Source organism: Coenobita brevimanus, chromosome 73 (genome assembly GCF_032717465.1).
Source record: "Coenobita brevimanus isolate Jiangsu-jjx chromosome 73, ASM3271746v2, whole genome shotgun sequence".
NCBI classification, from domain to species: Eukaryota; Metazoa; Arthropoda; class Malacostraca; order Decapoda; family Coenobitidae; genus Coenobita; species Coenobita brevimanus.
In genome coordinates this window covers 7,950,952-8,023,040 of record NC_137026.1, presented here as the reverse complement: position 1 = coordinate 8,023,040, position 72,089 = coordinate 7,950,952, and positions in this window count along the sequence as shown.

The following is a 72,089-nucleotide window of genomic DNA, read 5'->3' as shown; positions in this document are numbered from 1 at the left end:
TACAAGGTAGGGCAGTGGATGTTGAAAGGGCCCTAGTGAGAGAAGGCAGTGTTTGGAAACTCCCTGTACTGTTGTTTGCAGATGATACTGTGTTACTGAGTGAAAACGAAGGGGAGCTTCAAGGCTTGGTGGATGAGTTTGGGAGAGTGTGTAAGAAATGGAATCCAAAGGTGAATGTAGGGAAGAGTAAAGTGATGGTTTTTGAGAGAGGTGAAGTCATTGAATGTACAGTGAGGTTGGATGAGGAGGAAATGGAAAATGTGAGTACGTTTAAGTACTTGGGTAGTGTGATGAGTAAGGATGGAAGTTTGGAGGGTGAAGTGCTTGAAAGGGCACAACAAGGAAGAAAGGTTACTGGTTCCTTGAAAGCAGTGATAAGAAACAGGGAAGTGACCATGGAAGTGAAAAAGTTACTACATAACAGTATTGTGATACCAACTCTAACGTATGAAAGTGAAGCTTGGACCTTGTTGGAGGGACAGAAGTCAAGAGTGAGAGCAGTGGAAATGAGTTATTGGAGAGGAGCCTGTGGAGTCACATGGAGAGACTGACAAACGAGGAAGTGAAGGAGCGTTGTAGTGTGGATGTGCTAAGAAGCGTTAGGAGAAACACATTGAGGTGGTTTGGCCATGTGGAGAGGTTGAAGAGTGAGAGACTGACGAGGAGAGTGTATGTAAGTGAGGTGGAGGGGGGGAGAGGGAGGGGAAGGCCAAGGATGAGATGGAGGGATGGAGTGGAGAGGTATATGAGAGAGGGGGTTGTGAGCTGGGAGCAGGGCGGCGAAATGGCGGGGAACAGGGCTACATGGAGGCGATTTGTTTGTGGCCACCCCTTACGGGATTAAGGCTTTTGGCAATAGATAGACAGATAGATTATTATTATTATTATTATTATTATTATTATTATTATTATTGTTGTTGTTGTTGTTGTTGTTTTGTTATTATCTCTGGATTGTTTTATTCAGCCTCAGATACGTTTTGAACTGGTGTGTTACAAATAGTCGTCATTAACCCCTGTATTTCCAAGTTGCCCCCCCCGCCCCCCCAAAAAAAAGAAAAAAATGTATATTGCCTGCTGATAGCACTACTAAATGATGTTAAAAGTGTTCGCACAGAAGGGGTTAATCACCATTTCATGAAAAGGCAGTGTATTCCAACGTTGTCCAATTATAATACATTATGTTAATAGATATCTGTGTATATGTATACCTATAGGTATATGTAAGTTTATGTATATGTGTATGGTATAGGTATGTGTATATGCAGATATTGATGTAGTACCTGTATACACAAACACCACTGAACACATCTACAGTATGTTAACATGTGTATATGCGTAAATTAACATCAGTGTGTATTTTATGTGTAAGCATCGATGTAGACATAAATACCGATTTGCATAGGAATGGCACTATAACCGTGAAATTCTTCCTGAGGGAATTTTACTCAGACCAACAGGGCGTGAATATAGCTGTGTGCAGGTGGGGGGAGGGAAGGCAGATGAGAGGACGAAGAAGAGAGGAAGGACAGACGGGGAGAAGGAAGACAGAAGTTCTGAGGAAGGGAGAGGAAGAGGAGGTCCGCGAGTAGGCAGAAGGGGAGGAGGGAGAGGAGAGTAAAGGAGGGGAATGAGGGAGAAGATGGGAGAGGGGGATACAGTAGGAGAGGAGGGGAAAGGGAGGGCAGAGGGCACCAGTGAGGGATACAGGGAGTGAATGAGGTTTGTTCTGGTGGAGGTTTGGTAGCAGGGATGTAAAGCAGGGGGAAGAAGAGGTGGCAGGAAGGGGGGAAGTAAAAAAGAAGGAATGGAGGGGCGACCTACCAAGGAAGGGTCACTCATGCAAAAGATGGGTAAGGGGATAAGAAGGGAGGAGTGAGAGAAGGGGAGGACACGCATGGGGAGTGGCATATGTGGGAGAGAGGAGGGATGCATCAGGGAGAGATTATGTGGGAGTAAGAGAGGGAGGTGAGTATTTTACTGTTGTTGAAATCCTTCTTATGTGGTGGGGATGGTGGTGATGGAACTTACTCTTCACTATCTCCACCTATATCACTCACGCACTCAGTTCTCCGCTTGCCTCATTTTCTTCCACATACGCCTTCTCCATATTCTACACATTCAGTCCACTTATTCTGGTGCTTCTTTCACACTGTATTTCGTCCTTAGCATTTTACGACCTTCACCCTTTTTCTTACATATTTATTGCATGAACACCTTGCAGATGTTGTACTTCCATCACTTTTTTAAAACATAATCTGGGGCTAACATAAACACACGCGCTAGAATGGACATAAACAGATACATAGCGTCAAGAAATGGGTCGTATCCCGTCGGCTAAGGAGGTTTACTAAGGGACTGTGATCCATCTTAACCGATTTTATCCACTGACGTATTAATGCCCGTCCACACGATCGTTGGGCATCTGTGTTGTTGTAATATGGTATTGGAGAATCCGTGTAAAATTATGATATAGATAAGATGAACGTAATCACCATCCTTGCTTCTGGTCCAGTGTTTATATTCTCTCGTTATCACGCTTCGAAGCTGATGAGCAACGTTGTCGATTAAGTGGTGACGGGTTCTTGCGGTTGTGTGCTGGATGTGCAAAGATATAAGTTAGAGTGCTGGGATGTGATAGAATACCGCTAAGGAACATTTAAAGCATCTTAAATTCACATGTTCACAAGATTACAGGGACTTATAGTAGTCACACTTGGGTAATACAGCAAAGAGCGAGTGTCTGGTCATCTCCATGGTACAGGTTTCCCAGACAGCTGTTCAGATCACCCAAGAGTGCTGGGTGTTTCTCTCATGAATGCAGCTTTTATCTCCATAACTCGGCTCCCCCTAACATCTGGTGTCCCTTCGAAATATTTACCCGTGAAATCGATTTGACTTTGGCGGCCTTTGCATATTTATTCACTAATTCATTGCGACTTCGACGGACCTACGAAATATTTATTCACGAATCTGCTACGACTGTGACAGCCTACGAAATATTTATTCACGAATCTGGTACGACTGTGACGGACCTACGAAATATTTATTCACGAATCTGATACGACTATGACGGACCTACGAAAAATTTATTCGCTAATCTGGTATGACTGTGACGGACCTACGAAATGTTTATTCACGAGTCTGGTACAACTTTGGCGGCCCTACGAAATATTTACTCATGAGTCTGATATTTATTCATGAATATGCTGTGACTTTGGCTGCCCTACGAAATATTAATTTATGAATTTGAGAGACAACTCCAGTATATCATATCTACGGTTCAGTGATTTCTCCTTTATGTTAAATTTACAGATTAATGTTGAAGGAATATAATTATATTGTGTATATTTTTATTATCTTATGGGATCTTACCAGAGGAGGATTTAACTAGAGAACGTTGATTCAACAACGTTTTCACAAGGGGACGTTTTGACCAGGGGACGTTTTGACCAGGGCACTTTTGGCCAGGCATTTTGACCAGGAGACATTTCGACCAGGGAACTTTCTGACCAGGGGACGTTTTGACCAGGGGACGATTTGACCAAGGGACATTTTGATAAGGGGACGTTTTGACCAGGGGACATTTTGATAAAGGGACCTTCTGACCAGGGGACCTTCTGACCAGGGAACATTTAGACCAGGAAACATTATGACCAGGGAACATTTAGACAAGGGAACATTTTGACCAGGGGACATTTTGACCAGGGGACATTTTGACCAGGGGACATTTTAACCAGGGGACATTTTAACCAGGGGACATTTTGACCAGGGGACATTTTGACCAGGGAACATTTTGACCAGGGAACATTTTGACCAGGGGACATTTTGACCAGGGGACATTTTGACCAGGGGACATTTTGACCAATGGACATTTTAAACAGGGGACATTTTAAACAGGGGACATTTTGACCAGGGGACATTTTGACTAGGGGTCATTTTAAACAGGGGATATTTTGACCCAGGGACATATTGACAAAGGGACTTTCTGACAAGGAAAAAAATATCATCCCTTCATTACACATGATATCACTGGTAATGCTGTCTAATGGTCGATATCCTTTCTATCCCTTCCATCACACCAAACTATCCTGGCATCATCCCACGTATTTGGGTTAGGCTAGGTTAGTTTAGGTTATGCTAGGTTAGACTAGACTAGACTAAGCAAGGTCAGGCGAGATCAGGGTAAGTTATGTAGGTTAGATTAGATCAGGTCACAGTTCCATCCTTTATCATTCCTTCTCCCTCCTTAAATTGTCCTGACTCCATCCCACACATATTTAGGTAAAAATTCTATCGTACCCTGTTCCCCTTACATCCTATTCCAATTTGCTTACTTCCCAATAATGTAACCCACGAGGACTGTCACTGGATCTGCCACCTATACAGTTGCCTGGGTCACATTTTCAGCGTAGAAATCAATCTATTAGTTCCTCCTTCTCTTATCTCAGACTACATTTTGGTCACTGTCTATTTATATGTCTTTAAAAAAACAACAACGTCGTCTGTGTTTATTTCGTCTGTTTATTTTTTGGGCACAGCTTCATCCCTCTCTATTTCACCCATGTTTGTCCCTTCCTTCATATTATCCAGCCTCTGGTCTGCATATTTAGAGTGAAATTCAATCGTATCCTCCCCGTTGCCTCTTCCGTTCCTTTGGTGCCTCCCTCCCACCATTCCGTCGCCGGCCTTGCCCCCTAACCAGTCGCCTGAGCCACGTAATGGAGCCTGACCCAAGTCCCCACTTACGCCGCTGATCCCCAAATAATCTAATTATTTCACCCCGACTGGCACCGACCCGCCCTGCACCCTCAGATTACCGCACTGCACACCCAAAAAAGGCACAGCCGCCAATACTACCTTTATAGTTTCTCGCCGTGACCTTAAATATAAAAGGAAACACCTGCTGCACATTACACCGATGTACTTGTTAACCTGGACATATCGGAGGGATGAACAATTTACCGCATACACCGACAGGGCATCTCCACCGATTCTTAATTTTCGTGCTATCCTCCAGCGTGACGGCCAGGTATAGACACATAAGACACGTGAAGTTGCGTAAGAAAGTTGATCAATCCTAACTTTACGTAACAAAACCAGACAACGAAACCTAACTTATCAAAACCTAACGGAACGTAACAGCTGAACCTAACTTACCCTAACCTAACTTACCCTGACATAATAAACCACCAAAAGGCACTTAACAAAAAAAAAAAAAAGAAGAAGAAGAAGAAGAAAGAAAACAATCGGCTGGCCTGAAACATGAAGGCAAACGAAACGCCTGAAATGTATAAAAAGTGTTATACAGTCATAAGAAAAAGTATCGTTACCTCCAGGACTGCTCGATGCTAAACACACCTTAGCTGGGCTATGTGGGTGGATCCTTGCTGTTCGCCCCTCTCCTATCTAGTGTTGCCATATCACAATCCCATTACAAGAGTTGGAATAAACAGTATGAATGAACCACCTGGCGGGGAAATATATAAGACGTGTTTGCGTCACCCAGAGCACCCCGCCGGGGATTAATAATGAAACATGGCAGGATTATTATTTTCCTACTGATCAACACTTATTATCTATAGAATACAACAAATAAATTATTTTGAATGGTATTAAATCTATAGGTATCGACTGTGTGTGTGTGTGTGTGTGTGTGTGTGTGTGTGTGTGTGTGTTTAATGATAGTCTAGCAGGGGTGCACGAGTTCATTTGTTTGACTTAGATGAGTGATTAAATACTTCAGATGGATGCTTCAGACGTCTAGAGGATGTTTTCGAAGCAGGGGGTGGGTATACAAAATATTAAAGCAATGAGACTGAACATGTATTATTATTTTCCTTCTACTCAACATTTATTCTATGTAGAAAGCAATGCACATAATTATTATACTGAAATTTACTAAGTTGGCTTGTATCGGCTGAAATACTATCATACGTCTGGCATGGGTGCACAAACTCATTGCCTCTCTGCATGTGTGTTGCCGACTTCAGACCATTCAGTTATATTTTTATTTAATGACTTCGGTGCCGGATAATGAAACGTATTGTCTCTATGCACAGAGGCCAATCGATCTAATTAGCTTTTATTACCTCTAGCACAAATTCTAATATCTGTGTCTTACATAACCGATATGGACGGGTTTGAGGTACAAACTTCCCTGTCCCGTCATTCCACACTTCGTCGTTGTGTCATAGTGCATAGCTATGAAGGGTAACGATAATTTTTCTTATGACTACAGTGTGGTGCTTAAAATGATACAAGACAACCAACTCATTACTCATACATTACTAAATATATTCCACATATATACTTACTAGTGCTGGCCAGAAGTCTTATGGTAAACGAAACTCTTACAAAATATACGATAATCGAAAAAAAAAAAAAAAAGTATTAGAACTGCTGATAAAACGTATCTTGGACGATAAGTCAAAAGTGACACCAACTGGGACAAATACTGATTCACTCCACAAGTTGAATACTAAGTCGTGGTTACCTTAAATACTTTGCTCTTTAGTTATGGTATGGGATGGGAATGATTGTCCTTTGCTTCTTGTCAAATAGACCCTCCAGTCTGACAACACTTAGCCTCCAGCTGAACTTGAAAGGAGATATTGATCATCCTCAGGTTAACCCGTCACATCCCGAGCACTTTTGCACCTCCAACACCCCCCAGTCCCGAGCATTTTTGGAATTTTTTTTTTCTTTTTTGCTAAAACCTCTGCTTTTGGTGAGAAACATCGAAAATTCATAGAGAAATCACTCACCTGAGGTTTAAAATACTCGATACAGGTAGGAGTACCTCCTTACCTTACAGGGTTTTCTATCAGGCTGGCTGCAAAGAAAACGAGTTCTATGGGAGGATAACTATTCCACACCACTCATAAACGGTATTTATTTATATATTTGGTATGAATTTATATGTAGTATGAGAGTATATTGGTTTCCAAACAGTAATATAGGCATTATAAGCATTGTTTCACTCACTAACTCATCATCATTCTTGACCTTCTTTCACCACATTACCTGATCATCATTTCTGACTGTTTCTTCCTCTAATGCTATGTAAACTTTGTCCTTCACATTGTCTTCGATTGGGGAATCACTCTGGCCCTGAATGTCTTTATTGGCCAGATCACTGGTAACAGGTGAATTGCCGAGACAATGGGGGGGGGAGGTTATGCAGTGTAAGGCATTGTACCTACTTGGCATCTTTTAGAGGAATAGAGGAAGGTGTCCCGTGTATACATACGAAAAATCACGCGCAAAAATTGAAAATTGTGCAAATTAGGGACCTTGCAATTGCACGACGTACTAATACATCATTGGGATTGGCAAATGCAAAATGTTGCAACGTACCCATACGTCGACGGGACGGGGCGGGTTAAGGTAAAAATAGCGCCCTGTTGTTTTCTCCCTAACTTGTCCAGTTAAAGTAATTGCCTAGGGCGGGTTTCGCAAAGCTCTGATTCGTTTCCTGTCGATAATATAACTTGTTTTTGCAGGAGAGACAAGGAAACAACAGTATACAATCATAACAAAAGCAACACAAGGAATATCACAAGTTATATTGCAGAAATCAAACCTGAACTTTGACCCTTCCAATGCCTTTATGTTGCAATAGGAAAATTATTTGAACATATTTTACTGATCTTAGCTACAAAAGGAAAAACGGTGTTATTTATCACATCTGTAGTCCTGTATTTCAGTGCCTACAAATCTTGTATGTTGCTGCAAGAAAACTGTCGTAATGTATGTGCGATTCTTAGGTATGAGAGGAAAATCGTCGTGAGTTGTTACCCTATCTTAACTTAGGATGAAACCCCTCCAAACTCCACTGTGGTGCCCAGTCTCATAAACATTAAAAAAAAAAAGAAAACTACCCTTGAAGCTTCTTTGGCAAACAGCGATTACAAGAAAAAATGATGGGGAATAATTTTGCCCTGGATTCGACCCCTCTAAAGTCGATACCACCCCACCACCAGCAGCAGCAGCTCCACGACCGCAAATAGACACCACTTTCTTGTAACTTTGCTTGCCCTCCCTCCCCTCACCCACCACAGTCATCTCAACTTCCCTGGAGTGGTAAGTATCCTACAGAAATATATACTTGAGGCTCCATATAAAAATAGTTAAAAATGGGGATTTCTCTCGCGTGTGTGATGGAGATTTTGGAGTTACAGAGTTCATTTGTCGTGGTAAGGGTTGTAGCTGGTGAAGGCGGTGGCTCAGTCGGTAGAGAGGTGGCCTGCAGTCCTTCCGGATCCAGGTTGAAATCCCCGCTGGGGCAGGGAACAATTTAAGGATTTGAATTTAATAAAAGCAGACTTTACTGATCTACCAGAAGATCCGCCGACATGTCGTAAAAATACCCTCGCTAATACCAATACACCACTCCTGTATGAGACAGTGTTGTATCGTTCAGTATTGTCGGGGTTAATGAGGTTGTCAGCATCACATTGTGTATTCTTATCACGGGACTCACAAATCCATTCCTCCTCATTTTTTCGCTGCCCGACCCTCAATCATACACAGCCACACGCCTAGACACCTACTGCCTCCAACACTTAAAAGACTTTGCAGCATCTCCTTTTCACCACTTTATTTCTGCTTGTAACTCGTTAATAATGACTTAAATTAAATTTGCAATATTGATGCTGGTATTGATGACATGACAGACATACAAGAGGGCAGTATGATGTACTAAATAGCTCGGTAAGGTCGAGGTGGCATTCTCTCTAGACGATGAGAGACTCCCACCTTGCTTCCAAGACGTGCTCCTCGTCACAGAGTTTCTTGGCCCCCTGGCTGCTGCCTGTGTCCATGGCTACATCAGTGTTAATACACCTCATGTACACTACACACACACACACACACACACACACACACACACACACACACATTTTTCTGAACTGTACCTTTACCTGGTTCCATAAAAGGCTTCATTAACGCAATTATGGGTTACCTTCCCCGGCTGTTTCCGCCATATGCGTGACATCACTCTTCACGACACCATCACCACTGCACCATCATTATCTCTCACCACCACCCTTTTTTTTCATCATCATCCACCCTACAACACCCTCCACACACAGGGCTGGATGCATTTTGCTACCTTTCACGTAGACTCTCAACAGGTTTTACAGCTCCACATTTGTAAATTTTCTTTCCTTGTTTGTGGATCCTGTCTCACGTAATAAATACAAAAGGTTACGAGAAAGATGATCAGGAAGATGCTTTCCCTTCTCAGGACCACTTACATTATTCTAGTACACCTTTATTATTATTATTTCAACAGTCTCATTGTCATGTATTTATTGATAATACAGTTACTGAAACATTGTATTATTTATGTTCAAATGTCCCAACTTCAATGTTCACATCAAGATAATCTCGGTGGTGGTCGACCTTGTTGGTATACAGTTCAAAGAAAAGGACAGCTACCCAGACCCAGATCTTTATACATAACTTGGTAACTCAATCAGTAGAGAGGTGACCTGCGGTCCTACCGGTCCCAGGTTCAAATCTCCGCTGGGGCAGGGAAGAATTAAAGGATTTGAATTTATGAAAACCAGACTTTACTGATCTACCAGAAGACCCGCCGACATGTCGTAAAAATACCCCCGCTAATACCAATACACCAGTACTGTATGGGACAGCCCTAGCATGTATTCAATATGGAAGGTGGGTGTTAGTGCCGAAGTGGTGACATGTGGAGAGATGTATTGTATGCAGGAGGGCTACTGGGCCTTGGGAGCAGGCTGTGAAGCCTATGCCCAGAGTCGGACACATAAAAAAAAAAAAAAAACATCAAATCCCAGTATGTCCAGCACTCCAGATCTCATCCCACTAACCCCGCCTCTTTGGAATAACGCCATGAAGGTCTCTATGTATTATTAGGCACGTTTGTCCCTCTCAGCACCAACCCCATCTAACCCTTCCCCACCACCGTCCCTCATACGCGCCCCATCTCTCACCTCACTATCCCTCAAACTAAGCCAAACACTGCCACAAAAAAGTTCCCGAATGTTAGTAGGTATATATGTCCCTACTCAGCAACAACCCAACCCAACTAACGAAAATCAGTAACTCGCCTCTGCTGAGTTGACGGATAATTGCAGTGAAACTGAAGTATAGTAGACAAATTTGACTAGTAACCAAGAAGACCCATTGCTTCATCATAAGTAGGGACTGTAGTTATTTCATGCAGCTGCGGCGTACTTCTCGAGGTGTGGGAGTGGTCCAGTTCCATCAGGTGAAAACAAACTGACTAAAACCCCCACACCACTACCACCCTACCATAGTATCACCGAACAGTGTTGCCCACGTATCCACGTATTGTGCCCCCGCCTTGTGTTTTATCCCTACTCATCAACGACCCCTTCCCCACAACACCCCTCACTAACCTCTCCCCACACCCCATGGCCACAGCAGCCCGGTAATAGTGATGGGAGCGTCCATTGTGAGTTAATGTGCCACTGTTGGTCATTACATTCTTACTGACCCCTGCTAAAAGGTCATCACCAGGGAAGGTAAGCACTGCCGATCAAGGACTTGTTTCCAGCAGACCGTTTAGCCTTTTGCCCTCACCTTTAGTCCTTACCTTACCTAGCCCAGTCATTCCCAGCCTTACCTTACCTAGCCTTACCTTACCTAGCCCTACATTGCCTAGCCTTACCTTGCCTAGCCTTACTTGCCAAGCCTTACCTTGCATAGCCTAACATTGCCTAGCTTTACCTTGCCTAGCCTTACCTCGCCTAACCTTACCTTACCTAGCCTAGCCTTACCATACCTTTTTTTTTTAAACGAGGAAGAAAGAACCAAAGGCTACAAGCCTGCAAAACAGTTGTTTCTAAGAGAGAGAGAGAGAGAGAGAGAGAGAAAACAATGCAAAAGACAACCAAGTTCAAGATCTGTTCATTCGAGATGCCTGGACACACTGCGTTTGAAAGACTGGAGATCACAGGAAGTAGAAAATACAGACAGAGGGAGACAGTTCCAGAGTTGACCTGTTGCATAAACGAAGGATTGGGAGTAGTGGTTAATTCTTGCATTAGCGAGTTGGACAGAAAAAGGATGAGAGATTGTTGCTAGACGGGTGCTACGCAACCGTCACAGAGGTGGAGCGATGCATGCAGACAGTTCAGAGGAGCAGTGACCATGGAAGTAGCGACAGAAAAGAAATAAAGAGGCAACACTGCGGCGAAGAGACAGAGGTTGAAGGGAGCCAGTAAGAGGAGGAGAGTTAATGAGACGAAATGCCTTTGACTCGACCCTATTAAGAAGAGCTGCATGTGGGGAGCCTCCCCACACATGAGAGTTGTACTCTAAACAGGGGCGAATAAATCCCGTGTATAAAGTCAACAACTGTGCAGGGGTAAAGAAGGTACAGAGTCGGCGTAGCACATTTAATCTCTTGGAAACAGATTTTACCAGAGATGTAATATGATCTTTCCAAGATAAATCCCGAGTGAATGAAACCTCAAGCATGTTCAAGGATGATGCAGGATTAAGCTGGATATTATTAAATTTTAGTGGATGCTCCAGTGGAAAATTCTGTTGGGTTGATAGGTGTAAAAACTGAGTCTTAGATGCATTAAAAACAACAAGATTATTTTTACCCCAGTCAGAGATACGAGCCAAGTCAGACATTAGGTGTGCCATAGCCTCACCCTTTGTTTGTTGAAGTAACTGCTGGATGGACGTTGAGGGAATCGAATGGAAAAGTGAAAGGTGGAATCATCAGCATACGAGTGGATAGGGTTAGATGTACAGCTTAGAAGATCACTGATGAATAAAAGGAAGAAGAGCTGGTGATAGGACAGACCCCTGAGGAACACCACTGTTGATAGATCTAGGAGAAAAACGATGGCCGTCTACAACAGTGGCTATAGAACGACCAGAAAGGAAGCTGTAGATGAGGGCACATATAGAAGGATAGAAACCGTAAGAGGGCAGTTTGGAAATTAAAGATTTGTGCCAGACTCGATCGAAAGCCTTTGAGATGTCAAGTGCAATGGCAAAGCTTTCGCCGAAGTCCCGAAAGGAGGATGACCAGGAGTCTGAAAGGTAGGTGAGAAGATCGCCAGTGGAGCGTCCCTGATGGAACCCATACTGACAATCAGAAAGAAGGTTGTTTTTTTTTTTTTTTTTTTTTTTTTATATGTCCGACTCTGGGCATAGGCTTCACAGCCTGCACTCAAGGCCCAGCAGTCCTCCTACATACCATACACCTCTACATGTCACCACTTCGGCGCTAACACCCACCGTCCATATTGAATACATGCTAGGGCTGTCCCATACAGGACTGGTGTATTGGTATTAGCAGGGGTATTTTTACGACATGTCGGCGGGTCTTCTGGTAGATCAGTAAAGCCTGATTTTATGAAATTCAAATCCTTAAACTGTTCCCTGCCCCAGCCGGGATTTGAACCTGGGTCCGGTAGCACTGCAGGCCAACTCTCTACCGATTGAAGCTTTAAAAATTTTCTGTTAAGGATAGACTCAAAACCTTTTGAGACAGGATGTTAAAGCAATTGGACGATAGTTAGAAGGTTGGGAATGGTCACCCTTCTTTGGGACTGGCTGAATGAGAGCAAACTTCCAGCAAGAAGGAGAGGTACAAGTTGAAAGACAAAGGCGAAAGAGTTTACCTAGGCAGGGTGTAAGCACAGAAGCACAGTTCTTGAGGACAACAGGAGGGACTCCATCAGGCCCATATGCCTTGTTAGTACTGAGGCCACTGATAGCAGAAAATACTTCAGCTGAAGAAATTTTAATGTCAGCCATGAGGAAGTCAGAGGGGGGAAGTGATGGAGGAACAGCACCGGAATCATCTAAGGTGGAATCGGAGGAGAAAGTCTGAGTGAAGAGATCTGTTTTATCAGTAGAAGAAATAGCTACAGAGCCATCAGAGTAGAAAAGAGGAGGAAAGGATGATGAGGTAAAGTTGTTAGAAAGGTTTTTGGCAAGGTGCCAGAAGGAGCGGAAAGAATTCGAGTTGGAGAGTTGAGAGCATTTAGTGCAGATGAAATTATTTTTAGAAGAGCGAAGAACAGACTTAGCACGATTCCGGGCAGAAACATAAAAAAGATATGATTTAGAGGTGGGTTGGCGCTGGTACCTTTTATAGGCCCGCTCCTTGTTGTGGACAGCATTAGAACAAGCGTTATTAAACCAAGGCTTTCATGCATTAGTCAGAGGATATGAGAAAGGCATGTATGCTTCCATGCCCGAGAGAATAACCTCCGTAATGTGCAAGGCACACTCAGATGGCTCCCGGCCATGGAAGCAATAATCACTCCAGGGAAAATCAAAGAAGTACTGCCTAAGGGCCTCCCAATCTGCTGCTCCAAAGTGCCACAGTCGCCGTTTCTTTGGAGGGTTCACAGGCTGTGCCGAAGCGATAGGAGAGGTTAGGGAATATGGTTGTGACTGTAGGAGCCCAATGGCGAGAAAAGATTAACAGTGTAAGCAGAAGGATTAGTTGTAAGGAAGATGTCAAGTATGTTGGAGCTCTCTCCAAGGCAGTCAGGGATACGGGTAGGGTGCTGTACAAGCTGCTCTAGGTCATTAAGGATAGAAAAGATGTAGGCTTGTTCACCAGGTGGATCAGTGAAAGTTGAGAAGAGCCAAAGATGGTGATGAACATTGAAATCTCCTAGAATGGAGATTTCAAAGAAAGGAGAAATGGATAGAATGTGTTCCATTGTAGATGTAAGATAGTTGAAGAATTTTTGATAGTCAGCAGAATTTGGGGAGAAGCAAACAGTGGAGATATATTTAGTTAGAGAATGACAGGGAAGCCAAAGCCAGAGAGTAGAGAATTCAGAGGAATCAAGTTCATGAACACGAGAACAAGATAGGTCGTTGCGTCCTATACACAACAGCCACCTTTGGCTTTGAAATGAGTATAGAGAAAATAGGAGGATACAGAAAAGGGTTTGCTGTCAGTTGCCTCAGACAGCTGAGTCTCAGTAAGGAAGAGAAGGTGAGGTTTAGAGGGGGAGAGGTGGTGTCCGACAAAGAGAAAGTTAGCGGAAAGGCCGCGAATTTTGCAGAAATGAAGAAAAAGTGAGTCAGACAGTGCAACGTTGCCTAACCTTACCTTACCTTACCTAGCCCAACCTTGCCTATCCTTACCTTACCTTACCAAGCCCAGCCTTGCCTAGCCTTACTTTACCTACCCCTACCTTACCTACCCCAACCTTGCCTACCCCAACCTTGCCTACTCTTACCTTACCTAGCCCAGCCTTGCTTAGCCTTACCTTTCCTAGCCCAACCTTGCCTACCCTTACCTTACCTTACCAAGCCCAGCCTTGCCTAGCCTTACCTTACCTAGCCCAACCTTGCCTAGCTTTGCCTTACCTTATCTAGCCCAGCCTTGCTTAGCCTTACCTTACCTAGCCCAACCTTGCCTAGCCTTGCCTTACCTTATCTAGCCCAGCCTTGCTTAGCCTTACCTTACCTAGCCCAACCTTGCCTAGCCTCACCTTACCTTACCTAACCCAATTTCACCTAGCCTTACCTTACCTACCCAACCTTGCCTAGCCTTACCTTACCTTACCTAATCCAACTTTGCCTAGCCTTACCTTACCTAGCCCAACCTAACGTAGCCTTATCTTACCTAGCCCAGCCTTGCTTAGCCTTATCTTACCTAACCCAGCCTTGCTTAGCCTTACCTTACATAATTTCAACTAACCTTGCAATAATCTGGTCTCGCCACATCAATGTTTTACCGTCCTCTGCCAGCCCCAAATCACGCATCCTACCCTATCCTAACCTGACATAACTAACCTTATCCTAGTTTGTCCAGCCCTAACCTGCCCTAAATTAAGGCATCGTAACAAAATAAACTAATGTAACCTAATTTAACCCAACCTGACCCGACCTAACCTAAACTAACGTAACCACCAATACCTTGATTCTCACCAGCGATTGATGCTTATAGTAGCTCCCATAGTACTCATAAAGACTTTAAACCGGATTTACTTAGTTGCATAAATGTAAGTTTATATTTCTTACCGTTCATAGCCCAGTTTAGCTTTTTCTCCTTGTTTCGGTCCACAGGAACACCAACCATCGGACTTAAACATGTCCCTCACGCTGGGAATGTTCTTAGCTTTAAATCATCACTATTGTATCCCTAGTAATATCGCATACTAAGCAGAGGCAGGTAAAGTGTTGAAACCCTTCCTCTGTTTCTCACTGTCTGACCTCACCAACTATGTTTGTCTTTATTCTTTCATCTGTCTCATTTTGTCACTTTCGCCTACCCAATTCTTACGCACACCGTCAACTGTTTTTATCTCCCCTTGTCTTTCGCTAGTTTTTAATAACTTTTTGACAAACTGGGAAGATAATTAATTTTTGGTGTGTACCTGTGTCTTGATACCAACCAGATGTGTCTCATTTTTTCACATTCACCAGCAGTTTTTGTATAACCTCACCTTCAGCCAGTCATATCTTTCCTTGGTTCATGCATCTGTCTCACTTTCTTATTGTCACCTACCGTTCTCTCACATTCAACCACCACTCCCTCACTTCCCCCTCCCTCATCCTGCCTTTAGTCCTCTCCACTTTTGGTCTCCCACCCTCGTCTTCTCTTTCCTCACTCTTTCAACTTCGTCATTCCTCTTCTGTCTCCATATCCTAGTTTTCCATCACATTTGTTTACACCTTGTCTGTCTCATTCTCGTAATTCTCTAATTTCCTTCCTCCCGATTTCCTTTCTCTTTCCAACTCCCTCCTTCCCATGTCCCTTCTCTCTTCATTCCTCTTTCCTCCCCGTTTTACTTCCTCTCCACCCATTTTCCATCTCCATATCCCCTACCTCACCATCTCCTCCCTCCCATTTCTTATATCGTCACCATCTCTCCCCTTTCCCTCTCCCTCCCCAGAACTTGTCTTCCTTCTCCTTCCCTTCGTATCCTTCTCCATGCCTTTTCTCCACAGCTCTCCTCGATCCCTCCCCCTTCCCCAGTCCCCTGTTACTCCCAACCCATCCCAACCCACCTCACCCTTACCTTTCGTGTCTCATTTCCCTCAAATCCTCCTACCTTCCTACTCCCATGTACCATCCCTCTTGTTTTCACTCCCTTACACATACCTCGTCTCTTCCTTACCAGTCCCTTTTTTAAGCAGTAATATTCCCTGTCGTCCCCTTGTCTCCGATATTTTCGTCCTCCCCATCCTTCTGTTTCTTTCCTTCCATCTCCTCCCCATCCACAGTCTCTCCCTATTCACCCTATCCCCACAAGTCTCTCCTCACCCACCCCATCCCCACCACCTCACCTCACCCTCTGTGCCTTGACTCCCCAAATCCTGACATAAACTGAACTCTCACATCTGCAGCATCGTCCCCCTTCCGTCCTCACACAATTTTAGTCACTCTTACTCCCAAATCCCCACAACAAATGCAGGCTGTCCCAGACTCCACCAACACAAACACTATGCTTTTATCTCTCGTGGTGTTGTCTTGTTTTAGTTTATTCTTGGTACCTTCTAACGATTATATTTCCCTTAGACCATTGTATTTCATATCTGATCACAACGATTCAAGAAATTTATCCTGGAGTGTGTAAATCCAATACCTGACTGACGCAAACGTTGACCCCTTACCTTTCGTGTTGTCTTTTAATAATTTATTCTTGTTATCATCAAACTCCCTTGTTATGGAGATACTTCGAATAAAAAAATAATAATACACCTTAACGAGAGAATTGACATAAATTGTTGATGACCCCTCCACCACTAGAACTCTTAATAATTCAATAAAATCTGGCAACAAAAAATAACAAGCCATTCACATACTAAGGTGATGAGATGTCGACAAAGCTCTTCTTAACTAAATAAAATCGTCTCGTAGCAGAGGGAAAAATTAGCAGAAGACGCCATTTTAGTGAAGCGGTGGTGTTTAAAGTCTCCTAAATAGTCTGGTAGCAAAGGAAAAACAGTAAAAATATGTCATGATGGTGAAGTACCAGCGGAACTATACAACCCTGGACGTGATACCCCCGTCCCGAGACAAACTTTAGCTGTTGGTGGAAATACTCGGCGTGGAAATTTAATCCCACAAACGGCGGTCTCCTCCATCCCTCCTTCCCGTCTCCAACTTTCGCTCGGACTGCTCCTCTTAATTGCTGGCCGAGGTTCCAAGTCTCCGGCCCCCAAACTCCGGTGCCACATTCCCCACTCTCGCCCTCCCCTCCCCATGTCCTCATCGCCACATTCCCTCCCCATGTTCCCCTTCCGTCCGTCTGTTTCCTCCTGTTCCCTCGTAGTATAAGTTTCCTTCCTCATATTTTCTTCCAGTGTTCCTTTCTCCCTTCATGTCTCCCGCTTTTCCTCACACACCTTCCAGTTAACCCATAGTCTTTCTCCACATCATCTCCACATATTCCCTTCATATACTGTAAATCACATTTTTTCCTTCTTTATCGTCATTTTCCTCACCTCTTTCCATATTTCCCTCCACTCTTCATATTCCCCAAGTAACTGTCTCCCTACTCTTCTTATAACCCCATCCCTTCACTTCCTGTGCCTTCTTATCTCTCTGTCTATTGCCAGACGCCTTAATCCTGTAAGGGGTGGCCACAAAACAAATCGCCTTCATGTTGCCCTGTCCCTTGCCATTTCACTGTCCTTCTTCCAGCTCACAGCCCCTCTCTCATATACCTCTCCACTCCGTCCCTCCATCTCATCCTTGGCCTCCCCCTCCCTCTCTCCCCCTCCACCTCACTCACACTCTCCTCGTTAATCTCTCGCTCTCCATCGTCTCCAGATGGCCAAACCACCTCACTGTGTTTCTCCTAACGCTTCCTATCACATCCACATCCACACCACAACGCTCCTTCATTTCCTCATTTGTCTGTCTCTCCAAGTAGCTCCACATGTTCTTCTCAAATAAATCATTTCCATTGCTATCACTCTTGACTTCTGTCCCGTCAACAAGGTCCAAGCTTCACTTCCATACGTTAGAGTTGGTATCACAATACTGTCATGTAGTAACTTTTTCATTTCCATGCTCACTTCCCTGTTTCTTATCACTGCTTACAAGGAAACAGCAACCTTTCTTCCTTGTTGCACCCTTTCAAGCACTTCACCCTCTAAACTTCCATCCATACTCATTACACTACCCAGGTATTTAAACGTCACATTTTCCATTTCCTCCTCATCCAGCCTCACTGTACATTCACTGAATTCACCTTTCGCGAAGACCGTAACTTTACTCTTCCTCACATTCATCTTTAGATTCCGTTTCTTACATACTCTCCCAGACTCATGCACCAAGCCTTGCAGCTCCCTTCATCTTCACTTAACAACACAGTGTCATCTGCAAACAACAGTACAGGGAGTTTCCAAAAACTGCCCTTTCTCATTAGGGCCGCTCCAACATCCACTGCCCTAACTTGTATCTCTTTTATAACGCTATCCATATACAGACTAAAGAACCATGGAGATATGACACATCCCTGTTTCAATCCAACCCTCAAAGAGAAAAATTCACTCAGTTCACCATCCACACACACTGCAGCCTTAGCACCCTCATACATACTCTTCACAGCATTCAGCAACTTCCCATCTACTCCATAATATATTCTTAATACTTTCTACAATCCTTGTCTATCCACCACGTCATATGCTTTCTCCAAATCCATGAAGGCCGCACACAACTTCTTTCCTTTCTCTAGAAACTTTTCCACTAAAGATCTAAGATTGAATATCTGATCTGCACAACCCGTTCCCTTCCTAAAACCTCCCTATTCTTCTCCAGCTAATTCCTTAATTCTATCAATAAGTATCCTACCATATATTTTTCCTATTACATTATTAAGACAAATGCCCCTATGATTACCACACACTTCTCTTTCCCCTTTTCCTTTGTACAAGGGAATAATTATACCTGATTTCCAATCCTTCGGGACTCTACTTTCCTCCCAGGCCAATCTGCACATCTTCCACATCCATTCTGCTACTATCTCTCCCTCATGCTTCCGTGTTTCACCATACACTCCATCAGTTCCTGGGGCTTTGCTCATTTAACATTCTTCTTTGCTTCCACAACTTCCATCCTACTGATTTCTTCCTCTCTTCTCACATCCCTCCGTCTCCCAGCCATTCCCCAGCCATTTATACTCGCATTACTTTCATTCTCTATGTTCAACAATTCCTTAAAGTGTTCTCTCCATCTGCTCATTTTTTCTCCCTTCTCCACCAGTAATCTACCATTTTTATCTTTCACTCCCCAAATACCTTCTTTGGCACCTTGTCTAACTCTCTCTACCTCTTTCAAGAACATTTTCTTAGATTCCCTCTACTTTACACTCAGATTCCTTCTAAATTCCTCATCCATACTCTTCTTACTCTCTCTCACCAATCTTTTCATCTCTCTCTTTCTCTCCACATACAACTCTCTTCCATCTCAGAACTCCTTCCACGCCCCTGTTTCTCATCCACTCACTATACACTTTCTTATTTTGTGCCGCAGTCTCTCTCACCTCTCCGTTCTACCTTGCTGTTCTCTGCACCCCCTTTCGTCTTCTCTTCACCCCACACACCACCTCACATGTTGCACAGATTTCTTCTGTGAATATCGTACACACACCTTCCATGTCCCCCATCTGCTCCAATCCATATTTATCCAATCGCTCCTCCATATCCCTCATATAGTCTACCCTTTTTCCATCCTCTTGTAACCTTTCCACCCCCCTGGTATGAGCTACTTCCTCCTGTCCTTCCCTTCTTCTATTTCTCCGTTTCGTTTGGACACTGATTTCGCCTTCCTCCATCCCTCATATTCTTTCTTTTCATCCCCTTCATATAATCCTCTTCCGTCTCTGTCTCCACTCCTTTACCCAAGCCCCTTCCTTCCTCATGATTCCTTCATCTCTCCATATCTTCCTCCCTTTTCTCTCCATGTTCCTTCCCCTTATATTCTTTCCACTCCTGCCAACCTGTCCCCTCCCTCTCCCCCCCCTCCCCACCCTCTCGTGTCCCTTTCTCACCGCCTCAAGGGACGCCACTCTTCTATTTACACCTGCGGTCCCTCACAGATAAAAAAGGATAAACACGCAATGATCCCGCGGTCACTAACATTTTAACTTGGGTTCCTAAACTGGGAGTGGATTTTTTCGGGTGTGCTAAATCCCTTTCTCTCTGTGTGTTTCTGATCATCTGTTTACCTGGCTTTAGTTGCCTCCCCTCTTTAAACAGTTTCCCCATTTACTCACTACAGTTTACAGTACGACCGAAACTCCACTGTGTTCAGTAGGTTTAATTCTCTACCCTTATAATTTTTCGTTGCAATATCTCTCTCATTGTTAAATTATCTTATTTAGTTCATTCCGGTTTCCCTTTAAGACTTAAACAAGCGCGTTATTTACTGTATACATGGTGTACATACCTGTACTTACATACCGAGGAGAGAGAGAGAGAGAGAGAGAGAGATGTTTGTATGTATGTATGTGTGTATGTTGAATCGATTAGCTCGGATTTTATCAGCAAGGTTTTTCAGTCATTCTTATTATACTCATTTATTTATATATTTATTTTGGGGTGGGTGGATGCGAGGAGTCAGGCTTGGGAGTGAGACGGCATCCAAACTTCAAATATGTTTGCTTACGTTATACTTTTTTTTCTTTTTTTTTATGTGTCCGACTCTGGGCAAAGGCTTCAGGGCTTATCCCAAGGCCCATTAGCTCTCTTACACACCTCCCCATGTCACCACTTCGGCGCTAACACCCACCGTCCATATTGAATACATGCTAGGGCTGTATCATACAGGACTAGCGTACTGGTATTAGCGGGGGATATTTTTACTACATGTCGACTGGTCATGTGGTAGATCAGCAGACTGTAACGATCGTTAAAATGAGAAATGTCATTAAACAGTATGACTTCTTATAGCACTTTAATGTCACCAAGATCTTTTTATCGAAAAAAAAAAAAATAGTGGAGTCCTTTATGAACACTGGCTCACTGCTGTTGTAAAAACTGCAGGACACGACCACCATGGCATTATATTCCCTGGACCCTCAGCTTCACCCCTCACCCCACTTTCATCCCACCCGTGTCCCTTTCCACTCAGTCTCTCCGCACCACAAGCTACACTCCCTGTTGTTAAATGTGTAATTGCAACAGTCACTCCCCACTACAACCCACCCTCCCTGCTGTAAAAAATGTAAAGCCACAGAGGGTGTTAGGAGGAGGGTAGGAGAGACACAGAACACAGACAGTGATACAGTATACAGTGGTGTGGTGTGGTGTAGGTTAGGTCATATAATTGTTACGTACTGGCGTTATCTTGTAAACATTCACCCTATGTACTAACCTGATCTCATTGCAATGCTCCGAACGTAAGGCCAGTACCACGCCGACCAAGCTTCTCAACCTTTTCTCCAACACTCCCACACCACTACCTGGCCCTCTGCTGTCATTTGCTGTTACTCCTTTGCTGTCACTCAGTCTTACCCTTCTTCTGTCATTTACTCCTGCCACTCTGCCGTCTTTTACTGTACTGCTGTGTGTCACTATTCCCTTTCAGTTTTCCCCCAACACTACCAGTTTGTATTACCTCTCCTTCCTGCTACTCTCAAAGTTCCCCTTTTTCCATATCTTTTCCTCTCTTCATTTTATATCTCCCTCTTACTTCCTGTATTTATCAAACTTCTGCATCACATGTCCGTTGCTAATGATCATTTCCTTCTGCTACCCTTGGAAATACTCAACTAACGCTGCTGCTGCTGCTGCTGCTGCTACGGCTGCTGCTTGTGCTGCTGCTGCTGTTGCTGCTTGTGCTGCTGCTCCTGCTGCTGCTTGTGCTGCCACTGCCACTGCCACTGCTGCTGCTGCTGCTGTTGCTGCTGCTTTGTTGTCCCAAGTTTACCTATTCTCCACCCATTTTTCTTTTCGTTATCACTTGTTCGTAACTCCCCATTCCTGTGTTTATCGATCATCTAATTTAATTTCCCTTGCCAGTTTCTGTTACCATCCACCAATTTCTGTTACCACTCTCTCACTACTTCCAAATTTTCTTTTCTCTTTCTCTGTACCTCTGTATAATCCATTATATGTTCCCTCCCCATCACCATTCTTATCAACATATTATTCACAGAGTGAGAGACTGACGAAGAGAGTGTATGTGAATGAGGTGGAGGGGGGAGAGAAGGGGGAGGCCGAGGATGAGATGGAGGGATGGAGTGGAGAGGTATATGAGAGAGGGGGGTGTGAGTTGGAAGCAGGGAAGTGAAATGGCGGGGGACAGGGCGACGTGGAGGCGATTCGTTTGTGGCCACCCCGTACGGGATTAAGGTGTCTGGCAATAGATAGATAGATAGACTTAACATCACTCTTCTGTTCATACAAGATCCACCCCACTTAGCCACCAGTTACTACTCGGCATCCTCCTCCGATTTCCATTATCACTTTTCATTGTTTCTGTTACCACCTCACCTTACCATTGTCTCCCACTTCACACCTTTTTGCCTCCTTTGTCCAACTACTCTACACAATTGCTTCTCTCTTCCCCCACCCCAACACACCTTCAACCCCCTTCTCCCCTATATCCAGTCCCCTCCCCTCCCCACCCTCCCACAACCCCCACATCACATGAAAGAAATAATAATGATAATAATAATAATAATAATAATAAAAATAATAATAATAATAATAATAAACCTTTGCTTTTCCTGAATAGTCATATACGAGTAAAGCTGGTGGTGCATTGGTCAGCACATTCTTCTCGCTAAGTGAAGAACCCGAGCTAGAGTCTTTGGCAGGTCAGACTGGTGGACTCAGTTTGTTGTCCCCTCTTGCCTGTCCAGCCAGCAGTACAGTCGAGGACGTGGATGTAAACCCACTACTGTGGGTCATGTTGTAGGGGATGATTGACACTCATGAATAATGGACTTTCTGCCTCAGTGACCCTCATGTAGTCGACAAGTATTAAACTGTGCTATTTTCTGATTTTTAAATTTGTTTCATGAGGATTATATATATATATATATATATATATATATATATATATATATATATATATATATATATATATATATATATATATATATATCCTGACTATTATCCCTAACCCTCATCTCAGTTTTTAACCAAACGTAATCAGACTGAAGGGTCAGTTTGACTAGGTACCAAAGAGATTCATTCTTCTCTAATACAAACTATAAATTCATGCAGCAGGGACCGAGTATTCAAGCTGTAGGAGTGACCCAGTTCCGTCAGGTAAAATCCTACCCATACTAGCAGTCAGTGAAACCCATTGCTGCCTCATAACTATGGCCCATAGAATTTTATGCAACCATCACGTGTGGTAGTATTCAAGGGGTAGGAGTTGCCCAGTTCCGTCAGGTAAAAACAAACCAAATATAGTTTCTGTTATATCTACCTTGTCTACATCTCTGTCATACATGTCCCTTATAATATTGTACTTCACCTTCCATCGTACCACAGGGAAGCAGTGACACACTTAGGTATTGATCTCCGGCTTGTGCTCTTGGTGTTCAGAAGGCTTTGGTATTTTCATGGCATCAGAAACACTCAGTTCTTCCTTCTCCAATCTTTCCCGATCTTCCACACGACCAACCATTTGCCTCCAGCAACGCACCACTCATTCCTTAACTTTCTCGTGTTACTTTGTCGCCTTGTGATTTCTGTTAGTATTATCACATGATTACTTTTTTGTACTAAGAGGTTCAGAGTGTTCTGTCGACTCTGTGTATTCTCACACAATTCCAGTCTTTTTTTTTTTTTTTTTTTTTTTTTTTAAATAGAAAACCGAAACAGTTTTCTATGAATTAATGGCCGCATTCTTAGTATTTAAATCATGAAAAGAAAATCTGACTGCATAATTATGGCGAGCATTAAAGTAATTCACATGATTATTAGATATGATCAGCCTGCAGGCCACCTTAGAGAGTACAGTATTACATAGCAGAGAGGCCTCACTTCCTTAACCTTCATCACGTGCATCAGAAATTTTGGGCCTGCCTCCCCTTCACAGTTTAGAGACTTCAGGATTTATGCACACGGCCGAAAACTTCACAATACATTATATGTAAGTGGATGGGTGGGTGGATAGCCGGGGCATGACTTAAAAAAAAAAAAAATACTATTCTTAGATGGCTGGAAACAAAGATTCGTTTCACCAACACCCACATGAATTTAACCATTTGTGTGTGTGTGTGTGTGTGTGTGTGTGTGTGTGTGTGTGTGTGTGTGTGTGTGTGTGTGTGTAAATAATGCAATAATATGGGTGGATGTCGCTTGGACCGTCAAAAAGAACCATGCCAGAGTGACAGGTGTGGTGGTGTTTGGAATGTCGTATTGGTATTTGCAGTGTGGTGGTGGTGTCAAAGGTGTGGTGGTGGTGTCAGGGTGGTAGTGTCAGGAAGGTAGGTTCAAGACTATGGAGAGGAGAGTGGTGGTGGTGTCAGGGTGGTAGTGTGAGGACTGCAGTACTATGGTGTGAGGGCAGTGGTCGTGGGGGTGGTAGTGGTTGTCGTGGTGTTGTCAAAGATGTGGTGGTTGTCGTGTTGTCAGATGTGGTGGTGGTGGTGGTGTCAGGGTGGTAGTGTCAAGACTGTAGGTTCAAGACTGTGGTGTGAGGGGTGTGGATGTTGGTGTCAGTTTGATGGTGGTGTTAAGAATGTGATGGTGATATCAGGGGTGCGTTGGTGTCAAAGTTGTGGTGCTGTCAGTGACGCAGTGCTGGTGTCAGGGGGTGGTGATGGTGGTGGTGTCAGGAGTTAGGGCTGATAATGTGTGGTGGTTCTTGTGGTGTCAAACGTATGATGATGCAGTTTGATGGTGGTGTTAAGAATGTGATGGTGATATCAGGGGTGCGTTGGTGTCAGAGTTGTGGTGCTGTCAGTGACGCAGTGCTGGTGTCAGGGGGTGGTGGTGGTGGTGGTGTCAGGAGTTAGGGCTGATAATGTGTGGTGGTTCTTGTGGTGTCAAACGTATGATGATGGTGTCAGTGGTGAGGGAGGGTGAGGCAGGAGTGAATGTGAGAGAAGGGAAGGAAGAACAGGAGGGACTGAGAGAGTAATGGAATAAGACGGATTGACGTCTGATGGTGTAGTGGTTAGAACATCCCAATCAGAGTGACGGCCTTGCATTGGTTCCATACCCAGGAGGTGACTAGAGAGTGTTGGATCAAGTAATGCCACCAAGGGAAGTAGGATGGTCATCTACACTGGCTGTAAATATGCCGGACACAGTAGCCTAGCCTCGGGCCCCTACACCCCCAAGTGGGTAGTAGGCGAGTGAATGTTTCCATTACCATGAGACAGGGAACATGAAACAAGAGAGGGGTGACACGAGAGGAGACAGGCAAGAGTAGCGAAAGAGGGTGAGACAAAACTGAAAGACATGAGAGATGCAAAAGTGTGAGAGAGGAAAGAGGCAGGAGTGTGAGACAGACCTTCGGCTGGAGAGAGACAGTGGTGTGAGGTAGGAGGGAGTGATAGAGTGATACGAAGAGCGAGTGCGATTTATCTATTGGTGTCAGGAGAGTTAGGAATGTGAGGCAGGAGAGAAGAGAGAACGTGAGACGGGAGGAAAAGTGAGGGAGGGGGATTGAAGAGAGAATGGACGATAAAATAGAAGGGAATGTAAGGCACAATGTGAAAAAAAAAAAAAAAAAAGTGAGGTAGGAGTGAGAGAGAAAAATAAGGAGCGAGAGAGACCAGAGGAAGGAAGAGCCATGAGATAGAAATAAATAGGAGATGGAGAAAATGTTTAAAGCAAGCAGGAGAGAGACAGTGGTGAGAGGAGTGAATGTGATTGACGGTCCTGGCTAATCTGACAGGACGTCGTTGGCACCATTACCTTTCGTTAATGGTGCGTCAGACTCAAAGGCAGCGCGAGCCGTAATACAATATCACCAGTACTAAGATCACAGCACTACCATAACAGTACAGTAACCCTGGTCATGACATCTTAACCAGCATAATAGTAGCAGCATCATACCAGCAGCATCGTAAGCACCATGATATTTGCACCATAACTTCACAGTAACAACAATGGGGGAGGCGGTGGCTTAATCGGTAGAAAGGTGCCCTGTAGTCCTACTGGATCCAGGTTCAAATTCCCGCTGGGGCAGGGAACAGTTTAAGGATTTGAATTTCGTTAACCCGCCCCGTCCCGACGACGTATGGGTACGTTGCAACGATTTGCATTTGCCAGTCCCGGCGACGTACCAGTACGTCGTGCAATTGCAAGGTCGCTAATTTGCACAATTTTCAATTTTTGCACGTGATTTTTCATATGTATACACGGGACACCTTCCTCTATTCCTGTACAAGATACCAAGCAGGGACAATGCCTTACACTGCATAACCTCCCCCCTCCCCCCCTCACGACATTGTCTTGGCAAAGGACCTGTTACCAGTGACCTGGCTAGTAAAGTTATTCAGGGCCAGAGTGATTCCCCAATCGATGACAATGTGGAGGACAATGTTTACATAGCATTAGAAGAAGAAACAGCCAGAAATAATGATCATGTAGTGTGGCAAAAATAGGTCAGGTATGGTGATTAGTTAGTGAGTGAAACAATGCTTATAATGCCTTTATTACTGCTTGAAAACCAATATACTGTCATACTACATATACATTCGTACCAAGTAAATAAATAAATACCGTTTATGATTGGATAAAATAGTTACCCTCCCATAGAACTCGTTTTCTTTGGTGCCAGCGTGTTAGAAAACCCACTCAGGTAAGGAGGAACTCCTACCTGGATTGGGCACTTTAACCCTCAGGTGAGCGATTTCTCTATGAATTTTCGATGTTTCTCACCAAAAGCGAAGGTTTTAGCCAAAAAAAAAAAAATCGAAAATACCTCGGGACTGGGGGATGTCGGAGGTGCGGAAAACCTCGGGACGTGACGGGTTAAATCAGACTTTACTGATCTACCAGAAGATCCGCCGACATGTCGTAGAAATACCCCCGCTAATACCAATACACCAGTCCTGTATGAGACAGCCCTAGCATGTATTCAATATGGACGGTGGGTGTTAGCGCCGAAGTGGTGACATGTAGAGGTGTATGGTATGTGGGAGGACTACTGGGCCTTGATAGCAGGCTGTGAAGCCTATGCCCAGAGTTGGACACATTAAAAAAAAAAAAAACTACATAACCAAAACATCAAAGCATAGGCAGGATTTGATAGCAAGTGCACTGACATTTTCTCATTTCTGTCTTATATGTAAATACCTACCTGTACAGTATACTTGCTGGATTTCGTAATTGGTATACAAATGAACAAATCATAAAACAAACAAGTTAGAGGGCGCGTTTGAATGAAACTTACTTGGTATCATAGCGGCGTTCGAAGCTGATTAGAGCACACGATTGTATTTAGATAATTGTTTTAAAGTCTGGTGGCTTTGAGCTCATCTTTGGTGATTTCTTGCCTGTCTTCCACAAGTTTGGGACTCTAAATATAATTTCAAGTGCCTTAACCCGCCCAGTCCCGGCCACTTTTTGACCACTGGTACCCCCCAATCCCGGGCAATTTTTGACCTTTTTTTTTTTTGCTAAAACTTTCGCTTTTGGTGAGAAACATCGAAAATTCATAGAGAAATCGCTCACCTGAGGTTTAAAATACTCATTACAGGTAGGAGAGCCTTCTTACTTTACTGGGTTTTCTATCAGGCTGGCGCCAAAGAAAACGAGTTCTATGGGAGGATAACTATTTCACACCATTCATAAACGGTATTTATTTATCTACTGTTACGAATTTATATGTAGTACAAAAGTATATTGGTTTTCAAGCAGTAATATAGGCATTATAAGCATTGTTTCACTCGCTAATACCTGACCTTTTTTTGCCACATTACCTGATCATCATTTCTAACTGTTTCTTCCTCTAAAGCTATGTAAAGTTTGTCCTCCACATTGTCATTGATTGGGGAATCTCTCTGGCCCTGAATTTCGTACCGTGGCATGACATGGCTATACTGGCCAGGTCACTGATAACAGGTGAATTGCTGAGAAAAGGGCATGCAGGGGGGGGAGGAGGTCATGCTGGGTAAGGCATTGTCTCTGCCTGGCATCTTGTTGAGGCAGGTGTCCCGTGTATACGTACCAAAAATGACTCGCGAAAATTGAAAATTGTGGAAATTATGAACCTTGCAATTGCAGGACGTTGAAGTACGTCCTCGGGATTAGCTGTGACAAAACGTGAGGACGTGGAAGTACGTCCTCGGGACGGCACGGGTTAATTGAAAATCTTAGAAAGATGTTTTCAGAAACCAGGTGTAGGTGTGGCGATGAGCAGAATTTTGTCAAGAATCCCCTAACAGCATTGTGTTAGATCTTCCGCATCCTTCATTCATCCCCGAGCCTCAGAGAGTATCCTCCTTCATTTTAGCACCCTTTTGTTGTTTTCACCACATATATATATATATATATATATATATATATATATGAAGCGACTGTGCCACCTCCAGTGTTGTGGCACACTAAATCTGCTCGTCAGTGCAGTAAAAGTTTCTTTTGCAACATTAAGGGACTTCACTCCAACGTCAACCCTGTTCAAAATTTCCTCCAGTCTGAATCCCCTGATCTGATATTTCTGACAGAGACTCAAGTAAGCTCCACCTCTGATTTAGCTAGATTTAATTTTCCTGGTTATATCTTGATTCAAAATTTCAGACCCAAAGGAGGCATATGTTGCCTTGATAAATCAGAAATTGCCTTGGAGGAGATGTACATTTAATTGTCATTTTTTCGGCTATTCCTTATACAAATTAAATTCTTTTGGTAAAATTAAGTATTTCTGTTGTGTTTATCGTTCCCCTAATGCCCCTTCAGAGCCAAGTTTATTTGACTCTCTGTCTTCACAACTAAATGTCCTCAACATTAATACTGCATCAGAAATTACTATTCTGAGTGATTTTAATGTCCATAATGTCGAATGGCTCACTTATTCACCCAGAACTGATGACTCTGGTCTTGAATGTGAGCTATTTGCAGACTTATTCAATCTCACCCAGTTAGTCAGTCAACCCACCCGTGTACCAGTCAACCCCGATGAAAATCCCCACCTATTGGACTTGTTTCTAACAACCAATTCAGATATATATAATATCGAAGTGAAGTCTCCACTCGGATCCTCTGATCATTGTCTGATTCAAGCCACCAGTTTCACACATACCACACCCTCCTGCTCTGAACCTGTCTTGATGACTAAATGGCACTACGATGGGGCAGACTGGGAGGGACTTCAAAATTTTCTCATGGATGTTCCTTGGACCTCCCTTTTCTCCCATGATGCAAATTCCACATTGAGCCACATACAGGATTTCATTAAAGTCGGCATGGAAACATTCATTCCCCATCTGAGTTACAGAAAAAGATGTAATTCTCCTAAATGGTTTGACCACAATTGTGCTAGAGTAACAGAACATAAAACATTAGCCTATAACACTTATACAAGGACCAAAACCAAAGAACCCTTTAACTATTATAAAAATATCAGAAACCATGCCAAAACTATTATCGATCTTTCTAAATCAAACTTTCTACATAGACAAGCTAACAAACTACTAAACAATCCAAATGATAACAAAATATTCTGGTCAACCCTTATTTCATTCAAAACTAACTTCAGTACCACCTTTTCCATTCCACAGTTACAGTTCCCCAATGGAAATCTAGTAAGTGACCCTCGTGGAAAAGCCAACCTTCTTGTTGACATTTTTTCAACAAACTCAACCCTAAATTCAAAAAATCATAATATTCCTGTACTTGATTTTGATTCCCCTCAAATACCTCCTTTCATGATTCACACCAGACACATACAAGCCGTATTACAGAATCTATCAGCAGACAAAGCCACTGGTCCAGATGAAATTCCTTCAACAGTACTTAAAAATTGTTCTTCAGTGTTGGCTCTTGTATTAGCAAAATTGTTCCACTTATGCATCCGTACCTCAATTTTTCCAGCCCCTTGGAAAGAAGCAAATGTCCATCCTGTTCCTAAGAAGGGGGCAACTTCTGATCCATCAAACTATAGACCAATTGCAATAACTTCCGTTCTCAGTAAAGTTTTTAAGACACTAATTAACAAGCACATAGTCAAACATCTTGAGATCAATAAATTGATCAATGATCAGCAGTATGGATTTAGACAGGAACGTTCAACTGTAGATATTCTTTGCCTTCTTACCCATCAGATTAACAAAACAATAGACCAACACGGTGAAACACACACAGTAGCACTTGATATTTCAAAAGCATTTGACAGAGTATGGCACCAGGCCTTATTGTCTAAGATGTCACACTATGGCCTTGCATCACTGGTTCCTCTAATTTCTTCTTACCTTCATAGTAGAAAAATACAGGTCATGGTAGATGGAATTTATTCTCAGTTTCATTCCATAAATGCTGGAGTACCTCAGGGATCAGTTTTGGCGCCAACCCTCTTTCTCATTCATATAAATGACCTCCTATCGGTCACGCACAACCCAATACACTCTTATGCTGATGACTAGACCCTTCATAGTTCTTTCATATTTAGTACCTCCTTTACACAATTTGTTTTATAAATTCCCAAATAAACATATCAATTTCTCTGAACCAGGACCTTTCTAAAATTAATCAATGGGGACAAAAAAATCTGGTCTCATTTAATGCTCAGAAAACTAAATACATTAATTTCTCCAATAGAAAGAATCTCTCAGACTCTCATAATTTTAAATGACGTCAGTATTCCCATATCCACTACAATTGATATCCTAGGTGTTACTCTAAACCCCAACCTAAGCTGGACAGCTTATGTTAAATCCCTTGCTAAAAATGCTTCTAAAAAACTGGGACTTATGTACAGAGTGTGAGACTTCTTCACTGACGAGCAGATGGCCACAATATACAAAAGTCATGTGCGTTCTCAGATCGAATACTGTTCACCACTCTGGAGTGGATGTGAAGCGGTTGCATTGAGGCAGTTGGACAAAATTCAAAATAAATCCATTAGATTAATTTATAATCCTGCCATAACGCAGGACCTTCCTCCGTTATCAGTACGTAGAGATGTTGCTTCTTTAGCACTATTTTATCGATATTTTTACCGTAAGTGCTCTAACGAATTGGCTTCAATTGTGCCTCCCCTTCACATTTTCTCCCGAATTACTCGGGCAGCTCGGAGCGCCCATGAACTCACACTCTCTCCCTCACAATGCAGAACCTTTGCTTATCAAAATTCATTTATCCCCAGAACTACTGCTCTCTGGAATTCACTTCCTGGGAGTTGCTTCCCACTTACATTTAATCCTCTCTATTTTAAATCCAATTGTTATAAGAATTTTATGAATGGAGGATGCCTTTAGGCACATGGACTTATTTTTATTCCTTTGTTCAAACAAAAAATACCGGTATATATATATATATATATATATATATATATATATATATATATATATATATATATATATATATATATATATATAGAATGCCTTTATCGCCACAGCTGACAGTGAAGTGCCAGTGAACTTTTGCATATGGCTATACATGTATGGTAAGTTTCAGGCAAATTTGCTGAAAAAGGTGTGGTACTGTGGCAACGAGCGGTGGTAAGAACAAGAACACCATCAACACCAAGAACACACAAAAAGCTTTCAGAAATGTAAATATTAACACCATAACCCTAATGCAAACACTATAAACATCACGAAGGCTAAAGTAATACCACAATAACACCATTATCATCATCACAACACTGCCACAACACCATCATAAAACCAGCATCATAACGCCATCATAAGCGTCATAAAAGCACCCTAACACCAGCATCACAGTATTATCACTGTAACACCAGCAATACACCAGCAAAGCAGCCAGACTCGCCATCACATAACGCAGCACAACCACCTTCAGGAATGGTACCCCAGCACGATAACGACACCATAACAACACACACCACAACCTGGCCACATTACTCCACCTAACCTCACCTCCACATGCACCATAATGGCACCAGATCTTAGTCTTATCCATTTACACCCTTCACTACAAGGATCTTTGCTGAGCTGAATGTATATTATATGGCAGTAACAAGAATGAAATTTAAAAATATTATTGTACGCAGAGGTTACTGAAGTATGTGTCTATCTCCTTAAACAATAAATGAGGAAGGTGATGGTGATGCAATTTCTATCTATCTATCTATCTATCCATTGCCAGACGCCTTAACCCCTTATACGGGGTGGCCAAAAACAAATAGCCTCCACGTCACACAGTCTCCCGCCATTTCACTGCCCTGCTCCCTATGCACACCCTCTCTCTCATATACCTCTCCACTCCATCCCTCCATCTCATCCTTGGCCTTCCTCTCCCTCTCTCCCTCTCCACCTCACTCACATACGCTCTCCTCGTCAGTCTCTCACTCTCTATCCTCTCCACATGGCCAAACCACCTCAATGTGTTTCTCCTAACGCTTCCTATCACATCCACATCCACATCACAACGCGCCTTCACATCCTCATTTATCAGTCTGTCTCTCCATGTGACTCCACAGGCTCCTCTCAAATCACTTTTTTCCACTGCTCTCACTCTTAACTTGTGTTCCTCCAACAACGTCCAAGCTTCACTTTCATACGTTAGAGTTGGTATCACAATACTGTCATGTAATAACTTTTTCATTTCCATGCTCACTTCCCTGATTCTTATCACTGCCTTCAAGGAACAGCAACCTTTCTTCCTTGTTGTACCCTTTCAAGCACTTCACCCTCCAAACTTCCATCCTTACTCATCACACAACCCAAGTACTTAAGCATACTCACATTTTCCATTTCCTTATCATTCAACCTCAGTGTACATTCACTGACGTCATCCCTCTCGAAGACCATAACTTTACTCTTCCCTACATTCACCTTTAAATTCCGTTTCTTACACACTCTCCCAAACTCATCCACCAAGCCTTGCAGCTCCCCTTCGTCTTCACTTAACAACACAGTATCATCTGCAAACAATAGTACAGGGAGTTTCCAAACACTGCCCTCTCTCACTAGGGCCACTCCAACATCCACTGCCCTACCTTGTATCTCTTTTATAACTCCATCCATGTACAGATTGAACAACCATGGAGACATGACACATCCCTGTTTCAGTCCGACCTTCAAAGAGAACAATTCACTAAGTTCATCATCCACACGCACTGCAGCCTTAGCACCCTCATACGTACTCTTCACAGCATTCAACAATTTCCCATCTACTCCATATATTCATAATACTTTCCACAATCCTTGTCTATCCACCCCGTCATATACTTTCTCCAAGTCCATGAAGGCTGCATACAACTTCTTTCCCTTCTCTAGAAACTTTCCCACTAAAGATCTAAGAATGAATATCTGATCTACACAACTTCTTCTCTTCCTAAAACCTCTCTGTTCTTCTCCAACTAATTCCTCTGTTATTTCCCTAACTCGGTCAATAAGTATCCTACCGTATACTTTTCCTATTACACTAAGAAGACAAATGCCCCTATGATTACCACACACTTCTTTTTCCCCTTGTCTTTTGTACAAGGGAATAATTATACCTGACTTCCAATCCTCCGGGACTCTACCTTCCTTCCAGGCCAATCTGCACATCTTCCACATCCATTCTACTGCTATCTCTCCCCCATGCTTCAGCATTTCACCACACACTCCATCATTTCCTGGGGTTTTCCCCATTTAGACTTTCTTCATTGCCTCCACAACTTCAATCTTTCTGTTTTCTAATTATTTTCTCACCTCCCTCCTTCTCCCAGCCATTCCCCAGCCACTTATACTCGCATTATTTCCATTCTCTATGTTCAACAATTCCTTAAAGTGTTCTCTCCATCTGCTCATTTCTTGTCCCTTCTCCACAAGTAATCTACCATTTTTATCTTTCACTCCCCGACTAACTTCACTGCCACCCTGTCTAACTCTCTTTACCTCTTTCCAGAACATTTTCTTACAGTCCCTCCACTTGACACTCAAATTCCTCCTAATTCCTCATCCACTCTCTTCTTACCCTCACTTACTAATCTTTTCACCTCTCTCTTTCTTTCTACATATAACTCTCTCTTCCGTCTCCCAACTTCTTCCACGCCCTTATTTCTCATCCATTCATTATATGCTCTCTTCTTTTGTGCCCCAGCTTGTCTCACCTCTTCATTCCACCACGCTGTTCCTTGCACCCTCTTTCGTCTTGTCTTCAACCGACACACCACCCCACATGCTGCACATATTTCTTCTGTGAATATCTTCCACACATCTTCCAGATCCCCCATCTGCTCCAATCCATATTTACCCAATCATTCTTCCACTTCTTTCTTATATTCTGCCTTTTTCTCATCCTCTTGTAACCTTTCCACTCTCCTTGCATCTACTCCTTCCTACCGTCCTTCCCTTCTTCTATTTCTCCATTAGAATTGGACTTTGATCTGACCACCGCCAAGTGGTGGTCAGAAAGTCCACTCCCCCAGCCTCTATGTGCTCTTGCATCCATTACACATCTTCGCATCCTTTCATCCACACACACATGATCAATCAATGCCTTCCTTTGATTCAGTTCACCATCCACTCTTCTTATCACTCACTATGTATACATGTGGATCATTTTGTGCCTGAAGAGGGTATTGGCTTTCACCAACCCCCTCCCGGCACAAATGTCCACTAAAGCACTGCCATTCTCATCTATCTTAGCAGGCACACCCCACTCACCAACAATTCCATCCACCTTCACATTCCCTACTTTTCCATTGATATCACTGATCAAAAACACTCATTCCTTTCGAACTTTTCTATGCACATTTCCACATTTGTCAAGAACTCTTCTCTCACTCTGCTTGCACGATCTTGTGTTGGTGCATACATGCACACAATCGCCCACATTTATATTCCAACTTTCAATCTTACCCACACAATCCTTGACCCTACTGATCCATACTCTCTTATGCTCTTCTTCCATCTGTTACTCACAACAATACACACTCCTTCTTTTGCCCTCTTATTCTCACCTACTTCTTCACATATACCCCATCCATATTCCCATTCTCTCACACTCTCTCCTTGTCACGAGTCGGCGCGAGTAAGTAATTGAATAAACTCGTGACATCAACTTTAGTGGGAAACCGCGAACTCTAGTGGAATCCCAGTGTTTATCGTTCAGTTTAACCGCTACGTATTCACCCGGTCGGGAGTGTTTTTCAGGCAATTTTTCAATGTGTCATAAATGATCGTCTTTGTGCAAGACATTAGCACTTCCGCTGAGCAATTTATTATGGCCATGTTTTGCTCATTCTAGCTGTTAGCAATGCAGCCATAACACTCAACTCTTTCCCACAACTTGAAGTCAGTCAAGGTATGTACGCCACGGAAGCAGGTAGTGTGTGGCAGTGTCCTTCCTATGATGCAGTTTCCACCGCCGTCGTATTCCCACCTAGTGTGATTGGCGAGAGACTTAGCGAGTGCAGTGTCCTTCCAGTAACGACGCCCAGTCATCCGCTTTGTCCATTTTTCTTACCAGTATTTTCTTTTCGTATTTTCTTGGGTTTAAGAGTTAGCTTTTGAGTGAGCGAGTGAGTGTGATCTCCTTATTTTGAATTCATTTTGAAATGTAACATAAATTTATTTCTTTGTAATCAATAAATTTAACAGTTCTTTTTCTCGAGCTTAATGTAATGTAAACTCGTGTTTTATTATCCATATTAAACTTATTTCACTTATAGCTCCTAGTTTGCATAAACGCTTTGCTATTCATAACTGGTATTTAGGCCAGTCCTTTTGTATTAACCCGCCCCATCCCGACGTTTTCTGGGCAGTGGTACGCCCCAGTCCCGACATTTTTGGACCTTTTATTTTTTTTTGGCTCAAACATCCACTTTTGGTGAGAAACATCGAAAATTCATAGAAAAATCGCTCACCTGAGGTTTAAAATACTCGATCTAGGTACGAGTACCTCCTTACCTGACTGGGTTTTCTAACAGGCTGGTACCATAGAAAACGAGTTCTATGGGAGGGTACCTATTTTATCCACTCATAAACAGTATTTATTTATTTACTTGGTACGAATTTATATGTAGTACAAGAGTATATTGGTTTTCAAACAGTAATATAGTCATTATAAGCATTGTTTCACTCACTAACTCATCACCATTCATGACTTTTTTTTCCCACATTACCTGATCATCATTTCTGACTATTTCTCCCTCTAATGTTTGTCCTCCACATTGTCATCGATTGGGGAATCACTCTGGCCCTGAATGTCTTTATTGGCCAGGTCACTGGTAACAGGTGAATTGCTGAGACAATGGTGTGCAGGGGGGGGGAGAGGTTATGCGGTGTAAGGCATTGTCCCTGCTGGCATCTTGTAGAGGAATAGAGGAAGGTGTCCCGTGTATACGTGCCAAAAATCACTCGCGAAATTACTCGCAAAAATTGAAAATTGTGCAAATTAGGGACCTTGCAATGTTGCCGCGTTAATTCACATCTCCGGGATATGAGTGCACATCATGTGAGGAAATGAATTCACGTCTCTAGGACGCGGCAGGTTAAGCTTAAAATCTGTTGTGCCATCTAGGAGTTAATGCATCAGCAAGAACCTGTTATCTTTAATAGCAATAGTTATTGATTGTCAGGGGTGAAGTCACTTTCTCCAGAGGCTAACAGTACTAACAAACAGCAATTGTGAGGAATTAGTCTCTGCTGTGTACTGTTGAGAAAGTTTATAAATTCTCACCCTTAGAGAATCGGCGAAGCAAGCCAGAATAAAGTAATCCTTGCTTTTCACAAGCCAGTTCATTGTCCTGTTCTCAGTATTGTTGAAAATTATCCTTTAATATTGCATACTTTTTAAAAACCCCGTGACAATTGGCGACCTCGCCAGGATATTAACTCCTACCTCTAAAGCTATTTCGAGATAATACTCACTCGTTCATACTTAGGTATTTATCATTATAATCTGTAGGGACTACCTTACTGGTGATTATTGATTCATTTTTATTAATTTACATAATAGTTTTCACAGTCAATTGTTTGTTTAATTTTCTTTCTTTACCAGTTTAATTAGATCAAACTGGTCACCACTAACCTGTGCCTATATTCTTTATTCTTGATTATTGACATCTTTCTTTGCAAAAATCGCAGTCAGTATTGAGTCGCTAGTTTATTAGATTGAGTTAGCATCATGTCCACCAGCGTCTATGTACAGGAAGCCAAAGATATGGGTCTTACGGACCCAACTGAAATTAAGGACTTTGTCCTCTCTCGGTTTAATTACAAACAGCAACACGAGAATGATGCTCATGAAGAGCGTCGAATTCAGCGTGAAGAACGTGAAAGAGAACGTGAACACGAGCGAAAACAATGCGAGGAACGTGAGAGAGAACGTGAACGTGAGCGAAAACAGCATGAACTCGAGTTAGAACACAAGCGAGAACAGCGTGAGGAACGAGAGAGAGAACGTCAATACGAGTTACAACAATGCGAGAGAGAAGGAGAACACGAACGTGCCGAGCAAGGGCATGCGAAAAACATGAATTTGAAGTGCTGAAGCTCAAGCGAGATTCCTTGGCTTCAGACACATCTGGTGCAGCTGGTCCAAGCTCCACGAGCGCTCTCCCTGCACATGTTATGGCGACCCCACACATCAAGCTTCCCCCATACAAAGAAGGCGAGCGAATCGAGCCATACATAGCTCGTTTTGAAGACATGGCTCAACTGTACCAGCTGGATGATGCAGCTAAGCAGCTTCAGTTTCTTAGCCTGTTTGAGGGCCCTGCCCTCGATTTCTCCACAGAATTCGTGGAGACAATCTCAGGTATGAGATGATGAAGGCCGCACTCGTCAAAGCGTACAGTCTCACAGTTGACGACACCAAGAGTCAGTTCATGAGGGCGCGTTTACAGGATAAAGAGACTGCCGTTCAGGTTCTTTAACCGGCTTACTGCTTACTTAGATGAGAGGATGGAGAAAGATGAAACTCCTTCCACATGTGAGGGGATAATTGATCTTATGCCTCGCACGCAGCTAGAAAAGTCGTGGCCTACTGAACTTATGGCTCAACTTAAGATCTGCCAGGTAAGAGATGCCAACCAATTGGTGAAGAAAGCTGACGCATTCTTTACTGCATACGGGTATCAAACTCGCAAGCAGCATACCTGGAACAGAAAACCTGATAAATCTGGGAAACCATCTCAGACTGAACCCCAGCAACAAGGCCGTTCTCAGAATAATGGCCAAGGTCAAAAACCGCAGATGAAGGACCAGGGGCAAAACACTCAGAAACCTGAGTGGAATCAGTACGATAAACAAAACCCTAACCAGCAGCAGTATCGGTACTTCAAGCAGCAGCAGGGCAAGGACAAACCACGTAACTCTCAGTCAGGACAATCGACTTTAGTGTATCGGAGGCAGGACGCAAATGCAGCCCTTATGCCACAACAAGCGTACAGTGGTGCCAACCCCACCAGTTCAGGTACTTCCTCGCAGTTCACTAGTTCCCCAATGACAGTGAACACTCCTCCACGGGTGGTCAATGCTCCAGCTCCTAAGGCAGTGAGTACAACCCCTCAAGTATCAAATTCTCAAGGCACCATGTTTGCTGCGTCATTTATTCAGCAGCCTAATCGGTGGCTAGCTGCTTCCTCCACAGGTGCTCCCACAGGTGACAGTGCCTTCCTTGTTCAGCCAGAGTTTGTGGGAGACATTCCTGTGAAGGTCCTGAGAGACAACGGGTCCTCAGGTTGCTCTGTCAGGCAGAGTCTAGTTCGGCCTGAACAGTACACAGGTCGACAGATCCAAGCTAACCTTATTGATGGATCAGCGAGATTGTTCCCTGAGGCACGTATCCAGGTGGCGTCTCCATTTTATACAGGTACGACAGTCGCAGTTGTCATGCCAGAACCTTTATTTGACCTGATCATAGGCAATATTCCCGGTGCCAAGGATAGTTGCACCGAAGATGACGCTACTCAGACTTCGGCTACAGTAACGTGAGCCATGGCAGAGGCTCCAGACTGTGTCACCCCGGTGATCATTGAATCGCCGCAAGATCTGATGTGTAGCCAAGTTATTGTTCAAGAACAACATTCTGACCCGACACTTGCTGCCATGCGAAAGAAGCAAAAGGGTAGAGTGATAAAGTATTCATGGGTAGGTCAAGCTAAGTTCCTTCATAAACAAGGACGGCTCTACCGTGAGTCACGAACACCCGAGGGCGAGGTTCGACTGCAGTTTGTCGTTCCCACCAAGTACCGCCTAGCAGTGTTAGAATGGGGTCATTGTTCAGCCTCAGGAGGTCACATGGGCAAAAGGAAGACCCAGGGCCACATCCGAGTTGACTTTTTCTGGCCAGGGATGGGACGAGAAATAGATAGTTTTGTGCGTTTCTGCAATGTGTATCAATGTACGACTAATCAGGGACATGTCTTTCCTGCGCCGTTTGAAACCACACCCATAAATCTGAAGCAGCTGAAAGAGTGGGCAGTGGTAATGTGGGTGTAGACCCGATGTCCCACCTACTAATTGATGACTAATACGGGCAACTGTTGTATGCTGGGTTCCGTAAGATAGGCATTCTCAGAGATTTGAGTAATCCAAGGACCAGCCTGGTTCCCAGTTAAAAGTGTAGACCTGACGTCTCACCTGTTGGCCCCACAGGACACAGTATGTCCAGGGCCTGTACATACCTATGTACCGTAAGTTAAGGGGGAAGTTTGAGAACCCTGTAGAGACAGTCCGAGGCTGTGTATGAATTACCTTGTGGAACGTCTTGAGCTGTGGGCCTCTCTGAGGATTCCTGGAGAATGCACAATATCCACATGAGTGTTCACACCCACGGTGGGTGTTAAAATGTGACCTGCCCGAGATTGCGTAGGGATTCTCAGCTTCCTGTTATTAGTTGTAAGTGTAGTGTTAGGTAAACCAGTAAACTGCCCATTCTAAGAGATTTGAGCAATTCAAGAACTGGCACATTTCCTGGTTAATAATGTTAGGTTAACTAGTAAACTGCCCGTTCTAAGAGATTTGAGCAATTCAAGAACTGGCACGTTTCCTAGTTAATAAGCATTAACCAGTAAACTATAAGGGTTCTAAGAAATTTGTGAATTCAAGAATTACATTTCATGGTTAATAATGACATAATTACTGATTGCTAGGCAGAGAGAGAGAAATGACACTTTTGATGGTCCACTTTAATTCCTTTCGCAGGTGCTGCTGGCGGGTGCAGCATTGCCATGCAGATCAGCTGGTCGTCTCTGTCGCATGCTGCCGCCCCTTCTCTTCTGCTTCATCACCATTATTTACTATAAATTTGTATTACATGATTTTACATGTAGGTACAGTTACACCACAACTGTCACACCTACACCGTGTATTACATACATTACGCTACATTACAATTAGTTGCTAACGTAAATGTAGCAAACTTTTCACTCAGTTTGACCTGAGTACAGGATTTTTCAACATCGTCACGGAGTTTTTCCCTCAAGCTTGCTTCTATTAATGTAAATACGAGGTTTTTTCGCTCACTGGCGATTGTGACTTTCTCCTGTAGAAGGATAGCACACACACACCACAGTGTGAATCTTGTGTGACTGAGTTAGAAATTATATGTATGTATATTGAAATCTTTTTTTTTCTGAAGAAAAAAAAAAAGATTTGATTTTCATGAGGCGTAATGTCACGAGTCGGCGTGAGTAAGTAATTGAATAAACTCGTGACATCAACTTTAGTGGGAAACCGCGAACTCTAGTGGAATCCCAGTGTTTATCGTTCAGTTTAACCGCTACGTATTCACCCGGTCGGGAGTGTTTTTCAGGCAGTTTTTCAATGTGTCATAAATGATCGTCTTTGTGCAAGACATTAGCACTTCCGCTGAGCGATTTATTATGGCCGTGTTTTGCTCATTCTAGCTGTTAGCAATGCAGCCACAACACTCGCCTCTTTCCCATGATTTGAAGTCAGTCAAGGTTAGTACGCTGCGGAAGCAGGTAGTGTGTGGCAGTGTCCTTCCTACGATGCAGTTCTCACCGCCGCCGTATTCCTACCTAGTGTGATTGGCGAGTTCCTTCCAGTAACAACGCCCAGTCAACCGCTTTGTCCACTTTTCTGACCAGTATTTTCTTTTCGTATTTTCTTAGGTTTAAGAGTTAGCTTTTGAGTGAGCGAGTGAGTGTGATCTCCTTATTTTGAATTCATTTTGAATTGTAACATAAATTTATTTCTTTGTAATCAATAAATTTAACAGTTCTTTTTCTCGAGCCTGATGTAATGTAAATTCGTGTTTTATTATCCATATTAAGCTTATTTCACTTATAGCTCCTAGTTTGCATAAACACTTTGCTATTCATAACTGGTATTTAGGCCAGTCCTTTCGTATTAAGCTTAAAATCCATTGTGCCATCTAGGAGTTAATGCATCAGCAAGAACCTGTTATCTTTAATAGCATTTGTTATTGATTGTCAGGGGTGAAGTCACTTTCTCCAGAGGCTAACAGTACTAACAAACAGTAATTGTGAGGGATTAGTCTCTGCTGTGTACTGTTGAGAAAGTTTATAAATTCTCGTCCTTAGAGAATCGGCAAAGCAAGCCAGCATAAAGTAATCATTGCTTGCTTTTCACAAGCCAATTCATTGTCCTGTTCTCAGTATTATTGAAAATTATCCTTTAATATTGCATACTTCTTAAAAACCCTGTGACACTCCTCTCCATTTAGTTTCAGTTGATCAACATACATCCACTTTCGCACCCTCAAGCACCTGGACAATCTCTCTCTTTCACCTCATCATTTGCACCCCTTACATTCCACGTCGCCATCCGTATCATGTCCTTTGTTCAGTCCTTAGTCATCATCTTTTGGTCAGTCCTGGTCCGAGGCTTCTTTTTCGTATTTTTAGTTAGTTGTTTTCCGCTTGCTGTCACGTAGGGAACACGTGTCGGTTGGTTATAAGGTTACCACCCAGCGTTGTAAATGCTTTCCTGGTTTACAGGAAATTATTTATAAATACTGTAGCTAAACTTAAGGATACAAATAGCTAAACTTACGCTATTGGTAAAAATACCCCGACCAAGAGAACACCATCGACTACAGATATGTAGTGCCATTCTACATTACATACCTGCACTCATCAGCTGGTGACTGTGAGTCGAGGCACAACCTAATATAGGGGACATCTGTATATGAAAGAGAACCAGACGAGTCAGGAACATTTCCATATACAGTACGTCAGCTGTCGGCCCTAATTAGGACAACTTAAACACGATGTATATATAGAGTATTTACATAATATGTAGAAAAAGTGAAGTACCCCGCCCAACAGACCACCATCGACTGAAAATGCCCAATACCCTTCTATATTGCACACTTGCACTCATCAGCTGGTGACTGTCAGGGGAGGAGCGGGGTTTAATGAAGGGGAGGCAAATTCGTCAGATAATTTCGATGTAATACCACAATGAATCACTGGATATTTTCTTGGAAGACTTATATGGGTAATTTTGTAAACATATGGCCTAAATTCGAGTTTTCTCACTCGCCTGTGGTGCTAAGTTTCGCTATAATTTGTTCAGTCTCTTAGGAGATTGTGTATGAATGGACAGAAGAACAAATGCTGAATCTTCTCTCAACGCCATAGGGAGGCGTGACTTTATGAAAAATATATCGTTCTTCTCACTTCATTCACCGCGTTTGATAATATAAGGTTTTGGAGGGAAAAAAAAAAACAGTGCAATATGTTTTGTATTTTAAAAAGTAAGTACCGAGAGCAACAGCACTTTTATTACTAACTATACACACGCAAATTTTTTCTTAATATTTCTCCTACTCCCCTCTGCTGGCCGATGTATATATGTTGAGAGGGGCTAAGTAGGCCTACGCTTCTTTGCCCGCAGAAGATGCTCTTTGATACGATGCGTCAGTGAGGAAAGTGACGGACATGCCGTATGTGTGAAGTTGAACGGAATATTAGGTGAATTTTTGTCCCAGTCGGTACATACCCAAAGCACACACTGTTATTCCTTCCACTCTCCCACAAATTATATTATCACCTCTCATGCCGCTACACTTCGAAATCTGGCATTGGCACTTGGCTTCCTTTCACTCATAAAGTGTTTTCACACACTGAACAAAGATCCTCATTCAAACTCACAACTACGGCACATTTGACAGCTACTTCCCATTCGTACAAACGATACCCTGACACTGGTCTTTTCTTTTTTATAAGCATTCTTCCCCTCATCTCCCTCAACAACAACAACAACAACAACAACAACACACACACACACACACACACACACACACACACACACACACACACACACACTCTCTCTCTCTCTCTCTCTCTCTCTCTCTCTCTCTCTCTCACCATCTATTGCCCATGTAATTGATGGTAGTACAGTACTGACACAGACTGCACTGGATAATTGCTTCAGTTCAATTTTTTTTTACAGCTAAACTGTTTTCATTAGTCGCTCCTTCACTCATCACGGGGGTAATGCAATGAGCTTTAAAGTTTTACCACGCCGCGCATTGAACTAAACTCGTTGTTTTGACGAACTGCAATAAATATATATGCTAGTCCTTGTTGCTCCTTGCCTTTTTTTTCTTTTTCTTTCTTTCTTTTATTCCCAGTGAATTTCGTGGTGTTCTTTAACCGTTATACCTTAAGAACTTTCCAAATGGCGAAAGAAATCGTCTGTCGTTTGCCACAGTAAAATAAATAAGTGGTTTCTGGAGGGTTAATCCTTCAATCGAGCGAAGGAAGTGTGCAAACAGCACCGCACCGCATGTTGCTGGGTGGTACAGCACAGCAACAGAACTGAGATATTTTGGAAACTGTCAAAGCGATCTACGCTCAGTGTTGCAAAGTTTATGGTTATAGGTGTTACTTAAGCGGCTTTTCTCAGCATTCCACTGTGTAGCTAATAATGTCAGGGAATAGGATGGCACGATTCTTTTAGTTAAACTAACCACATTAGCAAGCCTGCTTTCTCGAACACTTTGCACTTGAATGTCTATAACTTTAATGTATAATGTACTTGAATAACAACCAGGAACAAGTAAGATAATGGCTGTCCGTGATGTTAAAACCATCTTATAAGAAGGCCCAATGTGGTTTACATGCAGACATCAGGCAGGACGGTGAGGAAAGCATGAAGACATTAATGGTTGGATGGGTGCGTGGTTGGCTGCACACCAGCCAGCCTGGAAGTTAACACAAATGGATTATTAAACTTGGGCGTAGGTGGCCTAAGCGGCGGTGTGAGTGATGGCAGTTTGGGGTGATGAAACATGCACTGCCGTTCACTGCACCACCACTCATACCTCTTACTCCACAACTGTCAATACCACCACCATCTCATATGTCGTACACCACCACTACTTCACACTGCGGTCAATCTGTTGTGTCAATATACTGTATAGTCATTCTTAAATTATCCACAACGTGTATGCCTCTTATTTTGTTCCGGCTACCGCCAAAAATCGGTTTATACAACCTACCATCATAATGCCCCACTTAACCACACTGTACAACCTATCATCATCATGCCCCACCTAACCATTTTATACAACCTACCATCATCATGCCCCACCTAACCATTTTATACAACCTGCCATCATCATGCCCCACCTAACCATTTTATACAACCTACCATCATCATGCCCCACCTAACCATTTTATACAACCACCCATCATCATGCCCCACCTAACCATTTTATACAACCTACCATCATCATGCCCCACCTAACCATTTTATACAACCTACCATCATCATGCCCCACCTAACCATTTTATACAACCACCCATCATCATGCCCCACCTAACCATTTTATACAACCTACCATCATCATGCCCCACCTAACCATTTTATACAACCTACCATCATCATGCCCCACCTAACCATTTTATACAACCACCCATCATCATGCCCCACCTAACCATGCGGTGAGGATCTGTCCGTTCTCCCCTTTGGGGCTAAGATGCGAATGAATGTGTTTGAATGGATGAGTAAATGGAGAGTGAGTCGTCCTGTCTCGGCTACCTCCCTTTCCTTGGGGGAAGCAGCCTAGGTATATAGATAGATAGATAGACCATCATCATGCCCCACCTAACCATTATATACAACCTACCATCATGATGCCCCACCTCACATACCCGTCCCACATATCCCATTTCAGGTTTTTCTCTGCAGTCACTTTTTGCGTCCGTGCCTTTCACTACAATGAAATCTTAATTATATTCTTGCTATCGTCACATGATTTTACCACTACCATCGCCCGTCTCACACACTGTATCACATTTCACATCCGAAGCATTTTACTGTAGCTGTTCCTTGTATTTTAGTACTCACGGTGCCTGCAGTCGTTCTATATATATATATATATATATATATATATATATATATATATATATATATATATATATATATTTTTTAAATATCAATGGAGTTTCTTTTGAGGGATCCCGAGACACCAGATTTAATATATATATATATATATATATATATATATATATATATATATATCATCAGCCGTTTGAGTATCCACTGCAGGACCGGCCTATCCCGACCGAAGTCGGGACGATACAGCCAATATATCTCTACCAAGTGACTTAGGCTGTCTGGTAGAGATTGTATGTAGGGTTAGAAGTGCTTGTAAGTGCAATTGTAGTGTTGTAGTGGCTTTGGATGTGTGTGTAGTCTGTGAATCAAGTGTAATTGGCCCGCGCAAGCCGACTGGGTGCAAGCATGTAGAGGTGTGCGGTACGTAGGAGGACTACTGGGCCTTGAAAGCAGGCTGTGAAGCCTATGCCCAGAGTCGGTCACATTAAAAAAAAAAAAAAAAAAAAAAAAAAAAAGCATACAGTACTTTATGGTAAGAGACACTGGTTCAACCACAGCACACCTTGTGTCCGCCAATGCAGTACATGGCCGGGTGAACACTCCCAGAGTTTATTACCCTGGCGGGGCGCGAACCCTGGTTCACCCGTGTACAAAACGCACACTCTACCACCGTACCACAGGGGCTCCCTGTCTATCTATCTACCTGTCGATCTCTCTCTCTCTCTCTCTCTCTCTCTCTCTCTCTCTCTCTCTCTCTCTCTATATATATATATATATATATATATATATATATATATATATATATCCCATTGGAGCTCGGTGTGCGGAATACTGGACAGGACTGGGATTTTTCAAGTCTTTATAGAGTATGGAACCCCCGTGTAGGGACCTATGAGCTTCGCGTCTGTGAGCCGATAGGCGGTGGGCGGTACGCTTAGTACCCACACAGTGCCATGCCTCGCCCAGCACCCCTGGGATCCAATGGGTTAATGACTGGCAAACCTATCAGTCTCTTTAACCCATTCGAGCCCGGTGTCTGGACTATTGGACAGGACTGGGATTTTTCAAGTCTTTATAGAGTAGGGAACCACCGGGTAGGGACCTATGAGCTTCGCGACTATGAGCCGATAGGCGGAGGGCGGTACGCTTAGTACCCACCCAGTGCCATGCCTCGCCCAGCACCCCTGGGATCCAATGGGATATATATAAATTACCATATTCTATGGATTCTTTTCCTTTGTGAAATATCAAAGAATTGAGAAGTAAATGAACTGTAATGTAAATATCATATTTTTCTAGTTCTTATCTTTTTATTTTCATTTCCAGCTTTCTACCTTAACCAGACGCCTTAATTCTTGAAGAGATGGCCACAAACGAATCACCTGCATGACTCACTATATCCTCAGCCATCAGGCTGACTTTTCTCATCAGCTGCATGACTCACTGTATCCTCAGCCATCAGGCTGACTTTTCTCATCACCTGCATGACTCACTATATCCTCAGCCATCAGGCTGACTTTTCTCATCACCTGCATGACTCACTGTATCCTCAGCCATCAGGCTGACTTTCCTCCAACTCATACCACTCTCACTCATAAACCGCTCCACCCAAACCCTCCAACTCATCCTGCATCTCACTTACACTCTCCTAGTCACTCTCTCGGTCTCCGTTCTGTCCACATGGGGACATCTCGTATAGCAAGAAAGCGCCCATTCTTTGGCTGCAGCCCCTCCATGAAATGTAATATTACGATTTTTTTTTTCTTCTATGCCTCACTTAAGCTTTCAGGGAGACATTTTAAAACAGAAGTTAGATACACAATATAATTACCTGCCTCACTTAGAGGTTTCCCTTAAACAGAGGAAAATCGTCTCGAGGCAGCATGAATTAAATAGTAAAGACGGTTCCTTGCTTCTTTTTTTATGCTAGGAAGAAGGAACCAAAGGCCATGAGCTTGGATGTTGAGTGTTGCAGCACTGTCAACGGCACTGGGTATGCACTTCACCTCCACTCCAGCCACAGTATTTTGCCATATATGTTTTCAGCATTTTTTGGCATCTACATTGAAGGTAAAAGCACTCCCTTATATAAAACTTTTGCAGATTTTTGTGATCGTAAATTCCGGGCTGTACAAGGGAGCTTGACATTTAAAGCGACGCCATTCCTGTCCAATCCTGTAGGAAATGATCGTCAGAATATTCCACTGGGTATTCTGAGCTGACGATACTTCAGGCTGAGAGGTTTTGGATTTTTAATCGGGGAATGTGTGTTGATGATTGAACAGACTGACAAATTAAGGAAAATAACGTTAACCGTATTGATATAATATACATTATGTAGTGACTGGCTTGCACATACATAATGTGGTGGAACAACTCATCCAAGCACTTTTTAGTCATGTTGTATGCGAACTGAATGATAGTTGATCACAATGGCAGAAAAACACCGCTTACTGTCACAGGAAAACTGACTCGCCCCCACCAAATGCTTTATGTCCTGGTCTACTGTAGTTGTGGAAAACTTTTGGGGTGAAGGATGAAAGGTGCATATGGCAATTCATGTTGTGGTGTGTTTGTGGCTGTCAGTGTGAAAATCTGAATATGTCATGAAGGGAACCTTCACATGGTGAGAATTTGTGACAACACATGAAAAAACATAACACCAAAATCTATCAAAAAGCCACCCACATATTACCACACCTCAGACTGCCAAATGTCATATTGCCACACCACATACACAATTCACAGTCACACCTTACACTACCCCTCCCCTCCAGCTCTAGTCACAGGGATATTTGTAAGATCCTGAAAAAGACGAAGACATTACTTGTTGCACACCATAAACTACCACACCACACTGCCACAATGCACACACCACCACACATCACACTGTCATACCCTACACACACACCACACGCCACCACACCTTCACTCCCAAACGCCACATACCGCCACAACCCATACATCACACAGCACCAACACATCACACACTACACATAACACATCACCACACCTCACCCTGCAAACTGCCGTTCTCCTTCTGTAACGATACTTTCCAACAACCAGAAGACACAAAGACAATTCCTCTGACAATCAGACATTTTTAAGAGCTCTGTATTCCTCCCACTTCCTCGTGCCTTCATCTTTTCCTCCTTGTCATATCAGCTTCTTCATTACTTTCCATGTCACTCACCTTTCAATCTGACCTCAAAACACACACACACACACACACACACACACACACACACACACACACACACACACACACACACACACACACACACACACACACACACACACACACACACACACACACACACACACACACACCGATGCTATAGCTGACGAAGAAGATACCACCGTTGAAGAAGAAGAAGAAAAGAAAACGACGAGGAGAAAGAAAGGCTGTAAAAAGTGACCAAAAATATAACGATGTTCTCCTAATATAGTTGACAAAAAAGCTGGAGCCGACGAAAAAGAGAAGGAAAATGTAATACAGGCGACGCAGTAATGTTACAGATGTGCAAGAGGCAATTAAGTAATGAAACATAAGAGACCAAAGCAGCCCATTCGTATGCATGTAGAGAAGGAGAAGAATGGCAAGTGGGGGGGGGGAGGAGGAGGGGGGAGAGTAAAAGGGAGAGAGGTTTGGAAAGGGAAAGAGGAGAGCGAGGGGAGAGGCAAATAGAAGAGAGAGAGAGGATGGGGAAGGAGAGTGAAAGGAAGGGTGGGAGGTGGAAGGAGGTAAGGAGAGAGGGAAAGATGAAAGAGGAAGTGAATGGGAAGAGAGGGAGGTGATTAGAGAGGTAAGGCGGAGGGAAGTGTTTGAGGGGTGAGAGTCAGGGGTTGTGGTGGTTGTGGGGGGGGGGGGGAGTGAACACTCAGGAAGTTCATCAATAAGTTGAGTTAGAATATGCATCTTTGTTCTCACCTTACCTTCCCCCTGCCTCTCTCTGTTTTTCTTATCCTACCTCTTCATTTTTCTCTGCTTTCCTCTATACTCCTCTCTGCAGCTCTGCTGCCCCTCTCAACCCCTGTCACCCGTTGTCTCTACTGTACACTCGCACAGCTGTTCCCATTCTCCCCTCCCGTCCCACTCGTCCACCTACTCTCCCTACCAGCTTGCTTGTTCACACACTGTAATATGGTGACGTACACCTTCCCACTCACCCACTCTCCCATTCCCTCACTCACTCTCTAACTTGCTCACTCACTCTTACTCATTTACCTACCACCCATTCACTCAATCACTTAGTCATTTCCTCTCACATAGGCCTATTTTCCCACTTCTAACTTCCTCTCACTCACACATTCACTCACTCACCCAACTGATGCCTCATTCATGAAAAGCAAGGCAGGAATGAAGGTTTTGTCACATCATCATGATTTAGCATAATCACATTATTACCACCTTTATTTCTACGCTGTATTGGATTCGAAAATAATTGAGGTAATTTGCTTAGCGTTGATGCTGACCTGATCATTTTAGCTGATGTTGCGTATGTTGCTAAAGTTGATGTTTTGATGATGATGACATTGCAGATCATGATGATGTTAGTCATGTTAATGTCCTGATGTTGATAATGTTGCTGAGAGAGAGAGAGAGAGAGAGAGAGAAGGGGGGTTGCCCTCATATATTTCAAGTTTGATTTCTCTCTCTCTCTCTCTCTCTCTCTCTCTCTCTCTCTAGACAGATAGATAGATATAAAACTCAATTTTCTCGATAGCCTACACTCTCAAACTTTTCAGCACCGTGACTCTCTTTTCTCTCACCCTTTCGTTTAAGTTATTGCTGTCGTTGCTTCATTTCCCTCTCTTCCCTTTCCTCTTTTCCTCTTTTGTTGATCATTCTTCATTTCCTCCATCCGTTCGCGGGGCATTTGTACTTCTTACCCCCCTGTTCTCTCAGTCGTTCTATCGGTCTTTTGTTCTCGCATCTGTAATGGGTTTTCACATGTCGTATATTTCTGCTGTTCTCTGGTCTGTTCTCACGGTGCCAGGAATCTCTTAGGGTTTTACTTTGGTTTCTGTTCGTTGACAGTGTTGTTCATGGCTTTTTCTTTTCCGTTCATTCCTCCTTTTACCAACGCTTCCCCCTATTTGTTTCTCGGGTCTGTTTGTCTTTGGCTATTGCTTTCCGAGTATATATCTATCATTTTTTTTGTCGCTTTATCTGTCTAGTTATCTGTTTATATCTTTAAATTATCTACCTAACAGTTCCTTTTTCTCTTTGCGTACTGTATTTACGTAACTAAAATTGTGTATCCATACTACGGTATGTTTTCCTTTTTGTCTGTCACGTCTGTCTATCTCAGTCCATCAGTCAGTCAGTCAATCAGTTTATCTATCTATCCATCAATCTATTTATCTATAATATATACACACCAGGTCTCTCTCTCTCTCTCTCTCTCTCTCTCTCTCTCTCTCTCTCTCTCTCTCTCTCTCATGCCATTTCCTACTTTTCCCACACTTTCTTTTTCTCACATTCTCTCACTGCCCTCCTGCACCTGTCACTCCCTCCACACATGCCCTCCCAATAACAAATTCTTGTGGTCGTGTTGTCGTGGGTTTAGCGGGCTCCCCAACACCTCTTCTTTACGGATTTATTTTACGTATTACTCTGCAATATTTTCACCATCATTGTATCCTTTAAATTCTATTCTTACCATCCCCAGGCGAATTTATTAACCTTTTCCGCTCAAGGATCTTATCAGTATTTTATTTTTCCACCTCCAGTCCATTTTGTTAAGCTTATGGAGCAACGGTTAGTAGTGACGGGGTAAACATCTGGCTACGTTAACCCTTTGAGAACTTGCTGGCCCTCGCTAGGCTTAGTAAAATAATCTAAAGCTAGGAAGTAAAATGAGAAACTTGTACTCGAAATGAAAAGATAGAATATGGTATTTTTTTCCAAGGGGCTGCTAAATATATTGTTAGATATATCCTTCATTAACCCCTACACCACAAGACGTCCTGACACGAAGAAAGTCATGTGGAGTTAGTTGAAGGTAAGTACAAAAGGCGTCATGGTAGTGAAGGGGTTATTACCTACTCAGTAACGACCCATATGTCCCACGGTTGCTCCCGTACACTTTCACCTTCTATACACACCTTGTTCTCAGTGTACCGTTGTTCTCCTTCCGGTAACATGACTTTCAATAATCTCTCTTAGTTCATCTCTCAGTCCTTCTGTTCGTCTTCCAGCCACCTAAGTCTCAGTTCACATTCTTAATCAGTTTCTCAGTCTTCCTCTCCTCCTCCTTTCAGCCACCTTACTCGTATACCTTCTTCATCAGTCTCTTCGTCTCCCTCTCCTTCTTCTTCTCTTTCCAGATATTTTGACTTTCAGTACACACACACACACACACACACACACACACACACACACACACACACACACACATATATATATATATATATATATATATATATATATATATATTTCTTCATTAGATCCTTCATAATTCTGTCACTTTCCATCCTTAATTATTTTCCCAACATTACATACGTCTCGTACAAAATCCACTCTACTCTTACATCCTTCTGTTTACCTAGGAGATACTATACACTTCACAAACTTCCAAATGCCCTCACAAACTCTTCATTCGCCTGTCATATTTCAGTACGAGTATTTTCTCACCCTACTAATTTCGTTCTTCACACTTTCCCCTCGCCATACACCCTACATATTCTTCTCTTCACCTTAACTCCTTGCCTGAGTAATGCGACCGGTGAATCGCTTCCATCTTACGTCAGACGATTTTATATTGCTGTTAGATGTTCACCAAAGTAAAACAAGGATAAAACCTGCCTTGATAAACGCGTTAGCCAAGAATGAAGAGCTTTTTGTGTGTGTTTTGTACCACCCAGTGTCTGACGACTTCACTTGTTTCCTATGATATAAACCCACTTCAGTCAAAGAATTATCACTCTCAGGCTCCAATACTCACTCTTGGCTTAATTTCAAAGCTGTGCCGATTATGAGAGGGTAAGTAGTGACATTAACGTTCAGAATCCTGTTACTCACACTTGGCTGAATAAAATCGCTTGGTGTCAGCTAGAAAAGAACATGAATCGCCTCGACCATTAGAGCGTTACCTTTCTATCACTCACGCACCTCACCTCCATTCACATTATGCAGTCTCCCTTCCCTTCCCTTCACATCTAACACATTTATTTTGATCCACTTACTCTCATGCCTCTGCATCATCTCTCACATTGTAGTTTCCTGGCTTCATCTCTCACCACATCCTCCTCTTCACACATTTCACTTTCCATCCCATCCTACACAGTCCTTCCTTCACACATTTCACCTCTCCGTCCTTGCTTCTAATTCTTCCTCTCTCTTTCCCTTACCCTCGTACTTCTCTCTCTCTCTCTCTCTCTCTCTCTCTCTCTCTCTCTCTCTCTCTCTCTCTCTCTCCTGCCTTCACATCGTACACGCACCTTTCCCTCTCACATTCCACCTGTGCAGTTTCCCCTCCCCAGTGAGCTGTCTTAAGCCCTACACTCAAGTCATCTGGCTGATGGCTCGCACAGGCTACAGGTGATCCCGTCCTTGAGAGAGAGGGGGATGGATGACAGAGAAGAACTGACTGATAGATGGATGGACTGATGGAAAAGGAGATAGAGACACACAGAAAAATGTAGATGGATGGATGGTACAGATGAATGGAGGACTAATAGAGGCAGATAGAGAGACCGGGAAGACGACAAAGACAATGACAGACAGAGAAAATTACAAGAGTGTGAGGTAGACAAACGAATGGATGGATGAATGGGTGGATAGATGGATGGATAGACTGATAGGTAGATAGATTAAGTAATAAACCAGATACAAATATACAGGAGACAGACAGATGGAGAAGCAAAACAAGTTTGATAGATAAAAGTATAAATAAACAGACGGTGAAACAGAAATGATGAACGGACAAGGGTGGGTAAATAAACAGAGAACTATTGCAAATACACTGACAGACGTAACCATATAGACAGACATATAACAATAGTTTATTTTTCCCTGATTCAGGGCATTGGATTCAGTCATTTCTGAGAGGTCCATTACTTTTCCCGTATCCAACACATCACATATTACCATTTCGGCACCAATACCTACCGTGTATATTTAGCAATGCCAGGACTGTCTCAGGGAGGCTGTTTGTATGTTATCGATGGTTCTTGGCGAAGATCAATACAATTAGATTTAATGATATTCAGATTATGAATGTGTTCCGTGTGGTTATGATAATGCAGAGACTTAACTGCAAAACTCTCTCTCTCTCTCTCTCTCTCTCTCTCTCTCTCTCTCTCTCTCTCTCTCTCTCTCTCTCTCTCTCTCATCGTAGAGATATCTGTGAAGGGACTAGTATAGAATTTTCTAGCCCTTCACTTCTGAGTAGAATAAAATTGTTTGGGGGTTACAAGAATAAATATAACAACATTATTGGTTCCTAACATCACCATTTATCGCTTCAGCCAGAGGACGTCTTTTATATTTCATTCCTGCTGCTGTCGCCAGACGATTACCCTCAGCTTCAGGAGGCACTCTGAATTGCATTGGTGAAATAAAACCATCATTACCCCCTTCACTACAAGAACACTCGTATTCACTCCTGTAAGCTGAATAAAATGCTGTGGAGATAGCGAGTGAAATCATTTGGCCTCAGCGGGAGCAAGGTACAAAATACATTCTCGTGGTGAATCGCTTTAATCCAAACTTACGTCATTATCAGAACTACGCTAAAATTTATTTCTAAACATTATTTACGGAGCCGTAGCTTGACCAGAATCACCTCTGCCTCCTAACATGCTAACATTGTCATTAGAATCAACTGTTATCAAACCACATCTGTAATAGAACACCATTGCTTCCCAACATGGTAATTAGAACCACATTTGCTTCCTAACGTCATTGTTGGCTACATTCGGGTCAGAAGGCGCCATATTAACGTCAACATCATTCTACAGTTTTAATTAGGCAGTGACGTCAGAAAGGCAGGAAAAGGAAAGAGAGGGAGCAGGTGGAGGATGTGGGGAGGAAGGAGGGATGGGGAGGGGTATAAGGGAGGAACGGGGGAATGGGAGATATTGGTAATGTGAGAGAGAGAGAGAGAGAGAGAGAGAGAGCAAATAAATGTGGGAAATCAACAGTTCCGCCATTCCTTTTATAATTGGGGATAATCACGCCACGTAAGTTAGATGGGAGACATATGGGAAAAATGTGGGAGAGGGATTAGTGGTGATGGGAGGCTGGGGAGAGAGAGAGAGGGGGGGGGGTTTAAGTGAAGGGAGCTTGATCCATTCATTACGATGACGTCTATATACCATTACTGATAACGACAATCCGTATTATCCAGCATGAGAATGATCTCTCGTAGTGAACGGGTATCAAACACTGTCCATAACACATTCAAGGTCGCATCTTTAGTGGCGATGGATATTTCTTAACACCCATTCCTAAGTGATTTATGCTGCATGTTATTTTGACCTCAGTATTTTCTTGTTCATGAATCGTATTGATGAAGACTACATTGATATTTAACATCTGTTCCTAAGTGATATATGCTGCACATTATTTTGACCAGTATTTTCTAGTATATGACTCGTGTTAATAAAGACTATGTAGACACCAAAGACGTATCCATTATCTCATTGGTACTGCTCTGGACCATTCTATTCAGCTTTGTGAACACCTTTCGTTGTGAGGCTATTGACTCTCTTAAGATCCTGTGAGTCACCTGCAGCTGAGCATGTCGTGTGGCTGCAGATGCTGTGAAACTTATATAATGGACCATCAGAGGGAGGACATGAAGTGACGGGGGGGGAAAGAGGGAGGTTAATAGATAGTGGGGAAAATACAGACAGATTCAAAAGACATTTACAAGGTGACAGATTCCCACATGGTTATCACAACAGATTCCCACATGGTTATCACAACAGATTCCCACATGGTTATCACAACAGATTCCCACATGGTTATCACAACAGATTCCCACATGGTTATCACAACAGATTCCCACGTGGTTATCACAACAGATTCCCACATGGTTATCACAACAGATTCCCACGTGGTTATCCTATCGCAGCGTGGGATAAAGTCGACTGAGAATTAACCTATCAGCCTAACGTAAACTAACAACCTGCGCTGACCTCACACCATCCTCCCTAACCTGATGTGACCTAACCTAACCTGATCTATCTTACCTAACCTAGCAGTTGAACCTGATAATGAAACCTACCCTGACCTAACCTACCTCAGCTTAAACTGAACTATGGCACTTCCCTACCCACATACCCAGCTTCCTACTTACCTAGCCTAACTAAACCTGTCTCCTGCCTTATACATAACCTACTAATCAGCTAGTATAAACTAAAGTGTTTTACGATATTTTGCAGCAGCTCTTCCTAAGCGAATTATTCAGTTCATACATCCCATCTTCCTCATGTATTTGTTGATGGTTAATTTCAATATAAAACAATAAAAGAATCATACAAGAAAATGTCAGGGTGTTACATTATGCAAAACACCTCAGGAAAAGATGGTACGAAGCCTCCTGTGCCACTTATATTATGGTGGTAAACCCTAACCTGATATGACCTACCCTACCCCAGTCATCTTTGCTTTAACCTAACCCGACCATAATTTACCTAACCTAAGCCAAATAGACTTACCCTTGTATCCTAACCTTAACCTAACCCAGGCACCTTTAATCTAATCTAACCCAACCAAACAACCCACACCCGCCTCTCTACCTCCCCCTTCCCCCTGCACCCTCGGGGTTGCCAGACATTAGCATTTTACATTAGTCAGCCACTCTCCCTGCGGCTCCGTTAGAGTGGCGGAGTGGTGGAGTGGGTTGGAGTGGGGCTGGAGAGGGATAGGAGGGAGATGTGGGGTGGAGAGTGGGGAGGGGAATGGGCAGGGTAGGGTATATCAACGTGACAGTAGTTGGGGGAGGGAGGTGATGACTGATGTAAAGAGAAGAGGGAAACGATGACTAGTAACGATAAGCTAATAAACAAATCCAGTATAAGCGTATAGGAGTAAAAGACGAGGGAAATACCAAAATACTGTATATAAACAGTGAGCGAGGCAGGACAGAAATACACGACCAACGGAAGGGCAGCAGATGGAAAGGATGACCACAATATTAGTAACTCTCAGAATGTGCTGCTCCTCACATCTCACTGCCAACCAAGTTTTATATATTCTTACGTTTTATATTTCCTACTCAGTTTGACTGCATTACATTTTATTTACTATATTTATTGTGGTGTTATTGAACTCTGTAGAAAGTGCTGGTTCTGACATCTGTATGAACTTATTCTTAATATATTTACGGCTATCGTGCCCCTGTGACTCATTCTCAGATAAATACAATCGTCTGGCGTTGAGTGCAATAGTTTACAAGAGTTATCTCAATCATTACTTGGCTAACGATACCTGTACTAACATCCTCAAGCTCCTGCATTCACTAAGCTGAATAATATCTTCTGTTAGCTGAAGCAAGATACAAAAGAGAGAGAGAGAGAGAGAGAGAGAGAGAAATAATGAATTCTGGGGAAATAAAGAGAACATTATGAGAGAGGAGGAAGGCATTTGGAAGGATGAGAGAGGACGGCAAGGAAAATAAATGCAAGGAGAGAAAAATATACCTGTACAACTGGGAAGCAGGTCAGAGAAACACGAATGAAAATAAAAACTCAAAAATTATTTTAAAGACTGGTAAGATAATGCAAGAAGAGGAAACGTGGTAAGGATTTGTGATAAAATGAAAGTGCCGAAGATATAACTGACTCCTAACTGAATGATATAAACAGCTATGTACGCAGACAAAATGCAAAACTTAAATAAGAACAAGATTACAGGTGAGACGAAAATAGAAAATACAATTAACTGAAGACGGTCGCTGAATACAAAGGAGAGAGAGAGAGAGAGAGAGAGAGAGAATTTTATGACTTGCATAACCAATAGATATGGCGACTTTAAATTAATATAAAAGCCCAAATGAAAAAAAAAAAATAAAGAAAAAAGGTGGTAGAACGACACTACATAAGCAAAAACAATTAATCTCTTCATTACGATAATATTATTTGCAAGAAGATTTTTTCAGCTCGGACAAGGCATTTACTGTAGAAATAAAGGGGTTAGGTACGTACTCCATTATCCAGTCGGAATACGGAAGAAAAAACAACTGAAGAAATGAAATTATTAAAAGGGTAACGAAAGAAACTAAAAGATCAAATTATAAAAAAACATAGAAAATAAATAAACCTGGAGATAAAAAGGAACAATGTAAATAACGGAATGAAACTTAATGTAAATGAAACAAATTAAAGAGATATAAAACGTTAAAACAAATGTGTGAGAAGTATTGAGGGGATGATGTAATGCATCCATGTAAATGAAACTCTGAAATTATCTGTAGCGGGGGTTATGAGAACACAGACAGGTGCACCACCATCCCATTTGGCCCATACTCTTACAGCTCCCACTTCTGACAGCTCCCTCTTATGACAGCTCCCTATTCTGTCAGCTCCCTATTCTGACAGCTCCCTATTCTGACAGCTCCCTATTCTGACAGCTCCCCATTCTGACAGCTTACTCTTCTGACAGCCCCCTATTATGACAGCTCCCCATTCTGACAGCTTACTCTTCTGACAGCCCCCTATTATGACAGCTCCCCATTCTGACAGCTTACTCTTCTGACAGTCCCCTATTATGACAGCTTCCTGTTCTGACAGCTCCCCATTCTGACAGCTTCCTCTTCTGACAACCCCCTATTCTGACAGCTCCCCATTCTGACAGCTCCCCATTCTGACAGCTCCCCATTCTGACAGCTCCCTATTCTGACAGCTCCCCATTCTGACAGCTCCCTATTCTGACAGCTCCCCATTCTGACAGCTCCCTATTCTGACAGCTCCCCATTCTGACAGCTCCCTATTCTGACAGCTCCCCATTCTGACAGCTCCCCATTCTGACAGCTCCCCATTCTGACTGCTTCCCATTCTGACTGCTTCCCATTCTGACAGCTCCCCATTCTGACGGCGCCCCATTCTGACAGCTCCCCATTCTGACAGCTCCCTATACTGACAGCTCCCCATTCTGACAGCTCGCTATTCTGACAGCTCGCTATTCTGACAGCTCCCCATTCTGACAGCTCCCCATTCTGACAGCTCCCCATTCTGACTGCTTCCCATTCTGACAGCTTCCCATTCTGACAGCTTCCCATTCTGACGGCACCCTATTCTGACAGCTCCCCATTCTGATAGCTTCCTATTCTGACAGCTCCCCATTCTGACTGCTTCCCATTCTGACAGCTCCCCATTCTGACAGCTCCCAATTCTGACAGCTCCCCATTCTGATAGCTTCCTATTCTGACAGCTCCCCATTCTGACTGCTTCCCATTCCGACAGCTTCCCATTCTGACAGCTCCCCATTCTGACAGCTTCCCATTCTGACAGCTTCCCATTCTGACAGCTTCCCATTCTGACAGTTTCTAATTCTGAAAGCTTCCTATTCTGACTGCTCCCCATTCTGACAGCTTCCTTTTCTGACGGCCTCCTATTTTGACAGCTTCCTGTTCTGACAGCTCCCTATTCTAACAGCTTCCTATTCTGACAGATTCTTATTCTAACAGCTCCCTATTCTGATGGCTCCCTATTCTGACAGTTTCCCATTCTGACAGCTTTCTAACGTTGGTGACCGATTCTGACAGGTCCTGCAGCCATATAGCTTCCAGTTCCGACATTTCCTAATTTTGGCAACTCCCGATCCTGATAGCTTAAAATTCTGACAGCTCCGACATTCTGAGAGGCTACAGTCTTCCTTCCATGATTCTGGCAGCCCTCTTACCCACAACTCCCTAATTTGACAGCCTCTTAATCTAACAAGTACTTAATCCTACTGCTGTTTATCTGATAAGCCCACTATTTCCTCTGCCATCCACTCAGCCCACAACTCTGACAGCTTTCCCACCTCTGACATCTTGCATTCAGACTGCCTGCATTCCTTAATTACCTAGCCCTGGAGGGGCTCAGGAGGGGTATTATTGTCATTCAACTTGTCTGTTTGTCAGTCTGTGTGTCTGTCTGTCTGTTTGTCTTGCTGTTAACAACTGTACGCCAAAACTACTGGTGCGATTTTGACTAAAATTACAGGGATGATGGGCTATGACCTTCTGATCACCTGATTAAGTTCTGGGCCAAATTGGCCCCCCCCCCAAAAAAAAAAAAAAAAAACGGGACCGGTAAAAATCGTTTTTTCGCCATTACTCATTTACAGTTGGTCATATCGACATGAAACTAAAACCTAAATGTGCGCCTTTCAAAATAATCTGCATCCTATAACATGCCTCATTACATCAGGGGAGGGTCACCCCCCAGTTAGTGGTTGGGGGGGTCAGTGTCAGGTGAGTCGGACCTAAAATTTCAAATGGGCATAAAATCGTCAAATTTCACCCGATTTACCCCAAATTTGATATATGACATCTTTGACTAGATATCCTGTTGTGTTTATGCGTCAGCACTAAAATTACTGCCGAGGGCGGGTTTGCTGTGCCATGGCACCTCTTCTTGTTTCTATGGTTATGACAGGCTAATATTTTCACAACTCTTCATTGACAGCCTAAGCTCTACAATATCACCATTCTGACAGGACCTAATCCAACAGCATCACATTATGCCTGATATAAATTCTGAAAGTTCTGCCTTTCGACAGCTACATTATTTCATCCACTATTCTGACAGCCGACATTCTGTATGCATACAATTCCGACAGCCTTCCTTTTCTGACAGTCTCAAATTTTGGCAGCCTCCTCCAGCACAGTTATAACAAGCTGCTGTTCTTACAACCCACTCTTCCGACAGCTTCATAATCTAACAATTCACAGTACCTAATCTGACCAACCACAGTCTGACAGCTCCTTATCCGGAAGCCCTCTGTCTGACAGCCCTTATTCTGGCACCCTTATCATGACAGGTCTGTCATTCTTTAATCCCAGAACTCCCTGATGACCGCCATCATTCGTACAAACAGTCACTGCCTCCACTCCACCAGCCCATTACCTTACTGTAAGCCTTCACAATATCAACAATTTATTCGCCTTTTAGCTCATTCATTCGCCGTCTATCACAGTACCATACCATCTTAACACCCACTACTATTAACACACACACACACACACACACACAGGGCTCCTCCATCTGATTGCCGGTCATTCCGTCAGTTTGATAAAGGAAAACACAAAATCAATCATTCAGTATCCTAAGTGTACATAATTTATTAGACCTCGAAATTCAACTTACCGGTTCCTCAGGCTGTCTATTAACACTGCATCAACTTACCTGAAATGGAAAAAATGTGTATATTAGACACACAGTTCTCGGCTAGCATTATACATAAATAGTAAACATTATTCTATTTATATCAGTACATACGCATAATTGGATTGCCAGTCATCAATCATCTGCCTCGCTTAAGAACGCTTTCCTAACCATCCGCCTTTCTCAGAAATAGTCACTTTATTCCCTTCACTACGAATGGTCTTCACTTAGGTGAAAAAATCATATGGTGGTATCAAGCAAAAAACAGAGACAACATCGTACTGAAAGAGGGAAACCGTCCGCCACCAGTGTAATAATAAATGTCTATCCATCACACAACCACGTAGCACCACCAGTTTACCATCATACAGGGGTACCTTCACAGCAGCACCAAGATCAACCAGAATTCCACTTTCTTCTCCAGCATTGTACTGTATACCTCGTTTTCTCTCTCTCTCTCTCTCTCTCTCTCTCTCTCTCTCTCTCTCTCTCTCTCTCTCTCTCTCTCTCTCTCCTTGTTTTTCTTTCCTAACCTGACAAGGATCCCCAACCTCTTTCTGCTCAGTCAGATGCTGTCATATTGGAAGGTTGATTTGACTAGTAACCAAGGAGTCACTTCTCCATCATAACAAAAGCTTTTTGAATTTCCTGCTTCTACGAGTTTAGTATTCAAGTTAGAGTGGCTGACTTTGTTCAGATGAAAACAAGCCCAATATAATCACCCATTGCACCAACAAACTATCCTTTTACCTGTTCACTCTTAACGGTTTACAGTTGTACCGGTAACCACTCTACATTTTATCTACGTCCACTTCACCAACCACAGTAGCAGCAAGATGAGCCAACCATTGATATGTATCCTCATCTCACTGAGGCTATTCTTATCACTTGTCACCCTGTTATTTCTAAGTAGTTGACTACCTATGTCTGTCAACCTGGCAGTCAATCAAGTTACTTATAATTAGTCATCTGTCTGTCTGTTTATCTACCAATCATTGTATTTTTTTTATTTTTTTTATTTTTTTTTTTTATGCGAGGAAGAAGGAACCAAAGGCATGAGCCTGCAGTAATAGTTCCCTCCAAGAGAAAAACAAAATACAATACAGAGCCAAATTCAAGATCCGATCATTTTGAGATGCCTGGACACACTACGTTTGAAAGACTGGAGATCATAGGCAGAAGGAAATACAGACAGAGGGAGACAGTTCCAGAGCTGACCTGTTGCATAAATGAAAGACTGGGAGTAACGGTTAACTCTTGCATTAGAGAGTTGGACAGAAAAGGGATGAGAGTTTGCTGCTAGACGGGTGCTACGCGCCCGTCGTAGAGGTGGAGGAATGCAAGCAGACAGTTCAGAGGAGCAGTGACCATTAAAGTAGCGATAGAAAAGAGATAAAGATGCAACAGTGCGGCGAAGAGACAGAGGTTGAAGGGAGTCAGTAAGAGGAGGAGAGTTAATGAGACGAAAAGCCTTTGACTCCACCCTATTGAGAAGAGCTGTATGTGGGGAGCCTCCCCACACATGAGAGTTGTACTCCACACAGGGGCGGATAAAACCCCTGTATAGAGTCAACAATTGTGCAGGGGTAAAGAAAGAGTGGAGTCGGCTTAGCACACCCAATCTCTTGGAAGCAGATTTTACAAGAGATGTAATATGATCTTTCCAAGATAAGTCCCGAGTAAATGAAACCCCAAGCATGTTCAAGGATGATGCAGGATTAATCTGAATATTATTAAACATCAGTGGGTATACCTGTGGAAGATTTTGTCGGGTTGATAGGTGTAAGAACTGAGTCTTAGATGCATTAAAGACAACCATATTATTTTTACCCCAGTCAGAGATATGAGTCAAGTCAGACATTAGGTGTGCCATAGCCTCATCCCTTGTTTCTTGAAGTAACTGTTGAGATGGGCGTTGCGGGAACCGAATGGAAAGGTGAAGGGTGGAGTCATCAGCGTATGAGTGGATAGGGTTAGATGTACAGCTTAGAAGATCATTGATGAATAAAAGGAAGAGAGTTGGTGATAGGACAGAGCCCTGAGGAACACCACTGTTGATAGATCTAGGAGAAGAACGATGGCCGTCTACGACAGCAGCTATAGAACGACCAGAAAGGAAGCTAGCGATGAAGGCACAGATAGAAGGATAGAAACCGTAGGAGGGCAGTTTGGAAATTAAAGATTTATGCCAGACTCGATCGAAAGCCTTTGAGATGTCAAGTGCAATGGCAAAGCTTTCGCCAAAGTCCCGAAAGGAGGATGACCAGGAGTCTGAAAGGTAGGTGAGAAGATCGCCAGTGGAGCGTCCCTGACGGAACCCATACTGACGATCGGAAAGAAGGTTGTGATAGGAAAGATGCCTTAAAATTTTTCTATTAAGAATTGACTCGAAAACTTTTGAAATACAGGAAGTTAAAGCAATTGGACGATAGTTGGAGGGTTGGGAGTGGTCACCCTTCTTTGGGACTGGCTGAATGAGAGCAAACTTCCAGCAAGAAGGAAAGGTACAAGTTGACAGACAAAGGCGAAATAGTTTGCCTAGGCAGGGTGTAAGCACAGAAGCACAGTTTTTGAGAACAACAGGAGGGACCCCATCAGGCCCATATGCCTTGTTAGTACTGAGGCCAGTAATGGCAGAAAATACATCAACTGAAGAAATTTTAATGTCAGCCATGAGGAAGTCAGAGGGGAGAAGTGATGGAGGAACAGCACCGGAATCGTCTAAGGTGGAATTGGAGGAGAAAGTCTGTGCGAAGAGATCTGCTTTATCAGTAGAAGAAATAGCTACAGAACCATCAGAGTAGAAAAGAGGAGGGAAGGATGATGAGGTAAAGTTGTTAGAAAGATTTTTGGCAAGGTGCCAGAAGGAGCGGGAAGAATTCGAGTTGGAGAGTTGAGAGCATTTAGTATGGATGAAATTATTTTTAGTAGAGCGAAGAACAGACTTAGAACGATTCCGGGCAGAAACGTAAAGATTATGTGATTCAGGGGTGGGTTGGCTCCGGTACCTTTTGTAGGCCTTCTCCTTGTTGCGGACAGCATTAGAACAAGCGTGATTAAACCAAGGCTTTCTTGCGTTAGTCAAAGGATATGAGAAAGGAATGTATGCTTCCATGCCCGAGAGAATAACCTCCGTAATGCGCAAGGCACACTCAGATGGCTCACGGCCATGGAAGCAATAATCATTCCAGGGAAAATCAAAGAAGTACTGCCTGAGGGCCTCCCAGTCCGCGGCTCCAAAATGCCAGAGACGACGTTTCCCTGGAGGGTCCGCAGGCCGTACTGGAGCGATAGGACAGGTTAAGGTAATAAGGTTGTGATCGGAGGAGCCCAACGGAGAGAAAAGATTAACAGAGTAAGCAGAAGGATTAGTTGTGAGGAAGAGGTCAAGTATGTTGGAGCTCTCTCCAAGGCGGTCAGGGATACGGGTAGGGTGCTGTACAAGCTGCTCTAGGTCATTAAGGATGGAAAAGATGTAGGCTTGTTCACCAGGTGGATCCGTGAAAGGAGAGGAGAGCCAAAGGTGGTGGTGAACGTTGAAATCTCCAAGAATGGAGATTTCAGAGAAAGGAGAAATGGACAGAATGTGTTCCATCGTAGAAGTAAGATAGTCGAAGAATTTTTGATAGTCAGTAGAATTAGGGGATAAGTAAACAGCACAGATATATTTAGTCAGAGAATGACAGGAAAGCCGAAGCCAGAGAGTGGAGAATTCAGAAGAATCAAGTTCAGGAACACGAGAGCAAGATAAGTCGTTGCGTATGTATACACAACAGCCACCTTTGGCTTTGAAATGAGTATAGAGAAAGTAGGAGGATATAGAAAAGGGTTTGCTGTCAGTTGCCTCAGACAGCTGAGTCTCCGTTAGAAAAAGAAGATGAGGTTTAGAGGAGGAGAGGTGGTGCTCAACAGAGCGAAAGTTAGAGGAAAGGCCGCGAATGTTGCAGAAATGAAGAAGAAGAGAGTCAGACAGTGGTTCCAGGCACCTCGAGTCGTCACCGGGAGAGGGGCAGATGGCGGGGGCATTTATGGTCCCCCCCCCTGGGGACTCCGAGGCTGGGTGAATTGATGCCATTTTGGTGAATTTTGGATAGGAAGTGTAGTGTGTACTGTGCATGTAGTTTGGTGAAGATAGATAGAGAAATTTGTACTGGAGAGCATGCTGGCCTACTCTCTGTGTAACTGAGACACTGAAAAAGTTCAGCAAAGGGGGATGGTCAGGAACTAGTCCTGAGGGCTGATGAAACGGGAGATCCAGCACTCCCTGTCATCAGCTTTCCATCCACCTCGGGAGTACTGCCCTGCTCGACTGGTGCTACAGTCTATCTAAATATCTGTCTGTCTGTCTGTCTATGTATCTGTCAATCTTTCCATCTGTTTATCTCTGTATCTGTGCACATACGGTATGTATGTATTGAGAAACATGAACTAATTATGTGCTAGGAATTTCATCCTAATATCTTCATTAATGTAAATTAGGTACCGGTAGGTTAAACTACAAATATGTAAATATGTAAAAGGTATGTGTATATCTGCTTGTCTGTCTATCTATATCTGTCTGTATATTATTATACACTCCAGAAGTACAGGTGGTGACGCAGTGGTAACAAGTAGTCTGCTGTTCGAAAGGACGCGAGTTCGGTCCCCCTTCTGGACAGGCAACTGTTTATCTATCTGAATTTCTTTAAAGCAGACTTGACTGCTACCACAACACTAAATGATCTGTCATAAAAACACCCTCATAACAAGTGTACCAGTTAGGAATGAGACAGTCCTAGCATGTATTCAATATGGACGGTGGGTAGTAGCGCCAAAGTGGTGACATGTAAGCGTGTTTGACTGGTAGGACGGCTGGCCCTCAGGGAACTAATTGTTAAGCCTAAGTTCAGAGTGATACTAAGAGAGAGAGAGAGAGAGAGAGAGAGAGAGAGAGAGAGAGAGAGAGAGAGAGAGAGAGAAACTATTCATTTTAATAAGCCACAGTTTCTACAACAAAGCTGTCAGGCCTGCATATTATGTTCTTGAACCATCCACAAATGTTAGCCAGCCTGCACTGTACTGTAAATGGCTTCACAATACCACCTGAATCAACCACCTGTACCTGTGTCAGGTAATCACCCTGATGGCCCTCCACTCTGATCACCCGCCACTCTGCCATCCGGTCAGTGCTGCCCACCAATATACTGACCACCTGTTGATCTGATAATATTTGCCTCTGACACCTGCTGAAATATATACCCTCCTGATAAACGCTATCCTGATGCTCACATAATACCTCATTGATTCTCTAATAATCCGCAAAAATTAAGCGTTATCTCTTTGATGACTGGTAATTCACTAATGACCTTCACTATACACATCTTTCTCAGTATCTTCTTGAATGTTATTGATTCAGACTATGTCAGTTAAATAATGTATAGGATTCAAGAGAATATTAAGGTGTAATAAACAGCATAAATCGCTAAGGAAGAGGTGTTACGAAGCCTGCTATACCACTTAGATTATGGTGTTCAGACACCCATGTATAGTACATTCTGACGTCCCTTACATCGAGCACATCAATAAGACAGCCAGGACATGATGGTTACAAACACATATATTATTACCGAACTGCGTAACCTTCACACACACACACATTCACTGCCCCATACAACCCTCTCTACACCCTACACTCACCCACTTATACTGCATTTACACATCTTTTCCTTCACACACACACACACACACACACACACATATTCATTTCTTTTGACACTCTATCTTTCAAGGCTGTGACATTCACTTCTGCAGCACTCAGCCATCCATTTTTACTTCTAACGCATACCATTCCCTCAAGCACAACATTCAGATACAAACACAACTCCAGAACAAGAAGTCGGCAAGGATATAATGGTCAGCAACACCCCAAGACCCGTATTTATAAATTTTACTATGCTTAATTTTTGAATTATAAGATTGTTTGTTCGTGGTATTATCCTCGCTCATATACCAATCAAAACACCAACCAAACTAGAGTGAATTACAACATGGTAAATATGTCCATGCAACGTGATTTCAAATATTTTACTGTTTTAGTGACTGGTTTACCGTAAAAACAACGTTGAGGTATTTTATAACTACGTGCTCCGGTCAGGCTAACACACACATTATCCCCGATGGCAGTAAACACGACACACACACACTTCCACTCCGCGTAAAGGCTGTCATGCTGTGAGTCGTTCCCCTCGCTGGATGGGGGTCGTACAGGCGTTGATTGTGCTGGGGTGAGGGTGATGGCGGTGGTGATGGTTGTGGTGGGGTTGGTGGTGGTATGGCTGGTTGTGGTGGTGATGGTGGTGGTATGGCTGGTTGTGGTGGGGTTGGTGGTGGTATGGCTGGTTGTGGTGGGGTTGGTGGTGGTATGGCTGGTTGTGGTGGGGTTGGTGGTGGTATGGCTGGTTGTGGTGGGGTTGTTGGTGGTATGGCTGGTTGTGGTGCGGTTGGTGGTGGCATGGCTGGTTGTGGTGGGGTTGGTGGTGGTATGGCTGGTTGTGGTGGGGTTGGTGGGGTTATGGGTGGTTGTGGTGGGGTTGGTGGTGGTATGGCTGGTTGTGGTGAGGTTGGTGGTGGTATGGGTTGTTGTGGTGGGGTTGGTGGTGGTATGGCTGAATGTGGTGGGGTTGGTGGTGGTATAGCTGGTTGTGCTGGGGTTGGTGGTGGTATAGCTGGTTGTGGTGGGGTTGGTGGTGGTATAGCTGGTTGTGGTGGGGTTGGTGGTGGTATGGCTGGGTGTGGTGGGGTTGGTGGTGGTATGACTGGTTGTGGTGATGGTTGTGGTGGGGTTGGTGGTGGTATGTCTGGTTGTGGTGGGGTTGGTGGTGGTATGGCTGGTTGTGGTGGGGTTGGTGGTGGTATGGCTGGTTGTGGTGATGGTTGTGGTGGGGTTGGTGGTGGTATGGCTGGTTGTGGTGATGGTTGTGGTGGGGTTGGTGGTGGTATGGCTGGTTGTGGTGATGGTTGTGGTGGGGTTGGTGGTGGTATGGATGGTTGTGGTGATGGTTGTGGTGGGGTTGGTGGTGGTATGGATGGTTGTGGTGATGGTTGTGATGGGGTTGGTGGTGGTATGGCTGGTTGTGGTGGGGTTGGTGGTGTTATGGCTTGTTGTGGTGATGGTTGTGGTGGGGTTGGTGGTGGTATGGCTGGTTGTGGTGATGGTTGTGGTGGGGTTGGTGGTTGTATGGCTGGTTGTGGTGATGGTTGTGGTGGGGTGGTGGTGGTATGGGTGGTTGTGGTGATGGTTGTGGTGATGGTTGTGGTGGGGTGGTGGTGGTATGGGGTGGTTGTGGTGGGGTTGGTGGTGGTTGAAAAGTTTCGCTTTTTTTTTTTTTTTTTTATTCAGTAGGACTGATTGTGGTGGTGGTCATTGTGGTAGGATGTTATTAAGGTGGGACTGGGGGCTGGTGTTAAGGATTGTGGCAAAAGGTTGGAGCGGTGTGAATATTTTGGTGGTGGTGGCAGCTTTGGCCGTGGCAGTACGGTTGGTTAATTGCGGGAAAAGGTCGGAGAGAGGTGAGAGTAGTGTGAAATCATTGGTAATCGTGGTGGCTTTACCAGTAGTCAAGGTGAGTGTGGTAGAGCTGGTTTTAGTGACGAGAACTGTAGTGTGATAGAAAGCGGTTAGGTTGATCAACTGTGATGAAAGGCGCAAGTAATAATTGGTTTGAGTTTTGGGGGGCCGTGGGTATTTTTGTAATATATTTGATTGCATTGAGGTTGACTGTGTGTGTGTGTGTGTGTGTGTGTGTGTGTGTGTGTGTGTGTGTGTGTGAGAGAGAGAGAGAGTGAGAGAGAGAGTTTTGGCCCATAACTGCGTAATTGACTTAGGATGGATATGAACTGAAATGCATTTTTTAAAGAATCCAGTGTGTGAGAAGAAATTGAAGATCTTCATCCCTTTAGAATTGTGCATCTTTCTGAAACTGAATAAAACTCTTATGTCAGTATTAGAAACTGAATAAACTAGGCATAATCATACAAAAACTGTTTAAACCTACCTCTACTCTACCCCTCCCCCACTGTCACCTTTCTGTTGATATTAACCAGTGTCTCTCAAAACTAGCCGAAACCATTTGACATTACTGGCCTTCATGGACTTTAATTAAACTGATTTCGTAGAAGCCTCATGACTTGACCAGAACTGCACTGATATGGTAAATAGCGATGTTGCACTGTTGTAATGAAATGCTGTGTTGGTCCGGTGTTCAGTGACTGTGTATGCTGTGTTAGGTCTTTCTTATCCTCCCAGCTTCTGATAGGCTTCTTTGCCTGGAGGAGTTGGATTTAGCGTTCAGTAATCATCTGAACACAATAATCCATTCCTGAGCTTAATGAAATAATCTGAAAATAGTAAAGATTAAGTAAAAAGCACGCCACTGGATTTAAGAGGATCAGTTGGTATTAAAGAAACCCTATTGTGTTTTATTGACTGTTACTGGAATGTTCTGATGAAAAAGTCAGATGTTCTGTAGTCATTGTACTGTTGTGGTATAATTTATGTTTTCCCTCCGTATGCGATCTCAGCCTCAGTGACCCAGGTGCAGTTGATATGCATAAATTAGCGTTCTTTAATACTGACACTGATTTATCTCTTCACTATTAAAGTCCATAAATTAGGGTAAAGTTTTGTGGGTGGATCACAAAGTAAAATAAGCTAAGGGTGATGGTGCAAGATCAGCATAAGCAGAATCAAATCAGTATATATACACGCAGATTCTACACACACACACACACACACACACACACACACACACTGCACAAATATACACTCATGGACGCTAAACTGTGCATCTATACTCACCATATTAATCCTTATCTTCACAGGCACCTCTTCACCCTAGCTTCAGCTTCACACTGGTTTTGTAATCTCTCACACTTAGTGTTCAATAAAATGCATTCATCCTTACTCACACCTCACCATTACCCTCTCAGACTCACACTGGGCCTCCATTACCTGTCACACTTAACACACACATCCTCACCTTCACACATTCATCCTCACTCTTACAGACACTCTCATTCACCCTCACCCAAGCCTCACCCTCACACCCTCACTAATAGGTGGATTACCCTGAGCAGGTACAAGGAAGGGTGCAGCGAGGGGAGGCGGCGAGGGAAGAGAAAATAATGGAGAGAGAGAGAGAGAGGTAAACGCAAGGACAAGAAAGCAGAGGAGAAAAGAGAGAGAAAATAAAGTGAACGGAATAGAAAGATAGGGAGTGAGAGACAGTGAAATGAAGAATAAAAATCGTAAAGGTGAAGAAAAATACAAGAAGACTGAAAGTGAGATTGGAAAGCAAGAGATCATGTTTACAAATGAAGGTGAGAGAATGAAAGAAATTATAGGGAAAGCGGTGGCCAGAAATAAAGAGAAGAGAAAAATAAGGTAAAACAAGGGAATTGGAACAGAAAACAGAAAATGAGAGAAAAAAAAAGGGGGGGGGGATTGAGGGGAAGAAGAGAGAAGTCGAGGATAAAGAAAGGAAATCAGAGAGAAAAAACACACGAGGAGAGGAATATGAGAGAAAATGAGAAAAAGAAGAATATGAAAGAAAATGAGAAAGAGAGAAGTATGAGAATATGAGAGAGGAATATGAGAGAAAATGAGAAAGAAGATTGTGAGGAAATGAGAAAGAGGAATACTAGAGAAAAAATGAGAGAAAATGAGAAAGAGAAATATGAGAGAAAATGAGAAAGAGAGGAATATGAGAGAATATGAGAAAAGAATATAAATGAGAAAAAGCATGGAAATAATAGAGGAGAAGGGGGAGGGGGAAGAAAGTGAAATGAAATAAAGATTTGGAATACAGAGTACAAAGGAGTACAGAGGAAAGGACACAGCAACATATCTAATGATCCTTTCAGGGCTGTTTGTTAGAGAGGAAACTTACGACGATGTCTACTGTAATTCTGTGATGTGAAGGTAATAACAGCAGAGCAGGAAGAAAATGTTGAAGGGAAAACTAAATAAAATGTGAAAAAAGAGAAAAAGCGAACGAAAATACTGAAAAGGAATGAATGAGTTCGAAGGAAAGAAAAACAACTGGAAATGTATCGTCCTTTCGACAACGGGGAAAAAAAAAAAAAAAAAGATATTTGGCAAAAGCAAATGGGAGAGGGAGATACTGTGGGTAGATAGGTATAGACAGATATAGATAGGTATAGATTGATAAGGATAGACAGAGCGACAGATAGAGGACAGATCGACATTATTTATATAGACTGGTAGATAGGTTGACAGAAAAACGGCAGACGGACAGCGATAGACAGGCAGAGAAAGAGAGAAAAAAAAAAGAAAGACAAAGAGAAATAAAACTGAACAGAGACAGTGAAAAGAGGCAGCTTAACAAAGGCATGTGAGAAATTAAAGAAACTGAGAGGGAGAAAAATAAACAGAGGGAGAGGAGGCGTCTGATAACGAGTTTGCACAACGGGAGCCAGAAGAGACCAGGCAGAGAGAGAGAGAGAGAGAGAGAGAGAGAGATGGAAACCTTTTAAAGACATGTTTCTGCCAAGCTGTGCCGTGAAAATATGACGTAAGGAAACGAACATGTATATAGAAGTAGACTAGTTGGACGGGGGAGAAAAAGGAAGGAGGGAAGGAGTAGGGAAGACATTGGAAGACGAGAAGGGAAGATGGAAATGAAGAGTGAAGAACGTTGAAGAGGAACAAGGAAGGAGAAGCAGAAAAATTACAGAGGGGAAAGAGGAGGAATAACAGTGAAAGAAGTAGGGAAAACAAGAAGAGGAGAGAAATGGAGAGAAGAGGACAATCAAAGGAGAGGCGGGTCTAAGAGAAGGAAGCAGGAGAGGGGAGACTTTAAAAATATGATTCTGACAAGGTGTTTGGCGCGAAGAGACAACGTGTTGATAGGAGTGAACAAACTGGTCCAGCAGGAGAGAGGCAGGGAAGGAGGGAGAGAACAATAGAGAAAGAGAAGGAGGAAAGAGAAGGCATAGGGGCCCGAGGCTAGGAACGGAGGGAGAAAACTTCAGAGAAAGAGGAGGAGGAAAGAGAAAGCGTAAGGGCCCGAGGCTAGGCTGCGCTAGTTTACTGTTGATAGTTTAGCCCCTTAAACCTGAGGACATTGACCGACAGACGATTTATTGTCTTTTTTTTTAGTATAGCATCGATTTGTCTCTGTGAAAAGCAACTGAAATATTCACATGACAGTTCTATCTCGAAAAAATAAAAATCCAAGCTACATAATATTGTGGGGAGACAGCAATAATAAAATGTAATATGAGAATGAAGAAATCAGAGGATAGAGCAGAAAATGTGTTTGTGTGGGGGGGAGGGTGCGTGTGTGTGTGTGTGTGTGTGTGTGTGTGTGTGTGTGTGTGTGTGTGTGTGTGTGTGTGTGTGTGTGTGTGTGAGGTGGGGTAATTTTATGTCCTGCTCCT